Source organism: Zingiber officinale, chromosome 8B (assembly GCF_018446385.1).
Source record: "Zingiber officinale cultivar Zhangliang chromosome 8B, Zo_v1.1, whole genome shotgun sequence".
Classification (NCBI taxonomy): Eukaryota; Viridiplantae; Streptophyta; class Magnoliopsida; order Zingiberales; family Zingiberaceae; genus Zingiber; species Zingiber officinale.
This window is the reverse complement of record NC_056001.1, coordinates 24527759-24599847: the sequence shown is the minus strand read 5'-3', so window position 1 is coordinate 24599847 and position 72089 is coordinate 24527759. Positions and strand designations below refer to the sequence as shown.

General features: G+C 38.9%; 3 protein-coding genes across 4 annotated transcripts; all 3 read left to right on the top strand.

Moving 5' to 3' along the window:
- Positions 1-12658: 12658 nt before the first annotated feature.
- On the top strand, positions 12659-15895 carry LOC122013601 (heat shock protein 90-5, chloroplastic-like). The gene is made up of 3 exons (XM_042569858.1): positions 12659-12785; positions 15330-15421; positions 15605-15895. Exons 1-3 carry the CDS (start codon positions 12659-12661, stop codon positions 15809-15811), a joined length of 426 nt encoding a protein of 141 aa, XP_042425792.1. The 3' UTR covers positions 15812-15895.
- A 27937-nt stretch (positions 15896-43832) lies between these two features.
- Positions 43833-62704, top strand: LOC122015003 (importin beta-like SAD2). 2 transcript variants are annotated; one of them, XM_042571599.1, is made up of 22 exons: positions 43833-44086; positions 47187-47322; positions 47403-47490; positions 48331-48486; positions 51905-52067; positions 52152-52336; positions 52413-52586; positions 53618-53763; positions 53879-54002; positions 54084-54261; positions 54705-54864; positions 55456-55497; positions 55663-55781; positions 55847-56045; positions 57065-57196; positions 57787-57890; positions 58037-58216; positions 60571-60710; positions 60773-60912; positions 61212-61372; positions 61893-62013; positions 62108-62704. In XM_042571599.1, the coding sequence occupies exons 1-22, from the start codon at positions 43997-43999 to the stop codon at positions 62257-62259; spliced, it is 3090 nt and encodes a 1029-aa protein (XP_042427533.1). In that variant the 5' UTR covers positions 43833-43996; the 3' UTR covers positions 62260-62704. The 2 variants fall into 2 exon arrangements, with proteins under 2 accessions (XP_042427533.1, XP_042427532.1); XM_042571598.1 differs by having other exon boundaries at positions 47187-47325.
- A 2457-nt stretch (positions 62705-65161) lies between these two features.
- LOC122017420 lies at positions 65162-66159 on the top strand. The gene has a single exon (XM_042575036.1). It carries the CDS (start codon positions 65173-65175, stop codon positions 66049-66051), a length of 879 nt encoding a protein of 292 aa, XP_042430970.1. The 5' UTR covers positions 65162-65172; the 3' UTR covers positions 66052-66159.
- The last annotated feature ends 5930 nt before the right edge of the window (positions 66160-72089 follow it).

Below are 72089 nucleotides of genomic sequence, written 5' to 3'. Positions count from 1 at the left end.
TGGTAAGAGCCCGGGATCCCCTAACGAGGGGTCAACGCCACATGTAGGTCAAAAGGCCAAGTGGTCCGTCGAAGAAGGGTGAGCCGACCGGACCCATGAGAAAAGGGCAGGCCGATCGGTCTACCAGTAAACATCTGATAGTAAAAGGTACCCTGACAGGGATCGGGGTTTCGACGCTCAATGAAACAGTAAATAATGACCGAGCGGAAGGCCTAAGAGAAGGCAGGACGTAATGGGTGCGCCGCCCGGCCGGCGTAGGGAATTATGGCCGTCCGAACGGCGCTCTTCGTCTAGCCGGTCGGACGGACGTCCTGGCCGGCGGTGGGTAAATAGGGACAGGAACATCTGCTGACAGCCGTCAAGTCATATGACTAGCCCATACTCCTAGACTGACAACGGGGTGTCCTGTTGTCCCATCGAAGGCGCGATGGGACTGTTGAAGTATGGCGTCAGGTAAGCTTTCTGACAAACCCATACCGAGGTATGGGTTGCGGACACGTACGCTCCTCGGTGGGCGTGCAGAAGCTCTTCCACCGCTCTATATAAAGAGCCGCAGACTTCGCCGGAGGTACGCAAGATACAAGCTTTGGAGCTACTGTTTCCACCACTTGCTTACCTGACTTGAGCGTCGGAGGGTCACCGCCGGAAACCCCTTCCCGGCCCGACTTCTGTGCAGGTTCGCCGGAGCTTCGTGAGACTAGCTGGAGATCTACATCAGCAACCCGAAGAGCGCCACGTGCCCAGCGTCCGTTGATTCAACGTTCGGACAGGATCAGGTTTTATTTGTAACCAATCTCATTTCAATATCAAACCAAATATTCATATTTATAATATGTTCATGACTTGTTTCGTGATTTTTAAGTTTGGCACTAAGATTTTTTCAATCTCGACACCCTTCATTTTCTAATTGAATTGTAATTGATTTTGGACTAAATAATTTACAAAAAAAAACAAAATACTTTATCTAATTCTTTTAATATATTAACCATTTTCTATTATGTTTTTCTCCATTTGTTTAATTTTCGAATGTAATGAATTATAGAGAAATGTCTAGAATTTTCATCATTTCGAAAAGAAAATATTGATTTCTCTAATTGGACCTTTTTCAACTAATAAATCTATAAAATTGGTATTAGATCATATATATTTTAAATAATAGTTTCATCAATATTATTTAAAAATTTATTTTCATGATCTATTAAGTCATCTTTTTTTTCTTCTGAATTATAATTATTTTCTTCATTAATATTAATATTAATATTTGATAAATTTGATTTGTGATCATTAGAAAGTTCTTGATAGATTTTTTTTTTGTCCTAACGTATTATCATGAAAATTCAATTAATTTTTCATTTAAATTTTATTGTATTATTTTCCGAGTTTTGATTTTGATTATTAATAATAAATCTATCAAGTGCACCTTTTTGAGATTGGATAAATTCTTCTATTTTTTTTTCATATGTTTCATATATCCAGAATCATATTTTTTTACAGACATATTTATATTAAAATAATAATAACAAAGAAAATATAAGTAACTACTATTTTATCAAAATAAAATTACTTAGAATTAAATTAACAATAAAACTTAATTTACGCACTGTAGTTTTAACTTGATGATATTTCAAACTTCGATTATTACCTGTACAAATATAATAAAAAAACAAAAAATATTAAATTTAATTTGAATTGATCAATTTAAATAGTATATACTAAACTGCATTTAACACGTATATAATAAATCAAATTATTGCAGTTAAAAAGTATTAAAAATCTATGAATCATATTTTATGATTTTTTTAATTGCATAAATCAGGTTTGTAATGTTAGTAATTTCCTTGCATCGAAAAATAAAATATGGAGAAAAAAATTTCATACAATTGCTTTTGCTAATGATCTATTTTCCAATGATATTTGGATTCATTCCATCTATAATTTATTATTTATACAAGACAATAAGGAATATTTTGATAAAGAAGAAAAGATCAGAAAAAATATTACTGGATGATCGAGGAAGGCAAAGAATGACTTCTGAGATTGAGAGAATCACCGACGAGGTGACGAGGAAGAAAAAATACAAAGAATGAAATTTGAGAGAATCAGTAAATATGAGAAGAAGAATGGGAAGAAAAGAAAATGAAATTAGGATGTGGAAGGTTGATAGCTTTAGATAGATATGTATATGAATATAATAATTATAATTAATATATCATTAATTAAAGTTTCATTGGAATTGATAAATGATTTCATTGGAATTGATAACTGAGTTTGACGCATGGAAATCGAAGAGGCACATCTGAAATGTAACGGTTTTGTCATTTGTGTAGAATAAAATTTTAATTATTAAGTATATTTAATTTTTTTTAATACTAATGGGCCCCAATTTTATTGGGGCCCTAGGCATAAGTCTTTATGCCTTAAGCCGGGTTCGTCTCTTATTCCTACAAAAGGGGTTCAAGGTATTATGTTTTATTTATTAATGATTACACTCGTTACTCTTAGGTTTATCTTATGAAATATAGGTTTGATTATCTTTCCATTTTCAACAACTTTAAAGCTCTTATAAAAGCTTAACATTCTAGTGTCATAAAGTATTTTTGTTGTGATTTGGGAGGCGAATACACTTCGAATCATTTTTCGTAGTTACTTGCTTCTGATGGTACTATTCATCAAACCTTGTGTACAGATACTCCTGAACAGAATGGTGTGACTGAACAAAAATATAGGCATCTTGTTGACACAACCTGTTCATTTTTATTGTCTGTCAGTGTTCCTAGTACATTTTGGGGAAAAGCAATCCTTACCGCCGCTCATGTGATAAATAGAATTCCAACCTCACACAATGCAGGCTTGTCACCTTTTGAAAAATTATATGGGCATGCTCCTCTCTACTCCTTTTTGCGTGTTTTTAGTTGTACTTGTTTCGTTCTTCGTCCACATGTTAAGCGTAATAAATTAGTTTCTCGGTCTGCTCTTTGTGTCTTTTTGATTATGATGTTAGTCAAAAAGGATATCGTTACTTTGATCCCATTAGTCAAAAATTATATATCTCTGGTCATGTTCTATTTCTTGAACATATTTTATTCTTTTCTATTCCTGCTAGTTCGCATAATATGACAAAGTCAGATCTAATTTGCATTGATCCTTTCAATATTGACACTGAGGAAGCTTCACCCACAACTCCTACTAGAAGCTCAACTGAATATGGTATTATGATTCCCGATATATCCGCTCCACATGCTTCTCTTTCCACCACTACCCAATCATCTTCTGAGGTTGCAGATGATCCTTCTCTCTACCGTCGTCAATCCACTCGTGTTCGTAAATCTATTAAACTACTAGATTTTTGCTTACTCCTGTTATTTTCATTCTTTTGCTTCATTTATTGCATTTATTCATTGTTTTTCTGAGCCCGTATCTTATAGAGAAGCTATTTGTAACCCACTTTGGCAAAGTGTTATGGCTGAGGAACTAATTGCTTTACATCAGACTTATAAATGAGATTTGGTCCTGTTGCCACCAGGAAAATATACTATTGGTTCTCGTTAGGTATATAAGATCAAAACTAAATCTGATGGATCTATTGAATGATACAGAGATCGTCTTATTGCTAAAGGTTATTTTCAGGAGTATGACATGGATTATGAGGAAATATTTACTCCTATTGCAAAAATGATGACTGTTCATACTTTGATTATTGTTGTTCTGTTTGCCGATAGAGAATATCTCAGATGGATGTCAATAATGCATTTCTAAATGGTGATCTTCATGAAAAAGTTTATATGACACCTCTTCTGGTATTTCACACTAACTTGGTGAAGTTTGCAAACTTTGTAAAGCGCTTTATGGTCTCAAACAAGCATCTCGTGCTTGATTTGAGAAGTTCTCTATAGTGATTACTTCGCTTGGTTTTCATCCTATAATCATGATTCATCATTGTTTGTTAGATGTACGAGTGCAAGTCATATTCTTTTATCATTATATGTTGATGACATGATTATTACTGATAATGATTCTGATGGAATTGCTTCATTGAAGTCTGAGTTAGCTCGTTATTTTGTTATGAAAGACTTTGATATACTACGCTACTTTCTGGGCATTGAGGTTGCTTATTTCCCAAAAGGTTATCTTTTATCTCAGTCAAAGTATATATCTGATATGTTTGAGCGTGTTTGTCTTACTGATAATAGAGTCGTCGATACTCCTATTGAGACTAATGCTCGATATTCTCCATCTGATGATTCACTTTTGTCGGATCATAGTTTGTAAAGAACTATTATTAGAAGCTTGGTTTATCTCACCATGACTCGTCTAAATATTGTGTATGTTGTTCATGTGGTTAGTCAATTTGTCGCTGCATTAACTACAGTTCATTGTGCTACTGTTCTTCGTATTCTCAGGTATCTTCTGGGCACTCAATTTCGAAGCCTTTTATTTCCTTCTAATGCTCGATATTCTCCATTTGATGACTCACCTTTGTTAGATCATAGTTTGTAAATAACTATTGTTGGAAGCTTGGTTTATCTCACCGTGACTCGTCTAGATATTGCGTATGTTATTCATGTGGTTAGTCAATTTGTCGCTGCACCAACTATAGTTCATTGTGCTGCTATTCTTCGTATTCTCAGGTGTCTTCTGGGCACTCAATTTCAAAGCCTTTTATTTTCTTCTACTTTATCTCTTAAGCTGCGTGCATACTCTGATGCGGATTGAGCTGGATCCTCTGGATCGTAAATCTACCACTGGCTTCTGCATTTTTATTGGCGATTCTCTCATTTCTTGGAAGAGGAAGAAGTAATATATTATTTTTAGATCTTTCACAAAAGTTGAGTATCGTGCTATGACCTCAATTACTTATGAGATAGTTTGGTTGCGTTGGTTGCTTGCGGATATAGGTGTCTCTTTTCATCAATCTACTCCGTTATATTGTGATAATCAGAGTACTATTCAAATTACACATAATTCAAATTTTCATGAGCCGATGAAACATATTGAAATTGATTGTTACATTACTCATCATCATCTTCAGATTGACACCATTACATTACCTTTTGTTCATTCAAAACTATAGATTGCTGATGTGTTTATCAAGACACATTCTGCTTCACGTTTTTATTTTTTATCTGACAAACTCTCAATGCTTTTAGCTGTAACATTGTGAGTTTGAGGGGGATCTTATATTATATATTTATTTGTTTATAGCTTTTAGGGCAATTTGGACTTTTTTCTTATTTTTATTATGGAGTCTAAGGGTGCGTTTGGTTTGTGTGTTTTTTATTTTCATTTTCTAAAAAACGTGCGTTTCTGAAAAATGATGTTTGGTTTGTATTTTTCGTGTCTGTTTTCTAAAAAATTAGATAGCGTTTTCTAGAAAAATAGAGAATGACAAAAAGTCATTTTCTGTTTTCTAGAAAACACGTGTTTTCCAGAAAATGAAAATGAAAAATGTGTAAACCAAACGCACCCTAAGATTTCTTAACTTAACTATATAAGACCTTATACTCTGTATTTCTTTGTATCAATTTTAGATTCAATAATATAATTAATTTTTTTCTTCTCTTAATTTTTTTTTTGAAAAAACATAGGACAATATATTCCCATCAGTTCAAATCTTTCGTTGGACATATTAAACAAAGAGTCCCTTCTATTATTGCCCCTATTTATTTTATCTTTCTAATTTATTCATGTATGTCCAAAAATAATCAAGTAATTAAACTTCAGAGACATCTGGATAAAAAACACAAAAGAAAGACGTGTTCTATTTATGTGCTTTTCATTTTAAACTGTAAATTCATTGGTACTGATTGGGAAATAAAAAATGAAATACTAGTGTATTTATATATAAAAATAATTGTTACGTCACGGACCATTCCTTGCCGACTCGTTTGGATCTAACATATGTCTCAATGCATAAGAGAGGCGCCCTCGTTTATTTTTTTATTTTTTTACTGTATTAAGGTGCCTGGATTTATCTAGACGCATCAACCCAATCAGTGTATATATACTTTTTATTTTTTTAACTCCAAAATTAAGGTCATTAAAATTTAGCTTTAGTATTTAGGAGTTAAGTTAGAGCATCTCCAATGGAAACTCTTTTAAAACTCCTACTAGTGACGTGAAGGAAGGGATGAACGAATCTCCCTCCCATAGTGGGAGGGAGGTTAGTCCTTCCATTGACGGAGCGGTTTCGCAAACACGGAGCCTTTATGTCATTTTTTTTAATTTAATTTTTTTAATATTTATATAAAAAAATATTGAATATGAGCTATATTGGAAAAAATACATTGACAACAGTTGTTCGTTTAACGATTAATATTTTTTAATTTTAATTTATTTTATAAATATACTTTTAATATTTCATTTTTTGTATCATTTTCTCAACTCTCTATTTCTTTCAACCTCAAAAATATCTTAAAAGATTTGATGGCTGAAAATCTAGATCGATCTATGCTCCGTGAATTCTGGATAAATCAATTGAAGGAAGATGCAGAGGATATAGATGAACAAAGAATGCTCTGGCTATATGAGTAACAACAAATGGTACATCAAAGAGCTCAAAGTTCTTCCGGCATAACCTAGAAGATAAGGTATTTAAATCGGGATCGTGAAGTCGGACATGCTCATCTTTTTAACGATTATTTCTCTAATGAGCCAATATATTCTGATGATACGTTTAATATATTCTGATGATATGTTTCGACATCGATTCCGAATGCAAAGAGGGTTATTCCTTCGTATAGTTGATGCATTGACAAATCATTCAGAATATTTTCAATGAAAGGTCGATGTGACGGGAAAAAAAGATTTGTCGCCACTTCAGAAATATACGATAGCTATTCGTCAATTGACATATAGAGTCTCTGTAGATCATTATGATAAGTACTTATAGATTGCTGAAACAACTGCCATCCAATGCGTATTCAACTTCTATCGATGTGTAATTGAAGTATTCAGGGCTCAATATTTGAGAAGACCTAATGCTACTGATATCCAACATTCGCTTGAAATGCATGAGCAAAGACACGACTTCCCTGGCATATTGGGTAGTTTTGATTGTATGCATTGATAATGAAAAAATTGACCTGTCGCTTGGAAAAGCCAGTTTACTCGGGGAGATTATGACGTTTCAACAATTATGATTGAAGCAGTCGCATCTACAGATTTGTGGATATGACATGCCTTTTCTGGGATTGTAGGACCGCATAATGATATCAAAGTACTTAATGAATCATCTTTATTCAACAATGTCTTTCAAAGAAATGCACCCGAGATTAATTTTATGGTTAATAATACACAATATATAAAAAGATACTATCTGACCGATGAGATCTATCTGGAATGAGCTACTTTTGTCAAGAGCTTTCCGTGCCCCTAGGATCCCAAGAGAAAAATATTTAAGGAACAATAGGAGGTCGTGAGAAAGGATGTCGAGCGGGCATGTGGAGTGCTCCAATATCGATGGGCAATGATAAGAGGTCCAGTACGATTTTGGTACAAGGATAATTTGAAGGATATCATGTATACATTACATGCATTATTCTGCACAACATGATTATTGAGAATGAGGGAAATATAGTAGTTAATTGGTTGGATGATGAAGAAGATCCTCCGTCACAAATATTTCAAGCCTCCACCCAAGAATTCCAAGAATACCTCAAGAGAAATTGCGAGTTACGTGATAATCAACTGCATCAGCAACTTCGAGCCGACTTGGTTGAACATATGTGGGCACACTACGATTGTAATCAGTAAAAAATAATTTATTAATCCTGATAATGTTATATTTTTTATTTGATATATAGTAATATTTATGTATTTTTTAATTATTAATCTTAGCCATTTATGAAATCAAATTCTATAAAAATTTAATTATATTGATACGGTGCATGATGGTGGGGTCAGTAAGAGGATGTGGTTAGGAGTCAAGACTACAGAATAGTCAGAGGTCAAGCTTACGTGGAGGTCAAAAGTCAAACTTACGTGGATGTCAAAAGTCAAGCTTACGAGGAGGTCAGAAGTCAAGCTTACGTGGATGTCAAAAGTCAAACTTACGTGGAGGTCAGAAGTCAAACTTACGTGGAAGTCAGAAGTCAAGCTTGCGGGGTCGTGGTCAAAATCTTAGCTTATGAGGCAGTCAAAGGATAGGATTACACGTTGGACCAGATCCATCCTCGATAGCAATCAAGAACGGGGCTCACAACCCAGGTACAGCTGAGAATGAGGTTCATAGGCCAGGCACAACTGAGAACTGGGCCCTCAGGCCAGGTACATCTAAGAAGTGGGCCTACAGGCCATGTAAAGGCGTAGAGGGAAAGGCCTCTGCGTAATATAGGCCTGGCGTACAGGATGGGATGTACAAACTATGGATAACAGATGACCGAAGCAGGTCGGAATACAAACCTGGCGTATAGGTCGGGACGTACAAGCCATGGATAATAGTAGACAGAAGCATGTCAGAATACAGACCTGACGTACAGGTCGGGATGTACAAACCATGGATAACAGAGGACCGAAGCAGGTCGGAATACAGACCTGGCGTACAGGTCGGAACGTACAAGCCATGGATAACAGTAGACAGAAGCAGGTCAGAATACAGATCCCGCGTACAGGTCGGAACGTACAAACCAGGGATAACAGAGGACCGAAGCAGGTCAGAATACAGACCTGGCGTACAAGTCGGAACGTACAGGCCATGGATAACAGCGGACCGAAGCAGGTCAGAATACAGACCTGCCGTACAGGTCGGAACGTACAGACCATGGGTAACAGCGGATAGAAGCAGGTCAGAATACACACCTGACATACAGGTCAGAACGTACAGACCATGGATAATAGAGGACCGAAGCAGGTCATAATACAAACCTGGTGTACAGGTCGGAACGTACAAAGCATGGATAATAGAGGACCGAAGCAGGTCATGATACAGACCTAGCGTACAGGTCGGAACATACATGACATGGGTAATAGCGGATAGAAGCAGGTCGGGATACAGACCTGGCGTACAGGTCAGAACATACAAACCATGGATAACAGAGGACCGAAGCAGGTCAGGATACAGACCTGGCGTACATGTCGGAACGTACTGCCTTGGATAACAACGGATAGAAGTGGGTCAGGATACAGACCTGGCGCACAGGTCGGAACTCAAGATTAGTGGAAGCAGACCGATGCACACAGGTCAGGATTTATAGCCTTATGGCTTAGGATACGTGGATCGATAAAATGTACAGGTCGGTTTGTGCTAGCCAAGGATACAGGTCTGGATGTCTATCCTCATGATCCTAGATAAGAAAAGTTGGAGGCATGCATACAGGTCGGGACAAACGAAGTCAGATGTACAGCTTGGAAGTAGGGATAAATAGAACCGAACTAAGGTATACAGGGCGCGACACGTAATGTCAATCAGAGACAAGACGGGCCAGGGTTAGCAATAGGAGATGCATAGGATAAGGTTCAAAGCACAGGTCTAGGGGCGATGTCAGATCGGGGTTAGCAAGGTATCAGAACGAGGCTAGCAAGTGTAAAGGTCCAGCGTAGCAATCACGAGCGGAGGATGTCAGACACTACATGACAAGCAAGCAAGGGAATCGTAACTACTTGTCAGAGAATAATCAGTGTGTCAGGGAATATGCTAACAGTCGGGGCTCAGTACCCCTTTGGTTATATCGCCGGCCTATGAGGAGGGGCCGCGTGTCATTCACCGCCAGACAAAGCCTGACAGCCGACATTCCCTGACACCTGCCAGATCCCAGAAACATCCGTTGCAGTATAAAAAGGGATACTTTGTCCCTTATGCAGGTACACTCACTCGTCATTTCTTACTCGTCTTTACTTTTCGTCCTTTCTCTGTGTTTCTGAGGAAAAAGTACCTGACTTGAGCGTCGGAGGGTCTGACCCGGGGACTTTTTCCTTGGTTTATGGTCTCCAATGACTCATGGGCTCGTCTGAGTGTGCGCAGAGCCCTAGCATCATCGTCCCGGTCATCATCCTTCGTCATCCGCCCGTGTGAACCCTTTCGGAGGGTGCCAGGTAGATCGGACGCCGCAGCGACTTTCCGTCAACTTCCAGTACATCAAGGCCCACCTTCATCCGACTCAGCTTCCGGACGAGATCATATATATAACGTAAAATATGGAGGAGAGATAAAACAAATATTAATGAAAAAATATGGGTCCCGTGAAGAAGTTGTTGAGAGATTTTTTTGATAGTGGAGAGAAATGGAAGGGTTTTACTTTTGACATGACATTGACGTGGTATTTAAGGAGTTCCTTGAGGGTATCCATGATTGTGGATGCTCTTATAGTGTTCAAGCTAAAAAAATATAACATAATTTTTTTTTAACAAAATATAGCATATATTTAGGATGCCTTATAAAATTTGTTATTTCTTTTAGCTCCCGGGTTAAACCAATTAGAGTTTACCTCTAGAGTTTAGGGATTGGATTTAGTGTTAAGCTAAAAAATATATAAAGTTAAAAAAAAATTAGATATTCATAGGGATATATGTGTTTAGGGTTTAAAATTTAGAAAAAAAATTTAAAAAAATTGAGGCCCAAGCTCCTCAATGCTGTTATAAAAAAAATTAATTGTCCAAGGCACCTTCAATATATTAGAGAGGAGTATGTATATATACACAAAATCCCTTGCCCAATATCACTATGAGATGGTAAAGATGATAGATGAATGATAGATTTGTCAAATGAATAAAAGGTCAAATCCTGAGGGTGTAAATTCTTATATTCAGTATAATTCATCCTCTTGTCCATCTAATTACTTCTTAATAAACATGATTTATCTCGTAATCACCTTTTTGTCTAATGTCACTTTGATTAAATGTATATATAAAACCTTATTGTCAAGCACTTAATAAACTTGTTGGAGTTCACATGGATTGATTGCGTGCTTGATAATAAACATAATATGTAGTCACCAAATTGAAAAACAGGAAAGGGAGTTCCTCAGGCCAGAAGTCAAACATTTATTTGCCTTCATAAAATGCATCCAGTTACTTGCACGCAATAAAAGATCACGCAAACGCTGCAAATTTTCCAAGCACAGCGAGGAAAATTTTCAAAGAAATGAGGAGTAAACTATTAGTTATCTTAGAGAAAACTCACACTCATGATGTCACTCGTTTTCATTACTATGAAAGGGATAATTCTTGGGCAAAAAAATCAATCAAAATTTTTTCAACGTTTATTTATTTCGTGAGTAAGTTTCCGCTATTTTACTTATTACACAATAATAGATTGATGAATGTAAAAATCCATCCACATATTATTATTTTTTAATATTTTTTATTTATCTTTTCCCAGACATTGCTGTCTGATGTGCTATAAAGAAGACAATCGATCCCCATTCCAAAAAGCACTTTAATAGATCAAAATTATCATCGATCGACTTCTCTGCATCACCAGCAGACATGGCTTCCTCCCCGCTCCATTACCTGCTCCCTCTGCTGCTGATCTGCTCCAATCCTCTGCAACAGCCCACCTCTGCATCTCCTTCCTTCCACCTCAACTTCGCAGGTGGAGAAGACAACCGCCACCTGCCCGTGATGCGCCACCGCCGCAGCAAGATCTTCCACCCTTCGACCGGCCTGTGCGTGATGCGCAGCACGATAGCGGACCCGCTCAACCTCGGCCCCTGCTCCAAGTCCGACTCGTGGCAGTACACGCCGCAGCAGTTCTTGATGATCACCGGCACCTACTTCTGCCTCGAGCCCGTGGGGCTCGGCGACCCGGTCAGGCTCGCAATCATCTGCGAGTCGCGGTGGGCGTTCGCGTCGGAGTCGGAGTCGGAGGGGGGGACGACGACGCATCTGACGACGGAGCTGGGGGACGGCAGGAAGGTGTGCTTGGACGCGGACGCCGATGGCACCCTCGTCGCCAATTCGTGCAACCAGGGGCTAAACCTGGGCGTGGATAGCCAGTGGTTTAAGCTGGTTACGACCGTCAATAATTCGCAAGGATGAACTACCGGTGTTGGATGTGTATGTGTAATTAGTACCTGTAAATAATAAATTCCATCTGGTCGTCTGTACATAAGTTTCGAACAAGAAAACAGCATATGAGATAAGATTGGGGAAATTTTACTTGTTTTCATGTGAAATTTTGCACAGTTCCCGGCCGCTGGAAGAGATTCAAGGCCTAGCTGCGAATCATCCGTGAGTAACTCCTCTGAGTGAGGCCCTCGAAGTTATCCTCTAAGATGCAGTTCTGCGATTTAGTTTTAGGGGCAAAAGTACTATTTACTCCTATGTTTCTTGTGCTTGCTCTCGTTTCTCTCCTTGCGCCGGATTCTTTCTTGTTCGTCTCATCTCTCTCTTTCGTCGTCTCTTCGACTTGGATATCTCTGCTTTCCAGGCTCACTTCCTGGGGAGGAGGACGACGCTCTTCTTCTGCGGCGTTCGTCCACCGGAATCTCCACGCCGCCGCAGTTTCCGCTGCCTTCCTGAAGGAGGCCAAGGAGGGAGCTCATGACCTTCTCGGCGCGAGCGAAGCTGGCGAGGTAGAGGGAGGAGGGAAAAGCGAGAGTGCGACGGCTACCGCGGACAGGATAAACAGAGGAGGGAGGACTAGCGGGGCTGCGACGACGACGGCACCGGCGACTTTCTTGTCCAGTTAGTACTTTCCCAGCGGGAACCATCTGCGGTCGTCATGCTCGTCTCCGCCGGCGAGGGATGGGAGCTTGAGGCGGCGGTGATTCCATTGGCGGAGGTGGAGTGGGTGGGGCCGGTGGAGTATCTATCAAATTTAGAGGCGGATATTGGACGACTTGAGTGGAGTAATTGAAATTAAATTAATAGATTCCAGTTTAAAAATCTAAATCGGAACGTAATCAAAGCCTTTTTGATTGAATTATTTAGGAAAGAATCGGCGCTTATATTATTATTATTGGAATGGTATTTCTTTTCTTTTTTTAAATATTAAAATAACACTTTAGTATAATATATTTAAATAAATTAATTTAATTTAATTTAATTTAATTTAATCAAAATTACTGAATATAAAATACTAATTATTATAAAAAAACTCTTTATAAATTTAATTAAAATTACTAAAATTAATTAAAATGATTATAATAATATAAATCCGCTACATTAACGACTACCTTAATGTCGATCCTATGGATATGATGAGGTAAACTCCGAGTCCTCAGTTTTTTAAAATCGATTCCTGACTATTACGTTAATGATATCATACGTCCATATTCTATGCTACCTCCTAAGGCTATTAAAATGATTATAATATCTATTATCAATAGTTGCCACAAGCTATAGCATATTTAACTAGAGAAATGATACATGTCTTGAACCCCCATCTCGAATTCCCATCTCGACCCAAGTGGCTTCTTGCGTGGACATTTCCACATCAGCATATCAAATTTTCTCTCCGCCATATTTCTCTCCGCCTCTGCTCCATCTCGAACTCCCATTTCTCTCCGCCTCCCTAAACCCTAAATCTCTCCGCTCTCCGCCCCCTTCGAATCTCTCCGCTCTCCGCCCCCATCCAACGCCCTCTTGTCGCTCTTCGCGCTTCGATCTCCGCTCTCCCCATCTCGAACGCTCGGCCCCAAGGCAACCTGGATTCTTCCCCCCGCCCCCGCCCTGCCCTAAATCTATCCTGAATCCAGGTATGAGGTATTACTTAGCTGATTTTACAATTTTTGTGATTTCTTTTTGTCCAAATCAACTTTCTTCGATTTTGATCTTCATTTTCCTCAATGTTCTTCTGTTTAGTTGCTCGGCTCACCCCAGGGTAACTACTGGGTTCGACTCTCCTTGCAAACAAGACTAGACTGTGGCACAATACGTTGCACCTTCCAAAGCAGGTAACTCTGATTGACTTGTGCCTGTGCTATCCACCTGTTTGTTTCCAGTTTCCACATCTTTACGTGAGATATGGTCGCGGTCAGTGGCTTGATTATATCATGGTCAGTGGTTTGATTTTAGAATCGATCCGGTCCATGATTATCTGATAGGATCACCAGTCACTTAGCAAATTTTTTAGACTTTTTTTAAGTATTGTGAGATTAGTTACTTCAATCTGCTCATTTGCTCACGGATGAGATTTAGTGATTCATGTTCAATTAATTACATCAGGGGGCTGCTGTATCGGATGTGCCTAACACGATAAAGGGGAATTATGAATCAGATCAATAGAATTTATTTGGAGAAGAGTCAACCGAAACAAAAGTCATTTTGATAGAGGACAGTACTGCACTGATAGGCATCTCTTAGCAACTCCATTCCCTTTTGCTTCCCTTAATTAAACTATGATCTACTCATGACTATTAGTGGACTTCTTTTCTAAGTCTATGTCTTTTTGATATATTTTTTCTATGTTCTTTCTCTATCAGTTTTTTTCTTTCCATGAAGTGAACCCTCATTCTTGTATTTCAAGAGATGCAAAAATATTTCAAGAGATGTTATTTCTCTGATTTATACAGTAATGAAAAAATCGCTTATTTTCTGTTTTTGAATTATTTAGCATACAATCTATGACCATTAAAAAACATTTGAATCTAAGTAATTCTCGTTTGCTTAATAGGGTGGTATTTCATGTCATCATCAAGTTACAGCTCCATCGACAATATGAAGTTTTAACATGTACTATGCAGAGTCTGCGGACGAAGAACATTGGTATGTGTTTCTAGATCGATCAAAAATCCCGGAAGGAGGTATTATGGATGTGGCCAACATGGTTGGCAAAAATAGGTAGTAGCCGATACTTTGTCTGATGAAGATAGCAGTGAAAGATGTCGTGGAAGGTTAGAAAGAATAGAGTCAAGGTTAGGAAGTGAACACATTGCTTCTCATGGACATATTCTAGGAAATTGGAATGTACCATCAACGGTCTGGATATTAGTTATAGTGAATTTGACTCTTTTGGTTGTATACCTTATTACTTTGTTAGTTCGGTCTTGTTAATTAGTGTTGAGTAATGTTATTGTTGTAATATGACAGATTAAATGTTTGTAAGAACCAGCTGAAGGCTAATTGGTTTATTAGTTTAGGTGGTTAATTAGTGTTGACTAATGTTGGTGTTGTAATGTGATAGGATAATTAGTTTTTAGTTAAGATGGATGATGCGGAATATGTTATATAATGGTTTGAACATTTTGTAATGATTTATTTTGTGTTGTTCGTCTTTCGGGACTTAGTTATCATCTCTGATACTTGTTTAGCCAAGCAAGAATGTGAAATTATATGGCAGTATTACGTGTTATGTTAAATCTAAGCAAAAATAGTTATATCTCCCTCTAAAACATGTCTGCAAGAAGCAAAAATAGTTATTTCTATATGCAGATAGAAATTGCTTGTTCTAGAACATGGCTGCAAGAATGATCCAAGCAGTGCAGAAGCAAAGAGGGTCGTGGATTTACTATATGACACAACACTAATATCCAGTGGTTATACTGTGAGTCATAGTTTGATCTCTTTCATTCACATCTGTCCATCAAGTCATATCACCTGTATTTTTTTTCCTGTGGATATACCGATATTCTCTATCCAGACTTTTGGGTTAATCAAATATAATAATTTTTGTTTAAGAAAGAAAATCTCCAATTTCGTCAATAACCAAGTTTTGTTTATTCCTCAGCCTAACAATCCTGCTGAAGTGGGAAACAAAATCTATGAGATGATGGTCATTGCACTTGGTGGAAGGTGGGGAAGAACAGACTCACTGGGAGCAGCAGAAGAAGCTGATGCCGAGGCAACAAGCTCTAAGGGCAGCTTTGAGACAACAGAGGCAGAGGTGGTCGAACCATCGGAAGTGAGGACAGAGGATGATCCTTGGAAGGATTAAATCAGTTCCTTGAGATTATTTGTGGATTAGGCCAAGGTGATGAGAAGGGGCCAAGGTGATGAGAAAGGGAGTAGTGTAGGTTGAGGGTATTAATTTTGCCATAACGATCAGCGAGAACGAAGAATTCCTCATATATTGGATGTCACGTAAGCGTTCAATTATTTATAAATTGGCATTGCATCAGTGAATTATTAATCGAAGGTATAATCATTATGTTGGCTGAAAGGCCCCAGGGTTGACTGTTGGTATTTGTATGTGTATCGTTTTAATAGGTCATGAGATCGATTTGTATACGAAATGCATTGCAGATCATTTGACCCCTCATATCAAAGGTCATGAAGTTTTCATGATTTATTTATTTAAGATTGGGTAGAAAGATCCATCAGTTTTGCTACTCTTACTTGAACCAAATAATGCAAATGCAAGAAAGACAAGAGAAGATTGTGTTTTCGTGTCACAACTTAGCGGCCTAGTAGAGAATCTTAGTGTGGTGGTTGTGGAGGTAATCTGTTTGGTGTCCGTCGACTATCAGAATTCAGACTGGTCTCACCATTCTGGGCCGGGTCACTGTATCGAGAACTACCACGGCTATCGGCACTTTTTGATCTGGGTGACCCCTTGAAAGAGTCACTGACTGGTCGGCGTCAAAGGCAGATCTCCAATCATCGCCTGAAGCAGCATTTCTCCTTGGGTTGCTTTCTGCACAGCAAGAGAAAGGTTTTGGTAAGTTGTTCATCATGGATAATCTTCACAGGTTACCAAAAGAAAATTTCAAGAAGGATGATAATAGCAATAGCAGAATATTAATCAGGCCGTCCTGTTTGCAATAAATAAATAAATCCTGATTTAATGTAATCAATGTCTTCAAAATATAAGATCTTCACAGGTCTAAGCAATCAATGTCGTGCAAAAGAGAATTATCAAAGCCCCTCTTTAAGGTAAGGCTGAAAGTATAAGTGAGGGAAATTTCACACATTAAATTGACAGAACTAGAGTATGATCACCAACAAACAGTATACCTATTTCAGTGTCACCATTAGACCAGCTAGCTGCTGATGGTCGGTTATCATGAGCGCTTAGCTGGCATGTAATCTTTGAAAGCAGAGCTTGCTGCTTTTGCAATTTCTCTCGTCGACGCTTCACATTTTGGTCCTCTAGGAGTAGTTCTTCAATCCTTGCAATGCTTTGAGCACTATATGGAAATAGGAAGAATACAAAGTATTGAACTCACATTATGATCCGGTGATAAGGCCGGGGGGCCCTCATGAGGGCAAGGTCAACGACATGTGGTGGTCAACGGTCAAAGGGGGGTCAACCCCATGGGCTCGACGAGCGGGCGGGACAGACCTATCACTAGGCAATGACCTTCATACGAGAGAACAACGATCTGGCCATGAGCCCAGATTTACAATGAATAAAAGAAGATCATATGGCCGAACGGATAGTCCGCTCGGCCGAGGTGCAAAGAAAGAGTAACGGCCGAGCAATCTACCCGCTCGGCCAGGGCAGGCGATGACCCTGAACCCTCCCGGACGGACGACCACCTACGCCAGACCAAATGTGAATATCCTGGCCGAGCGGTTGGATGGTCGATCCGGGAAGAGGAAGTCAAAAAGTATGGGACAGTGTGGGACAGTGTGGACGTCATCTTAGTAACCCCTGTCGCTGACAACAGGCATGTTCGAGGATCAGGCCATACTCAGTATCGTACGACGAGGGATTCTGCTGTCCCATCAAGGAGACGCTCAGACTGTAGCAGTATGGTGTCAGATATGCTCTTCTGACAAGCCCATGTTGTGATATGGTACAAGACATGTGTACACCTCGGGTGGTGTGCACCAAGCTCCCTTAGACTTCACCGGAGGTATAAAAACTCTGATCCTGGAAGCCACCTTCTTGTTTTTCGTTTGCCTGACTTGAGCGTCGGAGGGTCGTCGCCGGGAACCCCTTCCCGACTCGACTTCTTTGCAGGTTCACCGGAAGTCGGTGGTGCAAGTGGCCGAAGATCTACGTCAGCAACGAGGAGAGCGCCACGTGCCCAGCGTCCGTTGATTCAGCGATTCGGACAGGATCACATTACATGGCCTTATAAACTTTAGAGAATAAGCATCAATTATCACAACAAATCTGCTCAATCAAAACAAAAGTTCAAATCATATTTCTCAAACAAACTTCGTATCCATAACCAGCAAAAAAAGGTGGGCCCATCAGAAACAAACTAAGAGAGAATGTAAGCAGAAAGTAAAGTCTCTCAGAGCTTCTGCTTAGTCTCCAAATCAGTCTTCAAATCTTTTTTCACCATCAGAATGTACAAGGGAATCATGCTTGCCATTTTCCATGTTGTTGAGCTCTTCTACACTCACCGTTGGGCCCTCGATGACCTGCAAGCAAATCAGTGAAAACCAAATCAGCTTAGCATGATGGATCATCAAATAATTATAGAGAAATTAACTAAAAAAAGGTGGGAACCACCAACTTGATAGTTTTGACTGTTTTAGTTGTAGTTTTATCTTTGCAATGTCCAAGCGTGGCCAAAGACTTTATCATTTCTTCATCAGTTTCAATTGATCCAGTTAATTTGTTATCCGGAGAATTTTGTTACTAGTTAGAAGATATCCAATTGAGAGGAATGCCCAAGCTAAAAGAGAAACAACCATTCTTTGTAGCTGAAAATTCTGTGTGCCAACATGCAAAAGAAGATGGCTGGAAAAGTCTGTGTGCCAACATGGAAAACAACCTTTGTTTGCATTCTAGTGAAATTTCGTCTTAGTGATGGATGGAACCAGATCCTATCCGAATCGCTGAATCAACGGACGCTGGGCACGTGACGTTCTCCTCGTTGCTGACGTAGATCTCCGGCCACTTGCACCACCGACTTCTGGTGAACCTGCAAAGAAGTCGAGCCGGGAAGAGGTTCCCGGCGACGACCCTCCGACGCTCAAGTCAGGCAAACGAAAAACAAGAAGGTGGCTTCCAGGATCAGAGTTTTCATACCTCCGGTGAAGTCTAAGGGGCCTTATATAAATCTATGGGAGCTTAGTGCACACCACCCGAGGTGTACACGTATCCTGTACCATATCGCAGCATGGACTTGTCAGAAGAGCATGTCTGACACCATACTGCTACAGTCTGAGCGTCTCCTTGATGGGACAGCAGAATCCCTCGTCGTACGATACTGAGTATGGCCTGGTCCTCGAACATGCCTGTTGTCAGCGACAGGGGTTACTAAGATGACATCCACACTGTCCCACACTGTCCCATACTTTTTGACTTCCTCTTCCCGGATCGACCATCCAACCGCTCGGCCAGGATATTCACATTTGGTCTGGTGTAGGTGGTCGTCCGTCCGGGAGGGTTCAGGGTCATCGCCTGCCCTGGCCGAGCGGGTAGACTGCTCGACCGTTACTCTTTCTTTGCACGTCGACCGAGCGGACTATCCGTTCGGCCATATGATCTTCTTTTATTCATTGTAAATCTGGGCTCACGGCCAGATGGTTGTTCTCTCGTATGAAGGTCATTGCCTAGTGATAGGTCTGTCTCGCCCGCTCGTGGAGCCCATGGGGTTGACCCCCCTTTGACCGTTGACCTCCACGTGTCGTTGACCTTGCCCTCATGAGGGCCCCTCGGCCTTATTACCGGATCACTTGCCTCCCCTTTAAGTCCAGTCGAAAGAGGCGTCAGAGTCCGACTGACTGGACTGCCGGTCTAACTGCGTGACGACCACTATGCTGGGCCCAGGAAGGTTCATCCGCTCGGCTTACCTTCTTCTTCATGTCCGTTCGGCGCTATCATGCTGATGCCCTCGGTATCCCCTCGGAATTCGTGCAGAATCTTCTCCATTAACGCCGAGCACGCGCGCTGCGCGCGGTAAGGGGAGTTCATTAAATGCGCTCTGTGTCCTGCTGACACGTGGCGCTCCCGCTGTCGTCAGCGTACGGCGGCGGCGTTACCTCCGATGGGATAGCCGCCATTTGAAATGAATGGCTCGATGACAGCTTCGTTTTTTGCGACCTGGATCTGACGGCTGAGGTCATTCGGGGCCAACACTATAAAGCTTTCGATCTCTTTTCTCCGCCGCATTTCTGCTCCCTAGTGCTCTGAGGCCTTGCTGCTCTTTCTGCTCCGGCGACTTCATCTTTCAGCTCTCCAGCGACTTCTCAGCCTCTTTCTTCGATCATCCTCTCGCTCGTAAGCCTCCGTCACCCTTCATTCCGTCGTTCCTTTGTACTTTTCATTAGCTGTCCTTTCCTTCTTGTCGCCATCTTTCCTCGCTTGCTCTATTGTTTCCTTTCCGCTTTGCAATTTTTCTTCATTTTCAACCATGGCTAGCACTTCTCAGCCGACCACCGGCGCTCTTGGTCTTTGGTACATGACCATGGAGAGTCGGTTTGACGAGGAAGACGCCCTGCGTCTCGCTTGGACATATGACCTCCCAGCTGACCACAATATAGTAGTAGCCACCCCCACCGACCGACCTCATGGTTCGCCACCTGGCACCGTTCTCTTTTTCCGAGATCAATTTTTGGCCGGGCTGCGATTTCCTCCGCACCGGTTCCTCGTACAAGTGTGCAACTATTTTCGCATCCCACTCGGCCAACTAGTTCCGAACTCCATTAGGCTGCTGAGCGGGGTGGTAATTCTTTTTAAACTGAACGACATCCCACTAGACCCCAAAGTTTTCCACTACTTCTACTATCCGAAACAATCCGAGTGGGGCACTTTCATTTTCCAATCAAGGATAGGTTTTGTTCTTTTTGATAATATGCCGAGCTCCAACAAGCACTGGAAAGAACATTTCTTCTACTTGCGTTTTCCCGAGCTGTCATCTTTCCGAACCAAATGGCAGACGGCGGTGCCAACCCAACCGGAGCTCGGCAAGTTTAAGAGCGATCCGGCCTATCTTCATGCAGCCAACCGGCTGGTCGGTCAGCGATACAGCATCGATAAGCTGCTCCTTCTCGGAGTGCTATATATATTCAGCTTGTCCCCTGTCCAAGCCGACCTGCCCTACAGCATGAGTAAGCATTCTTCTCGCCCTTTTCCCTTAGTTCTAACTGATTTATTCTTCGTTTCTGCAGCTGAAGTCATGTGGCGCGCTAAGGCTACCGAACGGCTTAAGTTGAGAGCTGCTGAGATTGAGGCGGCGAAGAATAAGGAGATCACCGAACGGGGGTTGATCTTGGCGAGCTCGGCACCTGGAGGGGATGAGGGGACTCAGATTGCCCCTGAAGCCCTAACCGCTTCTGCCTCTCTCAATTAGGCTGGGGGCGATATCGTATCCTCTGCTCAAGCCGAGGTAGAGGGCCGCTTGGCGGATGAGGTTCCTCTAGCGACTCGAAAACGCAGATGGCCAGAGCAAGCCTCTCAGCCGACTCCATCCGATGAGCAGCGTTCCGAGCGGGGTGATGATGCTCCCGTGGTCTCCGGGGCAGTTTCCACAGAGAGCACCCCTACGCCGCTCGGCTCTCCCCTGGCTGCCTCCGAAGTGCCGCCTACTAGTCCTCCTCGGACCCTGCGTCGCCTTAGACGATTGGGCAACCATCCTTCCACAATTGGCGAGCCGTCTGGCACAGCAGCTGCGCCCCAAGATGATCCGAGCGGCCCGCGGGTGATAAAAACTGTTCTGCAATTTCCGTCAGAGGAATACTTATTGGCTGCTGATCGACCAACGGTTCCCGAACAACAAATCACTCTCACAGGTCCTCTTGCCAAAGCTTGGGAGGATGCTCGGCTCCGCATCGCGCTTATGACCCCCAGCCAACTAGGAGACAACAATTTGCAGCAGGCGACTGGGGTATATCCTTTGTCTTGTTGGTTAATTTGGTTCAGCCTCTAACTTGATCACATCCATTCACAGAACTGGGTGGAGCAGATCGCTATCAGCAACCGCCTGGCCGAGCTGGAGGACGAGCTGAAAAAGGTCAAAACATCGGGGGAAAGCAGAGGACAATCCACGACTGCTTTGAAGAAAGCCAAGAAGCTCTTGGAAGCCGAACGGAATAGATCTTCTGACTTGGCAAGTGAAGTGACTCGGCTCAAGGCTCTGGTCAAGCAGCGCGACAAGGAAATAAAGCTCGCGACCAGTCAGAAGCTCAAGGCCATCGACGATATGGACGTGATGAAGGTGGAAAATCGGGGGCTGGAACAGCGCGCGAAGGACTTGGACGCCTTACTGAAAACTGAACGGGAGGGTCGCTCGGCTGATCAAGCTAAATTTGAAGGGGATTTGAAAGATCTCCAGGCTGCCCTTGACGCTTCTCAAGCTACGTTCAAAGAATATCAAGACGGGGAGCCCAGCCGGTCGGCTGAAGTGCGAAAAGCTTTCGTCCGCTCGGACGAGTTTGGCGAAAAGTTCAGCGACAAGATGTCCCTAACTTTTGAAGAGGCTATCAAGGTGGCGGTTGATTATTTGAAGACTAAGGGCCACCTACCATCCGAGCTGTCCGTCCCCCCTGAAGATCTGGCAGTCATGATGGGCTCTATCCCGGACGCCCTTTTTAACTTCGATGAGTGAGGAGTATTCTGTTTTTTGTACGCCCGTCGTTCGGCGCTAACACCCTTGTTATTACTACTTTTGTCTATCCCCCGTTCGGCGTAAATGAAATCTCCTTTTGCTTGTTATTTGCTTGCTAGACCAATATTCATCCTTAGCCTTTGTTTCAGTCATAATAATTTTTTTCACGCTAAGTATTCTTTATAAGGGAGCCGCTCGGCCATATGATGGCCTTATTCTTGTCTTAGTAGTAGGACCGGTTATGGGTCGATGCTTACAAACGGGTCGTATCATGCGAACAACTATCTGTACGGAGGCTTTATAAACGCCTGTTCATCGCTCGATTTTTAACGTCGGAGCTCGACGGTCTTCCGGCCGGCGGGTTTATAGACGCCGGTTCGTCTCTCGATTTTTAACGTCGGAGCTCGACGGTCTTCCGCTCGGAGGGTTTATAGACGCCGGCTCGTCTCTCGATTTTTAACGTCGGAGCTCGACGGTCTTCCGCTCGGAGGGTTTATAGACGCCGGCTCGTCTCTCGATTTTTAACGTCGGAGCTCGACGGTCTTCCGCTCGGAGGGTTTATAGACGCCGGCTCGTCTCTCGATTTTTAACGTCGGAGCTCAACGGTCTTCCGCTCGGAGGGTTTATAGACGCCGGCTCGTCTCTCGATTTTTAACGTCAGAGCTCGACGACCTTTTAAGGCTAATTTTGATACTGCCGTTCGGCGAAGCTATTTGCCACCCTTTAATTATTTCTGCTTCCTGCATTACAAGGACATATGCGACCAAAAGATATATAAAATTACATCAGTGCACCTTTCACCCAGCTCGGTACGGCTGGAGATGATTCGCCCTCCATGGTCGCTCTAGCCTCCGACCATCTTCATCCTCCAAATAATAAGCACCCGAGCGGAGCTTTTCGATGACTTTGAAGGGGCCCGCCCAAGGAGCCTCCAGCTTGCCGATGTCGCCGACCGGCTTTACTTTCTACCAGACAAGGTCTCCAACTTGGAATGCCCTAGGGATCACGCGCCGATTGTAGTTCTATTTCATTCTTTGCCGGTACGCCATCAGCCGGACGGACGCCTTGGCTCGCTCTTCGTCGACCAAATCCAGCTCCATGTTCCTTTGCTCGGCGTTGTCATCATCATAGTTCTGGATCCGGACGAACTCGACGCTGACTTCAACAGGAATAACCGCTTCGCCGCCATACACCAGATGGAAAGGTGTGATGCCCGTTCCTTCCTTTGGGATTGTTCGGATGGCCCATAGGACGCCCGGCACTTCATCCACCCAGCTTCCTCCCAAATGGTCGAGCCGAGCGCGCAGAATGCGAAGAATTTCCCGGTTGGCTACTTCGGCTTGACCATTGCTTTGGGGATATGCCACGGACGTGAAGTGTTGCTCGATGCCATAGCTTTTGCACCAATCTTCGAGCAACTTTCCCGCGAACTGCCGCCCGTTGTCGGAAATAAGTCGACGGGGGATGCTAAACCGGCAGATGATATGCTGCCAAATAAACTTCTTGACCATCTGCTCGGTGATCTTGGCTAGCGGCTCAACCTCCACTCATTTAGAAAAATAATCGACCGCCACTAGTAGAAATTTCCGCTGACCGGTCGCCATAGGGAACAACCCCACAATATCCATTCCCCATTAGTCGAACGGACAGAACACGGTAGCTGCTTTCATTTCCTTCGCCGGTCGGTGGGAGAAGTTGTGATACTTCTGGCAAGAAAGGCACGTCGCGAAGGTCCGAGCGGCGTCTGCTTGCAAGGTTGGCCAGAAGTATCCGGCCAGCAAGATCTTCTTAGCCAACTATCGTCCGCCCGGATGCCCCCCGCACGATCCTTGATGCACTTCTTGGAGGATGTACGTCGCGTCTTCCGAGCTCACACATTTTAAGAGCGGACGGGAGAAAGCCTTCTTGTAGAGTTGGTTTCCGATGAGCGTGAGCCGACCGGCTCTCCTCCTTAATTGCTGGGCTGCTTCTCGATCGGATGGTGTTGCCCCCGATCGAAGAAACTCCATGATGGCTGTTCTCCAGTCGCTCGGAAACTCGAGGCCCTCCATCCGATTGACGTGCGCCACCAAAGATACTTGCTCAATTGGCTGCTGGATGACGACCGGCGTTATTGAACTTGCGAGTTTGGCTAACTCATCCGCAGCCTGGTTTTCCGCTCGGGGTATCTTTTGGATAATGACTTCTCTGAAATTGGACTTGAGCTTTTCAAAGGCCTCAACGTAGAGTTTGAGTGGAGCGTTGTTGATCTCAAAAGTTCCTGAGAGCTGCTGAGCGGCCAACTGAGAATCTGAATGCAACGTCACTCGTCCGACCCCCACATGCCGGGCGGCTTGTAAGCCGGCTATAAGGGCCTCATACTCTGCTTCGTTATTGGTAGCTCTATAATCCAGCCGGACGGATAAGTGCACCTTTTCTTCTTGGGGAGAGAGCAATAGCACGCCAATCCCGCTACCGAGCCGGGTGGATGATCCGTCCACAAATAATTTCCACATAGCTTCGGGCTCTGGCCTTTGCACTTCGGTGATAAAATCTGCCAAGGACTGCGCCTTTATCGCCGAGCGGGGTTGATATTGAATGTCGAATTCGCTCAACTCCGTGGTCCATTTGATGAGCCGTCCGGATGCTTCTGGATTCGACAGCACTCTTCCCAATGGACTATTCGTCCGAACGATGATAGTATGAGCCAAGAAATAGGGACGGAGGTGCCGAGTGGCGAGGACCAAAGCAAAAGCCAGCTTTTCGAGTCCAGTGTAGCGAGATTCAGCATCTTTTAAAATATGGCTTAGAAAATATACAGGTTCTTCTCCGCTCGCCCTTACTAGTACCGAGCCGACTGCTTGCTCAGTTGAAGATAAATAGATACAAAGTGGCTCACCCATAGCTGGCTTGGCTAGCATAGGCAGAGAGTTCAAGTATGTTTTCAGATCTTCGAACGCCCGATCGCATTCTTCGTCCCAGTAAAACTTAGTGGTTTTGCGCACGATTTTGAAAAAAGGTAGGCTCCGGTCGGTAGTCTTGAAGATAAATCTGGACAGAGCAGTTATCCGATCGGTCAAGCGCTGCACTTCCCTCAGATTTCTTAGGGGCGGCATATCTTGTAATGCTTTCACTTTGCTGGGATTTGCCTCGATGCCCCGCTCGGTCATTATGTATCCCAAGAAACGCCCGCCCTTTGCTCCGAACAGACATTTCTGAGGGTTGAGCTTAACTCCATACCTCCTCAACGTTCGGAAAGTCTCCTCTATGTCTTTAAAGAGATCTGTCGATCGGACGGATTTGATGAGAATATCGTCCACGTATACTTCCAAATTGAGTCCGATCTGCTCCTTGAACACTTTGTTCATCAAGCGCTGGTAAGTTGCTCCAACGTTCTTCAGTCCGAACGACATCACATTGTAGCAGTAAGTACCGTCAGCTGTAACGAAGCTAACTTTCTCCTGATCTTCTCGGGCGAGTGGCACTTGATGATAGCCTTGATAAGCGTCGAGCATACATATCAACTCGCAGCCAGCTGTGGAGTCCACCAGTTGATCGATCCGAGGCAGAGGATAAAAATCCTTCGGGCAAGCTTTGTTAAGATCCCGAAAATCTATGCACACTCTCCACTTGTTGCCCGGCTTGGAGACTAATACTACGTTCGCCAGCCAGCTCGGGAACTGAACCTCACGTATGTGGCCGACTTCCAGGAGCTTTTCAACCTCCGCTCGGATGATGACATTCTGTTCAGCGCTGAAATCCCTTTTTCTCTGCTTTACCGGTCGAGCGTCCGGTCGGACGTGGAGCTCGTGCTGCGCTATACTCGGTGAAATTCCGAACAGCTCATGCGTCGACCAGACGAAGACATCACAATTTTCCTGGAGGCATTTGATCACTTCCTCTTTTTGGCTTGCCTCCAGATCGGCCGCAATGAATGTGGTGGCCTCCGATCGGGTCGGGTGAATCTGCATTTCCTCTTTTTCTTCATAAACCAAAGTGGGAGGTTTTTCAGTTATAGCGTTCACCTCGATCCGTGGCGTCTTCTGAGCGGAATTGGCTTCTGCTCGGACCATTTCGACGTAGCATCGTCGAGCTGCCAATTGATCTCCTCGTACTTCTCCCACTTTGTTTTCGACTGGGAACTTGATCTTTTGGTGGAAAGTGGAAACGGCCGCTCGGAATTCACTGAGAGCCGGTCGTCCCAATATTACGTTGTATGCCGACGGAGAGTCCACCACGACGAAGTTTGCAGTCCGCGTCCTTCTGAGCGGCTCCTCTCCCAGCGAAATGGCCAACCGGATCTGTCCGACCGGCAGAACTTCATTGCCCGTAAACCCGTAGAGGGGGGTTGTCATGGGCAGCAGCTCGGCTCGATCAATTTGTAGTTGATCGAAGGCCTTTTTGAATATGATATTGACCGAGCTTCCTGTGTAAATAAAAACGCGGTGAATAGTATAGTTGGCTATTACCGCTTTGATGAGGAGAGCATCGTCATGCGGCACTTCGACTCCCTCTAAGTCCTTGGGCCCGAAACTGATTTCGGGTCCGCTCGCCCGTTCCTGGTTGCAGCCAACCGCATGGATCTGGAGCTGCCGGACGCAAGACTTTCTTGCTCGGTCAGAGTCGCCTCCGGTCGGCCCGCCAGCTATAATGTTGATTTCGCCTCAGGAAGTGTTACTTCTATTTTCTTCTTCCCGAGCGGACGATCGGGGCCGCTCCCGAGACATCCGGGGATTCTCACGCCTCGGAGTGTGATGTTGCTCGGGAGTTTGTTGTTGTCGCCTGTCGGCTACCATCCGATCGGCTTCACGAGGCCTCTGCCGCCTGTCGGGTGATGGCGATCGGCGGTGGCCACCCCGGGGCACGGGGTGGGCAATTAGAGGAAGGCTTCTGCAATCCCTTGTATTGTGCGTGTCGGTCCGATGGAAAGAGCAGAACATAGGGGTCCATACCTTCCTCTTTGGTTTGAGCCGCTAGACAGCTACTTCTTGTACATGGGACCTAGCCTGGGGGGAGCGGATTGCTTCGGCCCTCGGTCCTCTGGGCGGCTGATGAGCATTGTGCGGCTTCCGCTCGGCAGGGGGAGCCCGCTCAGTGGGAGTTTCCTTTCTTCGTGCCGCTTGGGCTTCCTCCACGTTGATGTATTCATTGGCTCGGTGTAGCATATGGTCGTAGTTCCGGGGCGGCTTCCGAATGAGCGATCGGAAGAAGTCCCCATCCATGATGCCTTGCGTGAAGGCATTCATCATGGTTTCCGAGGTGGCCGTTGGAATATCCATGGCCACCTTGTTGAACCGCTGGATATAGGCTCGGAGCGATTCGCGGGCTTCTTGTTTGATGGCGAATAAGCTCATGCTAGTCTTCTGTTAGCGCCGACTGTTTGCAAAGTGGTGAAGGAAGGCTGTTCGGAAGTCTTTAAAACTTGTGATGGATCCGTCCGGAAGCCTCCGAAACCACCGTTGAGCCGATCCCGAGAGGGTGGTAAGGAAAACTCGACACTTCACTCCATCTGTGTACTGATGAAGGGTAGCGGTGTTGTCGAACTTACCCAAATGATCATCCGGGTCGGTAGTTCCATTGTATTCACCGATCGCCGGGGGCACATAGTGTTTTGGCAGAGGGTCTTGTAGAATAGCCTCTGAGAATTGACGGTTGATCCGTTCGGGCGAGGCGTCCGCTCGGGGGGTTTTGCCTTTTTTGCTGTCTCGTCTTGGTACTTCATCTGAAGAAGATCCTCGATCACGATTAACTGCTGCGGCTTCAGGAGTGCGGAATAGGGCTCGATGGAAAGGAACTGTGGTCGGCGGTGCTTCCGCTCGGCCACCCGATGCTGATGTTGCTTGCTGCTCAATCCGCTCGCCTTACGACTTTTGTCTTTGTTCCACAAGCTTAGCGGCTCTTGTCTCGATCAAAGCGTCGAGCTCCTCTGTGGAGAGCATCACCGAGTGCGGTCGTCCAACCTCGTCCATTGCTTCCGATCGGATTCAGGAGCGTTCCCTTAGACGGTGCCAAATTGATCCTGTCCGAATCGCTGAATCAACGGACGTTGGGCACGTGGCGCTCTCCTCGTTGCTGACGTAGATCTCCGGCCACTTGCACCACCGACTTCCGGTGAACCTGCAAAGAAGTCGAGCCGAGAAGGGGTTCCCGGCGACGACCCTCCGACGCTCAAGTCAGGCAAACGAAAAACAAGAAGGTGGCTTCCAGAATCAGAGTTTTCATACCTCCGGTGAAGTCTAAGGGGCCTTATATAGATCTATGGGAGCTTGGTGCACACCACCCGAGGTGTACACGTGTCCTGTACCATATCGCAGTATGGGCTTGTCAGAAGAGCATGTCTTACACCATACTGCTACAGTCTGAGCGTCTCCTTGATGGGACAGCAGAATCCCTCGTCGTACGATACTGAGTATGGCCTGGTCCTCGAACATGCCTGTTGTCAGCGGCAAGGGTTACTAAGATGACGTCCACACTGTCCCACACTGTCCCATACTTTTTGACTTCCTCTTCCCGGATCGACCATCTAACCGCTCGGCCAGGATATTCACATTTGGTCTGGTGTAGGTGGTCGTCCGTCCGGGAGGGTTCAGGGTCATCGTCTGCCCTGGCCGAGTGGGTAGACTGCTCGGCCAGAATATCTGGCCGAGCGGGTAGACTGCTCGGCCGTTACTCTTTCTTTGCACCTCGGCCGAGCGGACTATCCGTTCGGCCATATGATCTTCTTTTATTCATTGTAAATCTGGGCTCACGGCCAGATGGTTGTTCTCTCGTATGAAGGTCATTGCCTAGTGATAGGTCTGTCCCGCCCGCTCGTCGAGCCCATGGGGTTGACCCCCCTTTGACCGTTGACCTCCACGTGTCGTTGACCTTGCCCTCATGAGGGCCCCCCGGCCTTATCACCGGATCAGAACCTCTTGCCTCATTTCTCAATCAGAAATGTCTCTCACTTCATGGTTATAGAATAATAGAAGTAATTGATAGGAAGAAGATCCATGATATTAATATCCATCCATGTGATATTTTGAGTTTATTTTTTGTGCCAAACATTGAAAATAGATTCCATCATAAACTCACTGCGGATGGAATGCCATTCATGTAAACCAAAATGGCAAAAAGGAATAGCACAAAAAATGATCCAGAGAATCCTCCTATTAACTTTCAATAATATCTGTGACAACATAGCAGTGTACTGGCAACATCTCAAGAAAATAACCTAATTTACTAATGACAGATGAAGTGAATCACACTACTTAATATTGTACAAATGCTATTAACAATTTGGACAAATTATAGGGATTAACCTTTGCTTTGACATCATATTTTAAGAAAAGCATATTATTGTTGGAGTGTATACTGAAAGCCTAAGCTTTGTAAACATTCATTATGAATAAAGAATCACATTTGGTCTAATTATCTACATTTGTTTGTAGTTGTTCATTTAATTTATATTGTAGATAACATAGTATGTGGTGTCACATACAGAAGATGATGTTATCAGTACCTTATAAATTATAAACAGTAGCTCACGACCAGAATAGAAAGGAACAAACCATTAGAAGGTCGTAGTGTAATTAGGTATTAGTTTATCTTGACTATATAATTACACTAGTACACTCAGAGTGTATTGAGTAGGACCATTTGAGGTCGTTTCTTTTATACTGACTTTATAAAGGAACAAAGACCTCGGTTATTATGGAAGTGTGTGCTCTTAATCCTAATATAATAACAAGCATAACAAGCACATATATTTGATATTTATTTCTTTAATTTATCAATGGGTGAGATTTAGTTTGATGAATCAATAAGCCCGATAAATTGGGAAATGATATCACTTATAGTGTGTGTTGTTGATTATAGAAGGAAACTGTGTCCTAGAGATACTAGGTTGATAATGTCCCCAAGAGGAGCTCATAAGGATTGTCATGTTAAACCCTGCAGGTGGACTTAGTCCGACATGACGATAAGGTTGAGTGGTACTACTCTTGGACTTAGACATTAATTAAATGAGTTGTCAGTAACTCACTTAATTAGTGGACATTCGATATCTTAAACACAGGGAGACTAACACACTCATAATAAGAAGGAGCCCAAAATGTAATTTGGGATTGGTGCGGTAGTTCAATGATAGTTCTCTAGTGGAATGAATTATCATTGATAAAATTAAGTTGTGTGTTCGGGGAACACGGGATGCTTAATTTTATCGGAGACCAAAACCAATTCCTCCTCTCGGTCCCTATCGTAGCCTCTTATTTATAGAGTTCTATACCCACCTATACCCACCTTCTATACCCACTAATAGGGGTCGGCCAAGCTAGCTTGGGAACAAGCTAGGGCCGGCCTACGTATGAACCCAAGCTAGTAGGGCCGGCCAAATAAAATTAAAAAGAAATTTAATTTTAATTTTTATTATTATGTGGAAGATATATTTTAAAGAGAATTAAAATTAAAATATCTCTCTTGTAAAAGATCTACAAAAGATTAAAGAAAGAGATTAGATCTCTTTCCTTATTTGTAGATTGGAGAGATGTTTTATTTTTTCTTTAAAAATTATTCACATGTTGATAAAATTAAAATTATAGAAATTTCCTTTTATCAACCATGAAGATATTTTAAAGAGAAATTTTATTTTTTAAAATTTCCGGAAACAAATTAGGAAGTTTTAATTGTTGATTAAAACTTGTCCTCTTTTGTTTTCCAATGACGTGGCCGGCCATCTCAAGTTAATTGGGAAATTTTTTTTTATTTTTCTCAATTAATTCATGTCAAGGAAAATTAAGGAAATTTTATTGTAATTAAATTTCCTAATTTGCCTAGGCCAAGGAATATAAAAGAAGGGGTGAGGGTGCCTTCAAGAGACACAACATCTATTATTCCTCTCCCTCTCTTGTTCCTTGGTGTGGCCGGCCATCCTCTCCTTCTCTTCCTCTTGTGGTGGCCGAACCTCTCTCCCTTTCTTGGAGCTCTTGTGGTGGCCGGATACTACTTGGAGAAGAAGAAGAAGAAGGAGAGAAAGCTAGTATCTCTTGGAGCTTGGTTAGTATTTTGGTTTTTCTCCTTGGTGAAGCTTTTCTTTTGTGGCCGAACCTTGCTTGGAGGAGAAGAAGGTGGTTGGTGGTTTCTCATCTCGGTTGATCGTTGCCCACACAACGTCCGAGGTTAGAAGAGGAATACGGTAGAAGATCAAGAGATTTTTTTCTACAAGGTATAACTAGTAATTTCTATTTCCGCATCATGCTAGTTATTTATGGAAATAATACCAAATACAAGAGGCTTACGTTCTAGAATTTCGAATATGTTTTTTCGAAGTTGTGTTCTTTTGTTTTTTTTTTCCTTGTGATTTGATTGTTCTCTTTGGTTAACCTAAAGTTATTTTAGGAAATTAAATATTAGCTTTCTATTAAAGGTTTTGTCTAGTCGGTGGTGGTTGCTCCCATATCCAAGAAGGCCATGTGCCTCGCCACGTCAGTACTGGGAACCTTTTATGGAAATTAATATTGAATGGAATTAATAACTTAAGGAGACTTGGGTCGAACGTGTTAAGTTCCGCAGGAGATCCAAGTCAAAACCTAAAAGAACAAATAGATTAAGTTTTGGATCAAACGTGTTAAGTTCTGCAGGCGATCCAAAATTTAATTTAAAAGAACACATGGTAGCTAGGAAAAGGTTCAGACCTTTGTACAAAATTTTTGTACAGTGGAACCTATAGGTTTTCCGAGTAGCAACCAACAATTGGTATCAGAGCGAGGTTTTGCCTCTGTGTATTTGGTATTTAATTTAATTATGCACATGTCATACATAATTTAGGCAGGTTAATAGTAGGATGTGCTAACTTTGTGGATGCATGATCCAACTATTATGGCTTTTAGTTATTATGTGTGTGATTGGACCCTTGGACATGTCAAGGGCATTTATATGTGTGTGCATGATTGTATTAAAATACAGCAGGAGCTGTATTTAGTTTTATTAGGATTTTATTTTTGATCTAGATACATGTACATTCCTTTTATGGAATATAGGATCAAAAATGTAAAATTCTATTTATGTCGCGGATCGAATCTTGCAAAGCGTGGAACCTTGTAAGGACCAGAGGCGCAGCGGAACTAGGAGCAAGATGGATGCGACAGCTAGACCCGGAGGCGGTGGCCAAATATGGCAGCAGCTTGGGATGACAACACACGGAGGACAATTAGAGATAAAAGCCATAATAGTTGAAAATTAAATTTTCTATTTATTGCTTTTATATTGTGTGTGCATGTTAGTTTACAAGTTTAGTAGGCTAGCATAGTTAAAATTCCTCATTTATAAATAACTAAGTGGGAGAGGGATTTTAAATAAATCCCATGGTCTCCATTACTGGTTTGTAAGTGATGCAAACAAACTTGCGCGTTGGCTCTGAGTGCCTTCCTCCATAACGGATGAGCTTGTTTGTGGATCACTAGGACAGACTTCCATTTTTGGATGACTATAGGAAATTAATTAAGAGCGTGTGATCTTCCCCAACGGAAGGGGCATAATCTTATTAATGGACTTAGTGTCAAGTAATGGTATACACTTAGACACATCTAATAGTATCCTCCCCAACGGAGTCACTATTATTATTTGTGTGACCAAATAATACCAACTATTAATTTTATTTGTCAAAAAGTTAGGTTGACAAGATAATAAAATTAATGGGATAAAACCCTCCTTTTACAAATGTTGAATTTGTATACGTCCACACTAACGTGGCATACAAAATTCACGGTGTTTTAAGGTGTTGGTTAATTTAAAATAGTATTGTTTGAGGAATCAATATTATTCTAAATTTAGAGTTCTGACCAAAAGTTATTTGTGATTCTTAGGATGTCTTTCAACCCACTGTCCATCATACTTCAACAAAATAGACTTACTGGACCAAATTACATAGATTGGAAAAGAAACCTGGATATTGTTCTGACTGCTGAAAGCTATAAATTTGTACTGACTGAACCTTGTCCTGATGCACCCACTGGTGAATCTACCCAAGAGGAGATTGAATATCATAAGAGATGGATAAAGGCAGATGAGATGGCGCGGTGTTACATTTCGCTTCAATGTCAAATGTATTGCAACATCAAGATTTACCATACAACACTTATGATATTATGAACAATCTCAAGGAACTCTTTGGTCATCGTGATAGGGCTTCTAGACAAGAAGCTATGAGAAAGATAATGACCCACCATGCAAGAGGGTACTCTGTAAGGGATCATATCCTAAACATGATGGCTTATCCGAACGAGACAGATCCTTGGAGGAGAAATTGAAGGGGAAACCCGGATCGATATGATCCTCCAAACGCTACCTAGAAGTTTTGAGCGGTTCCCGAACTATAATATGAATAAGAGGATTTATTCATTAGGGAAACTACTGACAGAAAGAAGGATTATTTCGACACAATTCTCAAATTCACTATGTCAAAATGGTTCTACTTCTAAACCGAGAGGAAAGAAGAAGAAGAAACAAGTCGGTTCAAGAAAGAAAGTGAATAAATCTCAGTGTACGGGATTTAAAGAGTGAAGAAGTCAAGGGCAAGTGCTTCATCCGCAAGCAGTCGGGAGCGAACTATCCTCGTAAGAACCAAAACAAAGGTATATCTCATGCTCTAGTTGTTGAAACATGTTTAGCGGTGTTATCTACCAGCACCTGGTGTGTAGATACGGGAGCCACTGATCATGTCTGCAATTCCTTGCAGGGGTTCCAGGAAACCCGACGACTATCTGAAGGAGAGATTACCGTCTACATGGGTAATGCTACTAAGGCGGCAGCTGTTGCAGTGGGAGACGTCTACTTATCTTTTAGTAGAAATAAAAATTTGGTTTTAAGAAATTGTCTTTATGTACCCAGTTTTAGAAAGAATTTAATTTCAGTTTCTAAACTGTTTTTAGATGGATATTCAGTTTCTTTCAGTAACGATGTAGTTATTAAAAGAAATAAAGTGATTATCTGTTCTGGTGCATTAGTTGGCAATTTGTATACTTTAAATCCAATTTCTTCCACAAAGCAAAACATGGAAATTTATAATTCATCTTCTAACTCAAATAAGAGAAAAGAACCTTCAGAAATGAACCAAGCATATCTTTGGCATCTAAGGCTTGGTCATATTAAGTTAAGTAGGATTCAGAGGCTTATAGCCGATGGACTTTTGGGTTCATTAGAATTGGAAAATTTTCCAACTTGTGAATCTTGCTTGGAAGGTAAAATGACCAAGAGGCCTTTTAAGGCCAAGGGGTATAGAGCCAAAGAAGTGTTAGAATTGGTTCACTCTGATTTGTGTGGTCCTATGTCTGTCCAGGCAAGAGGAGGTTTTGAATATTTTGTCTCTTTCATAGACGATTATTCAAGATACGGATATATTTACCTAATGCGCCGCAAGTCCGAGTGCTTTGATAAGTTCAAAGAATACAAGGCTGATGTGGAAAAACGATTAGGTAAAAGTATCAAGACACTACGATCTGATCGTGGTGGCGAATACCTCTTAGGAGAGTTTAGGAATTACTTATCAGAAGCTGGGATTCAATCCCAATTGTCTGCACCTGGAACACCCCAACAGAATGGTGTAGCAGAACGAAGGAATAAGACTCTTATGGAGATGGTTAGATCGATGATGAGTTATTCAGAATTACCAAATTCATTTTGGGGATATGCTCTGGAAACAGCAGTATACGTTCTGAACTTAGTACCTTCTAAATCAGTTTCTTCTACTCCCATAGAATTGTGGAATGGGCGAAAACCCAGTCTAAGACATATTCGGATTTGGGGTAGTCCAGCACATGTGCTGAAACCAGATGCTGATAAGTTAGAATCTCGTACAGAAGTTCGCGTGTTTGTAGGATATCCCAAAGGAACGAAAGGTGGTTTATTTTATAGTCCTAAAGACCAGAAGGTCATTGTTAGCACCAATGCCCAGTTTTTAGAAGAAGACTATATAATGGATCACAAGCCCGAGTAAAGTTGTTTTAGAAGAACTTAGAGAGGACATGTCTACTTCAGTACAACAGGACAAGATGAAGTACCACAAGAGACGCAACATGTGTCACACATGATACACAACCACGGAGTGCCTCGTCAGAGTGGGAGGGTTGTAAGGCAACCCGATAGATTCATGTTTTGGGAGAGTCTTGGACTTGATCCGGGTAAACATGAACCCGATCCACGAACATATGATGAATCACTCCAAGATATAGATGCAAGATCTTGGCAAAAGGCAATGAATTCGAAATAGAGTCTATGTACTCTAATAAGGTGTGGGAGTTTGTAGAACCACCGATGGTATAAAAGCCGTTGGATGCAAGTGGATCTACAAAGGAAAAGAGGGATAGACGGAAGGTAGAAACATTCAAAGCTAGGCTTGTTGCGAAGGGTACACTCGTAAAGAGGGAATCGATTATGAGGAAACCTTTTCACCGTAGCCATGCTTAAGTCTATCCGGATACTCTTATCCATTCTCATATGGATTATGAGATTTGGCAAATGGATGTCAAGACAGCTTTCCTTAATGGAAGTCTTGAAGAGAACATCCATATGAAGCAACCAGAAGGGTTCATTGAAAAAGGCAAAGAGCATCTAGTGTGCAAGCTCAATCGGTCCATTTATGGACTAAAGCAAGCTTCAAGATCTTGGAACATCCGGTTTAATGAAGTAATCCAGTCATATGGATTTATTCAAAGTCCGGATGAATCTTGTGTATACAAGAAGTGTAACGGAAACGTGATGGTATTTCTTGTACTATACGTAGATGATATTTTGTTAATTGGCAACAATGTTAAGGTATTATCAGACGTAAGGGTGTGGTTGTCCAAACAATTTGATATGAAGGACTTAGGAGATTGTGCACACATTCTTGGGATCAAAGTTATAAGGGATCGTAAGAAAAGAATGTTGTGTCTGTCCCAAGCTTCATATATAGATACAATCCTTGCTCGTTTTAGCATGCAGGATTCCAAGAAAGGTTTCTTACCTTTTAGACATGGAGTAGCTCTATCTAAAGAGATGTCTCCAAAGACATCGAAAGAGATAGAGGACATGAAAGCAGTTCCTTATGCTTGTTGTAGGAAGCCTAATGTATGCAATGCTATGTACGAGACACGATATCTGCTTTGGTGGGCATGGTCGAGATATCGAGTAACCTGGACAAGGACATTGATGCGGTAAAGCATATATTAAAGTACCGAGAAGGACTAGAGATTATATGCTAGTTTACCAAGCAGACGATCTGCTCTGGGTTACACGGATTCATATTTCCAATCGATAGGGATAACAGTAAGTCTACATCAGGCTATGTGTTTACTTTAGGAGGTGGAGCCATTTCATGGAGGAGTGTTAAGCAGAAATACGTTTCGGACTCAACCATGGAAGCCGAGTATGTAGCAGCCTCTGAGGCAGCTAAAGAAGCAGTATGGCTCAGGAACTTTCTAATGGACTTAGATGTGATTCCTGGTTTGCCCAAAATCATCACAATTTATTGTGATAATAGCGGTGCAACTCGAAGGAACCACGAGCTCATAAGGCAAGTAAACATATAGAGCGCAAGTACCACCCGATACGAGATATCGTGAAGCGAGGAGAAGTTGTCATCGCCAAGATTGCATCAGCGGATAACCTTTCACTAAGGCCCTTCCGGCGAAAGCTTTCGATCGGCATGTGGAGGGAATGGGAATCAGATGTATGGTAGAAGATATGGCAGCTTAGTCATTAGTATAAGTGGGAGATTGTTGGAGTGTATACTGAAAGCCTAAGCTTTGTAAACATTCATTATGAATAAAGAATCACATTTGGTCTAATTATCTACATTTGTTTGTAGTTATTCATTTAATTTATATTGTAGATAACATAGTATGTGGTGTCATATACAGAAGATGATGTTATCAGTACCTTATAAATTATAAACAGTAGCTCACGACCAGAATGGAAAGGAACAAACCATTAGAAGGTCGTAGTGTAATTAGGTATTAGTTTATCTTGACTATATAATTACACTAGTACACTCAGAGTGTATTGAGTAGGACCATTTGAGGTCGTTTCTTTTATACTGACTTTATAAAGGAACAAAGACCTCGGTTATTATGGAAGTGTGTGCTCTTAATCCTAATATAATAACAAGCATAACAAGCACATATATTTGATATTTATTTCTTTAATTTATCAATGGGTGAGATTTAGTTTGATGAATCAATAAGCCCGATAAATTGGGAAATGATATCACTTATAGTGTGTGTTGTTGATTATAGAAGGAAACTGTGTCCTAGAGATACTAGGTTGATAATGTCCCCAAGAGGAGCTCATAAGGATTGTCATGTTAAACCCGCAGTGGACTTAGTCCGACATGACGATAAGGTTGAGTGGTACTACTCTTGGACTTAGACATTAATTAAATGAGTTGTCGTAACTCACTTAATTAGTGGACATTCGATATCTTAAACACAGGGAGACTAACACACTCATAATAAGAAGGAGCCCAAAATGTAATTTGGGATTGGTGCGGTAGTTCAATGATAGTTCTCTAGTGGAATGAATTATCATTGATAAAATTAAGTTGTGTTCGGCGAACACGGGATGCTTAATTTTATCGGAGACCAAAACCAATTCCTCCTCTCGGTCCCTATCGTAGCCTCTTATTTATAGAGTTATATACCCACCTATACCCACCTTCTATACCCACCCAATAGGAGTCGGTAAAATTGGGTGGCCAGCCCTAGCTTGAACCCAAGCTAGTAGGGCCGGCCAAAATAAATTAAAAAAGAAATTTAATTTTAATTTTTATTATTATGTGGAAGATATATTTTAAAGAGAATTAAAATTAAAATATCTCTCTTGTAAAAGATCTACAAAAGATTAAAGAAAGAGATTAGATCTCTTTCCTTATTTGTAGATTGAGAGATGTTTTATTTTTCTTAAAAATTATTCACATGTTGATAAAATTAAAATTATAGAAATTTCCTTTTATCAACCATGAAGAGATTTTAAAGAGAAATTTTATTTTTTAAAATTTCCGGAAACAAATTAGGAAGTTTTAATTGTTGATTAAAACTTGTCCTCTTTTGTTTTCCAATGATGTGGCCGGCCATCTCAAGTTAATTGGGAATTTTTTTTTTATTTTTCTCAATTAATTCATGTCAAGGAAAATTAAGGAAATTTTATTGTAATTAAATTTCCTAATTTGCCTAGGCCAAGGAATATAAAAGAAGGGGTGAGGGTGCCTTCAAGAGACACAACATCTATTATTCCTCTCCCTCTCTTGTTCCTTGGTGTGGCCGGCCATCCTCTCCCTCTCTTCCTCTTGTGGTGGCCGAACCTCTCTCCCTTTCTTGGAGCTCTTGTGGTGGCCGGATACTACTTGGAGAAGAAGAAGAAGAAGGAGAGAAAGCTAGTATCTCTTGGAGCTTGGTTAGTATTTTGGTTTTTCTCCTTGGTGAAGCTTTTCTTTTGTGGCCGAACCTTGCTTGGATGAGAAGAAGGTGGTTGGTGGTTTCTCATCTCGGTTGATCGTTGCCCACACAACGTCCGAGGTTAGAAGAGGAATACGGTAGAAGATCAAGAGGTTTTTTTCTACAAGGTATAACTAGTAATTTCTATTTCCGCATCATGCTAGTTATTTATGGAAATAATACCAAATACAAGAGGCTTATGTTCTAGAATTTCGAATATGTTTTTTCGAAGTTGTGTTCTTTTGTTTTTTTTTTCCTTGTGATTTGATTGTTCTCTTTGGTTAACCTAAAGTTATTTTAGGAAATTAAATATTAGCTTTCTATTAAAGGTTTTGTCTAGTCGGTGGTGGTTGCTCCCATATCCAAGAAGGCCATGTGTCTCGCCACGTCAGTACTGGGAACCTTTTATGGAAATTAATATTTAATGGAATTAATAATTTAAGGAGACTTGGGTCGAACGTGTTAAGTTCCGCAGGAGATCCAAGTCAAAACCTAAAAGAACAAATAGATTAAGTTTTGGATCAAACGTGTTAAGTTCCGCAGGCGATCCAAAATTTAATTTAAAAGAACACATGGTAGCTAGGAAAAGGTTCAGACCTTTGTACAAAATTTTTGTACAGTGGAACCTATAGGTTTTCCGAGTAGCAACCAACAATTATGATGTTCATTGGCTGGTTGTCACAGAATGAATCACCTGAAATTGTATCCAACAAAGAACCCTATAAATAGTAAATAGAGATATTTGACTACAACAAAGTATATAAAACAAAAGTTATCTCATAGGTACCGAACAATAATCCTCTATCGCTTAAAACATAATAAAACATACCTTTTTTCTGGCCTTTGCAACTGATTTCTTCACAATTTGTTCAATCTTAGATCGTTTCCTCTTTGTGGGTGGACGACCTCGAGATCGTACTTTTAATGGAGAGTGTATTGTTTTTGAACTCGATGTAGATGCTTCTTTCAGTTGGTCTACCCTTGAATGATCTGTCTGAATAGCAATCAATTTTTCCTTCGCATCTTTTAAGATTTTAACCAAAATAGAACAACTGTCATCATTATTTGCTCCAAGTTGTTGAACCTCTTGTATCAATGGAGTGAGAATATTATACCGATGCCTTTCTTCATCACAAACATATTCATCATAAATATTAGTGATACTTTGATAACCCACACTTAATATATTTGCGCCATCGATCCATAATATAATTCATAGGAATCTCAATCACCTTCATTCGTATCAATACAGAGATCACATACCTACATAAAATTCCACGAAACTCAAAAAGATGGCATAGACACTTAACTTGACAATCTAACTCTGTATAGTGTACCCTGAAGGAAGCATCTCTTATAGGGTCTCCATTTTTTTCCAACAAAGTTTCTACCACTTCAAATATAAAAGCAACCCCTTCTTGCCTCACCAGTGAGGTATTGCAAAACATCAATCCTCTTATCTCATCTTGGAATAACTTAAATAAGTTGTTAGTGTAGAAATTTTGAAATTGTCTTTCAATAGGATAATCAGTAATTACTGGTATCATTGAATTAAATGAACCAAAATCCAAATGTTTTTCTTTTTCAATCTTCTTTTTCAGAGCATTATCATACTGTTCAACAAATTGCTTCAAAGAAGTTTTGGAATGAACATATTCATCAAAAAAAGCATTCACACTTTCACTCCTTTGAGATGTGGACATACCTGCCCAAAACTTATCTTTGACGTACACAGGTATCCATTTATTCCGTTGTTCATACAAAGATTTCAACCAGTCATTGTTCTCCAAATTAAAATCCTCAATCATTGTCATCCATCTCTCATCACATTCATCAACAGTAAGCGAGTTGTAAACAATATTCTTCAATTGCTTCTTTATCATTTTATATTGAGCATGACCACCAAACTTTGCTGGTAGTTTTTTCATTATATACCAAAGACACAAACGATGATGAGAATTCGGAAATATCTCTTCAATAGCAATTGCCATGGCGCGACACTGGTCTGTGATTATGGCCTTTGGAGCACGTCCAAGCATACATGTCAGCCAAGATTTGAACAACCATATGAATGTTTTTGAATCTTTGCTTGATAATAATCCACATCCAAGCAAAATGGATTGACCATGATGATTCACCCCAACAAAAGGAGCAAATGACATGTCATAACTATTAGTTAAATAAGTTGTATCGAAAGTCACGACATCAGAAAAGTAATCATATGCAGCCCTACATCTTGCATCTGCCCAAAAAACATTTCTTATTCGAGACTCTTCATCTAAATCAAGCACATAAAAGAAGTTTGAGTTCCGACTTTGCATGCGGCAAAAATAATTACTCAAGGCTTCAGCATCTCCATCCCCTAACCTCAACCTTCTAACTTCCGAAATAAAATTCCTACACTTTCTCTCATCAAATGGCAAATTCTCATAGCCTCCAGCCTCAACTACCAATGAATGAAAACTTTTACTTAAAGTTATTCCTGTTTGATCATTTAATTCAAGTTTCCTCTTTGTAGTTGAATACAATAATTTATTACATCTAAAATGTTGTGACTTTCCCGGGCTCAAGACATGATTATGTTCAAGAGATACACTACTTATCACAAAGTTATCATCATTCCGAATAACAACATTAATCTTAGCTTTGCAATTCGTCTTAGTAGAAGGTCTAGGGTACAAAGCATTTTTGCTTGAGATACTGTTTTACTACTTTTGGCACATCCAAAACAAAAATATTTTTGCTTTCCATCATCTCCTTTCTTTCCACCTAATTTGGAAATATCGAAACCAACATTCTGAGCATAGGATTTATAAAAATTACGAACTTCATCTTCAGATAAAAAAGTCATTCCAATCTTAGGAATCATGACTTTATTTAAACTAGACGGAGATAGGTCTTGATGCACATTCTCGTTATTATCATTTACCTCATTTGAATCACTTTTTCCTTGTTCCATGACTATTTTTCACCTACATTTATTCAAAATAGAAGGTAGGTAAGTATTCACCTACATATTTAAAAAAAATAGAAAACAGATTCAAAAAGTGAAGTATCTAGTGAAATTAGCAAGGAATTCTCTTCCATAAAAGAAAGGAGGGAGTTGAAATCAAATAAGGAAAAGAGTCTTATTCAAAGGAGAACCCCGACAACTCAATCCTAGATCTTCTAGTTTATCTGTAAAGTGACAGTAACTATAAAATGAAAGACTCCTCTTTATCGTGTTAGGCACATCCGATACAGCAGCCCCCCTGATGTAATTAATTGAACATGAATCACTAAATCTCATCCGTGAGCAAATGAGCAGATTGAAGTAACTAATCTCACAATACTCAAAAAAAGTCTAAAAAATTTGCTAAGTTCCTGGTAATCCTATCAGATAATCATGGACCGGACCGATTCTAAAATCAAACCACTGACCGTGATAGAATCAAGCCACTGACCGCGACCATATCCCACGTAAAGATGTGGAAACTGGAAACAAACAGGTGGATAGCACAGGCACAAGTCAATCAGAGTTACCTGCTTTGGAAGGTGTAGCGTATTGTGCCACAGGCTAGTCTTGTTTGCAAGAAGAGTCAAACCCAACAGTTACCCTGGGGTGAGCCGAGCAACTAAACAGAAGAACATCGAGGAAAATGAAGATCAAAATCGAAGAAAGTTGATTTGGACAAAAAGAAATCACAAAATTGTAAAATCAGCTAAGTAATACCTCATACATGGATTCAGGACAGATTTAGGGTGAAGGGGTTTCAGTTGCCTTGGCAGCGTTCGAGATGGGGAGAGCGGAGATCGAAGAGCGACGAGATCGCGTTGGATGGGGCGAAGAGCGACGAGAGGGATTTGGATGGGGGCGGAGAGCGGAGAGATTTAGGGTTTAGGGAGGCAGAGAGCGGAGAGATTTAGGGTTTAGGGAGGCGGAGAGAAATGAGAGTTCGAAATGGAGCAGAGGCGGAGAGAAATGAGAGTTCGAAATGGAGCAGAGGCGGAGAGAAATGTGGCGGAGAGAAAATTTGATATGCTGATGTGGAAATGTCCACACAGGAAATCACTTGGGTCGAGATGGGAATTCGAGATGGGGGTTCGAGATATATATCATTTCTCATTTAACTATAGGATCAAACTGTTCGACTCTCCGTAATTAATTGGAAGAATGTAAATAAATTTCTCATTTTCATAAAGGTAGATCCGCTACCTTAGCGGCCCCCCTAGTGCCGGTCCTAAATTTCTCATTTTCACGTACATGTCTCACTGATACTTATTTATGTTCTGATTGTCATAGCACAGTTCACATTCATATGTTGTGATTGAGAGGATATAAATTTCTATAATCTATGTAAATTCATCCTACGTGTCACTTATCTTTTTATTCATTATGATTTCATTTTTTTTAATATTAATATTAATCTTGAGATGAATTAACAGAAATAGAAATGAATGTATTCATCATTTTATCACATTCATATGCTGTGGCAGAATCACGGTGCCTTTCTTGTATTTATGAATTATCACCTTACGACGATGACAAAATATTTATTCCTGGTCCAAAAAGCTCCAACGGGGAATTATGAGTTGGTCACTCCATTAATAACTAGAGTCCTGTTTCTGATGTTCTCACAACAAAATACTCACTTTGTTATTTTTTTATTAAATACGTGCATCTTTCATTAATTATTTTTTTTATATTTAAAATAAAAAGAATAAAAAGTCTTTTTGTAACTTTTTATTATCAGTTTATGATTTTTTTTTTTACTTTTCTGATTTTATGTCTGAAAAAGACAAATCTTTTATATTTGTAGATTTTACGGCGATCCCGATTGGCGCGTGCCACGTGGACCGGAGACCAAGCTACGATGTGGGCGCGCGACATTTACCATCTCACACGGTCGGGATCCTATTCAATGTCAGGTGCAACTATTAGCTTCCCAATCTGTACATCGACCGTTTATTTGTAGTGAACCCGTCGGAGGCTCAGGATGATCGTCCTTCGAGAATGCGAGTTATGTGATATTGTACTGAATCCTACGGCCCCGGTTCGAACCGCCTTGGAGGCCCGCTCAATTATTTATCTCTAACCCTAGAGTTAAAACTCACTCGTCCGATTCCGATTCGCGCTTGTCCTCCCTCCTCCTCCTCTCTCTCTCTCTCTCTCTCGGGGCAATATCCTCTCGCCGTCCTAGCGCCGCCGGCGTCCGAATCTCTCGTGGCCGAGGAATCCGTGGTCTTCTGGATTCCCTCCGTGCCGCGATGGATCTCGCCAGCCTTACTGTCGTCCTCCGGACTGCGCTCAGCCCCAGCCCCGAGGAGCGCAAGGTTGCCGAAGAGAGTCTTAATCAGGTGAATTGTTTCCTTCCTCTGCTATTCGAACGGTTTTCTCCCGGTTAGGGGTTGTCTATTGAGATCCCCTGCTACAGTTGATTGGACGTGCAACTGTTGAGCCGTCGTGACTGTATGATCATGTGCTTGTACTCATTTGAGTTATTAAAATTTGATCTAGTTTTGTCCTTGGGCTCTGCTGATGTTATTTAGATTAATCATGCAATATAAATCTAATTCAGATATCGACCTGCCCCCTTGAATTATGGTCATACGGGGTGGCGTAATCCTGTCCTCAAGATGCTTTTCTGCTCTCAGTTCGTGTAATCTATATTCAACAGTTTCCATATGCCAGAGACGGCAGAGAGCTAGTTCAACAGACACTGCATGCTAAAATGCCAATGATTAAATTGGTTTAAGCTAAAATTGAATGATTTTATTTTAAGTAAAATAACGTGTTTTTGAGATTTTCTTTTAGACATTTTATCCTTGGACTATCAAAAGTATGTTGATATTATTATCATTCACGCTGATGCAAGGCGTGCATACCTCAGAAACCTAGTTCCTGGATACCGTTTTAGTTTTCTGGAGGTGAAGCGATATTGGGCAAACTTGCGGCCAGCGCCCCCGTCAGCTCGCCTCAGGACCAACATGAGGGCGGTAAATCACTGTGACTGAGAGGTAAGATGGATGGGTGGGTGAGTTGTGCCGGGGTGCAAGGATTTGCGCCTCGCCAGCCTTGGGATTCGACCCTTCGCTCATTGGGTAAATTTGCCATCCACTTACGATCTCAGCTAAGCCATGAATGTTAACATACATGTGGAACTTGTTCTGTCTTTTGTTTTTATGTTTGTGAATTCACACTAGAGGGTGAGACTTGACTAGTAAATCCTATATTCTTATTTGCCACATTAATGAGGCTCCACGTTGGCAGTAATGATAAACAAATAATTGTATAATGTTATTACATTCGTATACAATTGTACTTATTTTTAATATAAAGACAATCATCACAGCTTAGGGTATTAGAAATATTTATTTATAGTGGATCTTGATTTATTATATTGGTTTGCTTCACAAGTCTTGTAGACTAAGGAAACCAAGTTACGAGAATTAGATATAAAAATGAATCAAACGACTTTTAGTCTCAAACTATTCCCTCTCATTATCTTCTCTTCCCTTCTTTTGGGCACATTTATCGGTTCTTGCTCATGGTACTAATCCACACAAGAATGAAGTCATTATTCTATAACCTCAAGTATAAGCTTTAGTTTCTATCTTGATGCTTGATAATATGTGTTGACCATTGATTACAGTACCATGACTTACCAGTTGGCATGGTTGAAATTTCTCCTTTTACTCTTGCACATAGAAAAATACAATAAGGGAAAATGCAATACACATCTGGAACGGGTTTTTTCTCCAGTTTCTTCTCCATACCCTTGAGATTCCTTTCCTAGGTTGGCATGCCTGATATGTGTGTATCCATGTGTCTGCATCAATTGGCACTGACCACTGGAACTTCAAGCCTTGGTGTTGACAAAATTATATGCTTAAGTATATTTTAGGTCTTCTTATGCATTATCATGTTCTATCCAATGTTTTTATGGATGCACAGAATATATTTAAATGTAAAGTATTAGTATACGTGAGCTGTTATATGTAGTTGGCAGATGATAAGACGAGATAATCTATGCTACAGTGACAAACATCTTTTGACAAAGGACAATTATATTCCAAATATTTGTCATGTGTCTTACTATTTTTCACTTTCATCTTTGTCTGGTTTATGTTGTGGATAATGCAATCCTTGTTGGATGTATTCTCTATAGGCAATAATAATTTTCTTAATCCATCCTGGCATCTAAATTACAACACATATTAAAGTCATCTGAATCCTGAAGGGAATTTGGTGACTCATTTGCAATTTTATTTATGTTGCTACTAGATGCACCAAAAGGACTCTAATTGGTATTGTTAAAAGTAATGGAAAAATAAGGTTAGCCCACATTATATATATATTTTCCTGTCATGCAAACCCACGCATAATTATTTAAGGCGTGAGGTGCACAAAAGCGCATAGGTGCTATGGGGCTTGAGGCGTGTATATATAGGGAATGTCTGCGAAAATATTTGAATAACAAAATTATTGTCTATAAAATATTAAACAATAATGTACATATACAATTCATCAGCAAATAAATTCGTTATGCATATAATTCAAATTTTAAAAAAAACTTCAAATATCTAAATCATCAAAATCTTCATCATCTTTCTCAATCATATCATTATCAGATTTGTATAGTTGAATCTTCATCCGTTTCCTCAAGACTGATTTCTTCCTCTCACAAGGTGCATAGGCGCAAGAGGCTCACCTGGCTGTGACTTGCGCATAGGCGCCTAGGCGAGTGTTTTTAATAACTATGAACCTAGGTGAGTATTTGACTTCATTTGCAAGATATATCCCTGCTTTTGGGACCAAGTTATCATACAAGGTGGATGTAACTGGAAAAAAATATATGGTTGGATTTACTCAAATTTTGTATTAGTAGTGTTCTGTTCAATGATGGAAATAATAATCATGTTTTGAAATGGTTTTCGTTGTCATCGATTGCATGCATGTTTTCTTCATCACCAGCCTACAACATTTTCAGTAGGCATTTGTATAAATTCCTCTCTTAGACATTAGTTGGTGAACTGTCAACGATGTGGCCGGGTTTGAATTATCTGTTTACATCTTTTCTCAGTTTGGCTTTGGCTCATCCACACCTTCTCTAATTTCTTCTAGTGCATATTACAATTTATGGCTCTTAGATTTTGTTTTATATAAAATTAGTTAATTACAATTTCTTGATATTTTAGTGAGAGTTTAGTCTAGTTGTTTGTCTCTTTTAGTAAAAGCCAGCAATTCTATATTTTAGTATATTCGCACATTGTATTTGCTTCTTTAATGAGAAGCTAATTTCAGATCATACTGACACGGTCACAGTTTATTTTCTTCTCAACCTTTTTCATTATATTGGATTTAAATGTTTGGTATTTGTATCTGTGAAAATGTATTAGGAACTATTTTTGTGAAATCTTGCATCTTTTTGACTATGTGAGCCCTTGTCTTATGCAGTTCCAGCACACACCACAACATCTAGTAAGACTGTTGCTGATTATAGTAGATGGTACCTGTGATATGGGTGTACGACAAGTTGCCAGCATACATTTCAAAAACTTTGTGGCGAAGTATTGGTCACCTCATGGGCCCGGTAGTAGTAACATGACTTGTGTCTTCCGACTTGTTTCATCATTTTAGAACAATAAAATGACAGCTGTTAGTTTGGTTTAGGTGAACCTCATAAAGTATCAGAGAGTGACAAGAACATGGTTCGTGAGAATATTCTTGGTTTTATTGTCCAGGTTCCGCCACTGCTTAGGTACATTAATAGATTATGTAATATAGATTTCCACCTGTGTCGACTTCATATATTTTGACTTGCTCCTGCTATCTTGCTTGCTTATTGACACCATATGTTTCAATGCAAATTAAAATTTTGATTAAATTATCTTTGAATTTTCATTTGACTGCAGACAGTTTTCACATATGTTTACATGGGGTTTAAATTGAGATTAAGTTTTTAGCTGAGTTTTGTCAAACTTTGTGATGTTTTTCCTATTTGCACTTTTAATCTACTTGATTCTGTTTTATTGACAAACATCATCGATAATCTGCCACAATAACCTTGGTGATAAACTATTCATTTCAAATTAAATAAGAGCAATTATGTGGGTTTTATCATACCTTCGTATGATTTTGATTAATGAAAATTTATCTTCTTAGCTGAGTTCAAGATAAGATGTTGGGTTATGTCAAGTCATAAAATATATGTGTCATGTTTGTTGATGCAATGAACTAAAATTATTGTACTTGTATTAATATATTCTATTTAGCTATATGACTGTCAGAACTTGTAACTCATTTGTTTTTTAGCAACATGTTTCCTCATCCATTTCTTATAGTTTGTCTTTCAAAGTACAAGGGTATACCATTAGTTCTTGAAATTAAATAAATCATAAGCTACTTGTGCAGTCAATTTCTTGTGCAGATTTAAATTTATGAGCATTTTTAGTACATTCACAAGCACTTGAATCTTTAGTAAGTGATGCCTTCAAGACATGTATCTTTAGCTTTGTGCATCAAATGCCTGATACTGCAACTTATGATGGTAATTGCACTGTATTGTTGGTTCCTCTAATATTTTTGTTGAAATAAATAGAGCTCAACTTGGAGAATGCATCAAAACAGTTATCATAGCCGAATATCCAGAAAAGTGGCCAACTCTTCTCCATTGGGTAAAATGCAATTTGTTGTTGCAAGATCAACAAATACTTGGAGCATTATATGTCCTACGGTTGCTTGCTAGAAAATATGAGTGAGTATGCTACATATTTACTTGGTGACTTTACAAATATTAAAAAGAAATACAATTTCTTTCTCCTTGAAGAAAAATAATTTATTTTATTCTGTTTATGCTTATGCTGAGGTTATATTTTCTCTTTGGCACTGATGTAGTTGTTTTCGGAACCATTTCAGAAGTCGAAATTTATGTGTAGTTAAATATCTGTAATCAAGTACCTAACTACCTATCAATCAACACACTTGTAACAGCCACCCACCTTATTATTGCTACTCAATTATTTAAACACATTATTATATACGAAAAAGGACATTAAGACCGAGGTTTAAAATTTTGAGTTGTGTCGGAGTTCTGATTCTAAATTGGAATGATGTGGTTTTGGTACCGTATTGTACTTGTATTGATATGGTTTCAGTACTTTTTTAATATATATATATATATATATATATATATATATATATATATATATATATATATATAAATTTAAAATTAATTTTATTAATATTTGATTATTATATATGCTCACTATTGATGTTTCAAATGTTGTCATATTTTGATATTTTCTCATAAGATGTTTGATACTTATTAAATTTTTATAGTAGATAAATTTAAAAATTATTTTTAATTATTAAAATATATAATTAATTTTTAAAAATATTTAAAAGATATAAAAGTAATTCTTATACAAATTATTTTTTAAAAAATAAATAATTCTCAAAATTCAAAACTAAATCTAAAATTATAAAATTATTTGAAAGATGATTATGAAATTTATTTAAAGGTCTTAAATTATTTTTAAAATGAATTTGGATTTTTTTAAAAAAAATTTGTTTAAAATATTTAAAATTATATTTTGAAAAAAATTTAGATTATTGTAAATTCACACTCACTTTTGAACATATATTAAAAATTTTAAATTAGTTTATGAATTTTTAAAATTATCCCTTAAAATAAAAAATAATAATAAAAATATTGCGTCTTGTAGAGGCTGCTACGGGGGTTGCAACATAGACCTACCTGGGTCCGATCCTAATCGGATCTTGCCCGGGCTCAATTCTATGTAAACAAGCCTGTTACCCGTTGACCTGGGTTACAAGCTTGAATTGTAATTGGCGGTTAAATGTTTAGGGGTCCTTTAACCTGTTCGATGATTTTTATTTTTAAAAAAAATTGTTGGTGTTGAGACTAGAACCTGGTCTCCTAGATGAGCATCGAGTATCCTTATCAGACTACAACTATTAATGTTTTTATATGTTAGTTAATTATTTAATAACTATTCAATAGTTTTTTTGTTATATTGTTATTTTTAATAATGGGAAGAAGAGTAAAAGAGACATTTATTCATTTGTTAGTTAATTTATAATCGTATATCAGCAAATGATTTCATGTGTTAGTTAATTATTTAATAACTGATTAGTAGTTTTCTTTTGCTATATGATTATTCTTAATAATCATGATGACAAATGATTTTATGAATTTATAATTATATATTTTTTTAATATAATAATCTTGAGTTGTGATGAACCATCGAACTAGCGGTTCCGAACCATCGAACCGGCGGTTCCGAACCATCGAATCGGCGGTTTCGAATTGTCAAACCGATGGTTTTGAACCGTCAACACCCTCCGCGACCTTCTGAAGCAATCGCGAGTTCGTGTTAGCTTCGTGGTTGCGATGCTGGTGTTGGTGTCGTCAGTCGGTGGAACGGTAAATTCCACCTGTGCCAACCTCCATGACACTAAATTTAAATCCATGATTAAGACTTTATTACAATTAATTATATATTAATTTATTATAAAATAGTATCTACTTATTTATCAACTGTGAAAACTATTAGTATATTTAAGCTCATCTTAATGGTCACCTTTGTCTCATGTTGCTACCTATGCATTTGTTGTAATGAACTACCTATCCATTGCTTATAGCACACTTCAAATAATCACTTGTGGTTGCCATTTAATCATTTTAAATACATTATTAGAACAATTAGGTCCATTGACACCTATCAATTAAATATGTACATCTTCAAATATTTTTTGGAGATATATATATAGTATCTACTTATTTATCAATTGTGAAAACTATTATGATATTTAAGTTCATTTTAATGGCCTTTCTCTCATGTTGCCACCTATGCATTTGTTGTAATGAACTACCTATTCGTTGCTTATAGCACCACTTCAAATAATCACCTCTGTTGTGGTTGCCATTTAAGCATTTTAAATACATTATTAGAATAATTAGGTCCACCGATACCTATCATTTAAATATGTACATGTTCAGATATTTTTTTTTGTGATATATATATATATAGGTTTTGCTAGCCTGCACACCTCATGGTCCACACCTTGTGAGCACCATGTGTAATTTTTTTAAAAATTTCTTTAGCTTAAATACTATAACCTAAACCCTAAGCTCTAAAAAAATAAAGAAAAAAAATACACTTGGTGCTCCCAAGGTGTGCAACATGAGGTGTGTAGATTAACATTCTTGTGTGTGTGATATCCTGCACACCCACCGTGGTCGACTCAGATGAGTCGGGGCACTCTGATCATTTTCGGATGTCTTGACTCATTGCTGGGCTCCCTAAATCATCTGAGTCGCCCATGTGTGTGTGTGTGTGTGTGTGTGTGTGTGTGTGTGTGTGTGATTTTAGCAAGTATAGTTGTCCGTGTTGCGACTCCCTGGGCGACTGAGTGAACTTGGGACGTTCGGAAGTGAGTTGAGTTCTCCGGTTCACTCAGTTGTCCATGGAGTCATGCACGGGCAGATGTGTGTGTGTGTGTGTGTGTATATATATATATATATATATAGGTGTGTTGTGTTGGGCAGACACCATGGGCGCCCAACATATCAAACCGTTATATATATATATATATACAGTATAATTTATTTTACAGTATAATTTATCTATGTATGGAAATAATTTTTGAAGCATTCATATCATGTTGTCATGGCTCATTTTGCTGAATCTGAATGCATAATGCATTCATTCACTCTTACAGATCATTATACTTTCTTTTTACCATGTTGCTTGATCTTTCACTCATATTTACAATTTCTTTTATTGAATTTACTTTAATATCTATTTTTTCAATTTACTCAAAGTTTAATTACTATATAATATAGATAAATAATTATTTAATTCCTTTACTAAAATATCATTTATGATTGTTAATTAAAGAAGTATTTAAAATTGAGATATACGTAGTTTTAATTATTCAAATCATTACTTTCCCACCACTTAATTGTATAATTTTATGTAATACATATTCAAATATTTTAATTTTTAAAATTACTTTTAATTTAACTAAAAACAAATTGTGGTGTTTGAAAATTTTGCTTTTGGCTTGTTTTATGATTTTTTTTTCTGGTGCATCTGCGTCTTCAATCTGTTGTATATTAATTTCTACCATTTCTGCTTTCTTTCTAGGTTCAAATCTGACGAAGAGAGGACACCACTTTATCTCATAATAGAAGAGACATTTCCTCTTTTACTAAATGTATTTAGCAAACTTGTTCAAGTTGTTAACCCTACAATTGAAGTAGCAGATTTAATCAAGCTCATATGCAAAATATTCTGGTCATCCATATATGTAAGTCCAAATATTTATATTTTAGTTTCTTTTGCATGTCTAAAATGTGATTTCATTTTCTCTGTTGGCATGGAATGCTTTCAGCTTGAAATCCCAAGGCAACTGTTTGATCCCAGTGTGTTTGGATCATGGATGATTCTATTCTTGAACATTTTGGAAAGACCTGTTCCTTTGGAAGGCCAGCTGACAGATCCAGAAGTCAGAAAATCTTGGGGATGGTGGAAAGTCAAAAAGTGGACAATTCATATACTAAATCGTTTATACACTCGGTTGGTTTTCTTAGATTTGTGAAAAATTTGTCTTGTTATTTCTTGTTCTTAATTAACTCGTGCTTAGAACTTACAGGTTTGGGGATGTGAAGCTTCAGAGGCCAGAAAGCAAAGCATTTGCACAAATGTTTCAAAAGAACTATGCAGGAAGAATTTTGGGATGTTATCTACAGATGCTTAATGCTGTTCGTATAGGAGAGTATTTACCAGATAGAGTTATTAATCTTTTACTTCAATATCTTGGCAGCAGGTTGTTATTCCTCAAAATAGAGTTTCTTATGTACTTTTAGACATATATCTTGTGCCTGTATTAGACGATCTCCTAAGGCTCATTATTTTTCTTCAATTCATTTTTTGGGCTGCATCAACATCTTGCAACTTTTCATGGTTTTCATACTCTTTTTCAGATATATTATCAGGCCTCTATGCTCCTCCATTATTTTTTATTTCATCTTTTCTTTCTTATTCGTAGCATTTCTAATTAAGAGTTCTGTTTTTTTAATGCCTCTAAGTAAATTCAGTATGGAAAAAGGAAGAATCTCTTCATCCTTATCATAATGAAATAGAGTATCAAAATCTTAACCTGTGCATGCTTTCAATATGTTTCATGTGCTATATCCATTTTAGTATCTTACCTCTTGTTTCTTCTTTTTTATTTTGATTTTTTTTTGCTAGTCAAGTACTTTCAACTTTTAGTTTAGTTTGTCATTAGTCTGTACAAAATTAATGCTGAAAGTAGTGTATAGTCCATTTGTTTTTCAAGTTCAATCACAATTTACTGGAGAGGAATGCTAAACTATAGTTTGACTTGTATTCTATTCTCTCTTGGTTTTCAGAGTTGGTACTTCCACCAAAGAAAAACATTCAGTTGAAATGGTGCAAGAAACTAGTAGTGAAAAATAAATACAAGGTTCTTACATTTTTTTTTGGTGGTACAAAAAATGTAAATCAATGGCTAACTAGTATGATTACTAGAATTTGTTGCTTTTATTCCTTTAATTGTGTCCTGTTTATTCACTCAGATCAAGAACTCAAATTTGTTTCGGTAATATGAACATTCTCTCCTCCAATATTCAAGTTATGATGTGCATGCCATTTCCACTATTTTTAAGTTGTAAATTATTATTCTCTTGCTGCTTCTGCTAATTATAATTTTCGCAATTCTCTTTTTGTTGCCTTTTTTAAAACAATTTTTAATCTCCTCTTAGTCATCTTATAAAAGTTCACCAACCCATGATGCCAATTAGCAATGATTTCCTTTTTTTCCTATGTTTTGTGCAGTATTCCAAAGAATAGTATGTACCAGCTGCTTCAACCCCAGCTCGACATTGTTCTCTTTGAGATAGTTTTTCCACTAATGTGTTTCAATGACGATGATCAGAAATTGTGGTCTGAAGATCCACATGAATATGTCAGGAAGGGATATGGTGAGTTTTTAGACTGTTTTACTAATAAATGAGGGTATCAAAAGTGCCTCATTCTAAACTTTCATACCATGAGATAAGAATGTGAAAATACTTTTTTTTTTTTTCTGTTGTACAGATATAATAGAAGATTTGTACAGTCCACGAACTGCAGCCATGGACTTCGTCAGTGAATTAATGAGAAAGCGTGGGAAGGCAAACTTTCAGAAGTTCATTCAATTCATTGTGGATGTTTTCAGGAGGTACATTTTCTTATAGACCTTTTATTTAATTTAAGTTATATTAAAAGGAAATATTCATTTGAACATGATTATGAGGACCAGATATGATGAAGCTGTGGAATTTAAACCATTTCGTCAGAAAGATGGTGCTCTTCTAGCAATTGGAACATTGTGTGATAAGCTTAAGAAAACAGAGCCTTACAAATCAGAATTAGAGTGTCTGTTAATGCAACACGTTCTCCCAGAATTCACAAGTCCTATTGGTCATCTACGAGCAAAGGTTGCTTTTCTAAAACATCATGTCTAACATAATCAAATCTGTAGAATTTTTCCACTTTTGTTTTACATTACTTTGATGGAACGGTGTAGTTTATTTCATTTTTTCACTGTATAGAAGTTCATAATTCATCGTCCCCAGGATTCATTTGATGCTAGAAATAGAACTTCTTTATGTTGCAGCTTATCCCACTTCTTTTTGCTAGATATCTTCCCTTTATATAATGCTAGTTCTGGTTTTATGATATGCTGGTTCAGGTGACAGTATTTTTTTTCTACCTTCGAGCATTCTAGTGTCTCACTTATTATTTCTTGGATACATTAATGTTTGGTTTTGGTTAAATAAATCCAAGTTATCTGAGATTTCACAGTATTTTCTTTCTAATCTCTACCAAGCTTCCATTTTATTGACTGGTTACTTTGATGTTCCAAATTATGGTCTATCAGGCAGCATGGGTTGCAGGGCAATATGCCAATATCAACTTCTCAGATCAGAACATTTTCCGCAGAGTGTTTCATTGTGTTATCGCTGGCTTTAAAGATCCAGAGCTTCCTGTTCGTGTTGATTCAGTCTTTGCTTTGCGTGCTTTTGTTGAGGCATGCGTAGGTTAGTTTCTTAAATATGATGTTTACTTGACATTAAGGCCCTATTTACTTGGAGAGAAATCTAGGAAGAAGAGGGTAAGTTTAGACGAGACTTGTGAGCTGTCAAGGTTGTAAAGAATCTCAAGGAGCATCCTCTATTGCTTGTTATCTGCCAGCTTCCTTGAACATGGAGAGGTCACCTGTGAGCCAAAGGCAGTTACTGTTCTGTGATCTCTTTTTAGTGCCAATCAATAGTTATATTGTGAGCGGCATATGACGATTGATTCTAGGCGGTGGCAAGCCAAGTTCTGAGCAAAGCCTTGAGGAGGTGTGGCAAGGAGCCAGACTGCCAGAGAGGAATACTGGTAAGGAAGAGAGGGAGGAAGCTAGAAGTTGGGAAGAAGGATATGTTCAGAAAAATTATGTATAGAACTTTTCCCATCTTGCTATCTTCCCATGTGAACAAGATTAGGGATTTTTTACTTCTCCATTTCTCTGTTTATCCTCTATCTTCTATCTTCCTAGTTTTTCGGTCGTCCCCCAGTAAACAGGGCCTTAGTGTTTGTGTCTTGTAAGGGAAACTAGTTGCCTGATTGTTTTGTTTATCCTACAGATCTTAATGAGATACGTTCGATTCTCCCTCAGTTACTTGATGGTATGTTCCTGCTATCTATATATATATATATAAGAAAACTTATTTTGGATTATTCATCCTAGCTGTATTACCCTTTACCTCTCTCTTTATATATTGTTCATCACTGTAATATTATACTCTAGTCTATGATATTTACAATCAGTAAAAGCAATTTCATCTCTGCAGAGTTCTTTAAACTTATGAATGAAGTTGAAAATGAGGACCTTGTTTTAACTCTTGAGACCATCGTCGACAGATTTGGTGAAGAGATGGCACCCTATGCTTTTGGGTTATGTCAGAATTTGGTAATTTGATTGCATATCATCAACAATGTCTTCCTACATGTTTTATGTCACATCTTTTCTCGTAGGCTTCTGCATTCTGGAGGTGCCTTAACTCATCTGAATCAGACGATGATGCTGATGACTCTGGTGCTTTAGCAGCTGTCGGATGCTTACGTGCCATAAGCACAATTCTTGAATCTGTTAACAGGCTTCCCCATCTCTTTGTTCAAATTGAGCCTACTGTATTGCCTATACTGCAGAAAATGTTGACTACAGATGGACAAGGTAGCTATTTTCTTTTACTGTACATTCTAGTTGGTATCCGTTAAACATGTGATCAACAGACTAAATGTTGTCAACAGACTAAATCTTTGTAGAATGTGTGTTTGTGTGTGAGAGAGAAGAGATAGAGCTATAGAGAATGATAGATGTGGCATAACACCCTCTGTAGGTCCTTAGAAAGACGATTTTAGTTCATATAATACAAATTACAACTGATTTCTCATTTGAATTTTTCTCATCCGCATACAATGCTGATTGTTAAACTCCAGAACTATTGTGGATCCATACATTTCTAACCATTATGTATGGTAATAAAATACTGACATGCAACTTATCACTGTAGTTGAAGCTTTAGTTCAAGAAATGAACCTACTTAATCTAGAAGTTTACCTGAGGACATAGTTGTGCTCCAAGGCACATAGTTATTTATTTTTTGTTTTTATGAAGAGGTTGCCCTCTACATTCTATAAACATGCCTCTTAACCTCATCAGTGATATCTTAGGAGATATTTTTGGAATTTGAATTTTTCTAGTAGCAAGTTAGGACTTATTCAGGAAGATCTATTGCCATTATAGTATTTGGTTCTCACATCTGAGTTGGTAGGTGTTGAAAATCGTTGTTAATATGTTTTAGACTTAGTCTTGAACTGAGCAATAGTTTCTTAATAAACTTGGTATTTGAACATTTCTAGTTTTTGAAGATAGATTTTGAGTGCAGAGATGATTTGACATTTCTCCAAGTTGCATACTGCAAATTGTATGGCAATGAGGATTTTGAATTGTCTTAAATTTTAGGTGTATTTCTAAATTTTCCTGCACCCCTAAAACAGGATAGTGGAAGGGAGAGAAACCCAAAAAATTTAAACAGAGGTTTTCTTTAATTTTCTATTTAATTACCTGATTTCAATGTGATAATACTTCTCTTAACTTTTGATCTTAGAAACTAAACATTTTGACAAGCTTGAAGATCTTCTAGTGGCTTTGTTGCTTTCTTTGCTGCATTTAGACTTTGTTTCTTGCAGATGTATTCGAAGAAGTTCTGGACATAGTCTTGTATCTGACATTTTACTCACCAACAATTTCATTGGAGATGTGGAGCCTTTGGCCTTTAATTATGGATGCACTTAGCGATTGGGCTATAGATTTCTTTGATAGTAAGTCTTTGGTTTCTCATCAAGTCACTTATGAGCCTTGTTCTTTAAAGCAGTCTTATGCATGTTAGCACCAAGTTTAATTTAGCATGTCACACCTGACTTTATCTTTTGTTATCTTTGTCATTTATTATTCATGCATGTCTACAATTTTAATAGTCTTCCAAACATCCATAATGAATATAGCATGTAGATCCATGCCTTTTCTCTTAAATATAAATTTTAATGGGCATCTTTGAGTTCTGTACTTGTATTGATTTTGGCTTCTACATGAGTAGAATAAATGCTTGTAGTTAAGGATTTGCACGGATGTTTATAGTAATGAAACGTAAGTTAATATGCAAATTCTCTTTTACCTTATTTCATAAGGGAACTCTTTCTTTCCTGTAACGATTCCTTATAGGAAACTGATATAGTTGTCAATTATTATCTTAGTTTCCTTTCTTTTATCTTTAATGAATTTTTTATAAAAATATTCTCATATATTCTAATCTTTACATGATATCATTGCTTACATTTTCATTGCAAATAATTTTATACTTCCCACACCATGATGTTTTGCAATGGAACTCATTGGTGCTATTTTCTTGAAGATATTCTTGTTCCGTTGGACAAGTTCATATCCAGGGGTACATCACATTTCCTTACATGCAAAGACCCTGACTACCAGCAAAGTTTGTGGAAAACTCTTTCATCTGTAAGTTAAGCACTTCAAAGAAAAGACATTTTTTAATATTCTACATTATTTTAGGTTGACTCGACTTGGAGAAATAGTTGTAAAGTTGGGACTATTATATTTTTTTCATAAGTTAATAGCAAGAAACATGGTGTGATTCGATGCAGATAATGTCAGACCCGAACATTGATGATGCTGATATTGAGCCTGTTCCTAAGCTAATTGAAGTTGTATTTCAGAATTGTAAAGGACAAGTAGATCACTGGGTTGAACCTTATTTAAGGATCACCATTGAACGATTACGTCGAGCAGAGAGGCCTTATTTAAAGTGCCTTTTGATTGCAGTGGTAAGAAATTCAATATTGATGGTATTTTCTTATCCCCAACATAGTTTCTGACTTATCGTTCATTTGTTTGGTTATGAAAGTTTTGCACATGTAATGAATACAGGAGTGTGAGTCTTCATATAGTAAAGCACCACTATCTAAATACAGATACATGATTTTCAGAACGTTCTATGCACATTTCCAATTTAATTTCTGTGAAGTTTATTGCAGTGTGTAAAAGCTTATTTGCATTCATTTAAAAAAACTTTGTAGAGTTCATAGGTTAAAAAGTTTATTTTCTAGTTACCATAAGAATCTTCATCTACGTTCTGGTATCTACCGAAGCACAACAAAATATAGGCTGTAGTTAATCTCTAGCAAATGTATATTTTGCATACTTTTATAGTGTATGCACAGAACATGTTGTGAAGTTTTGTCAGTGCATATGTGGATGGCAGATGCATATGTAGCCAGCACATAAATTTATTCAACATTTGTTGTATCTCAGTTACATAATTTAAATTATCATTAGGATTTCAAAAAAACTCAAATAGTATAGACCTATCATATATTTTAAGTTCAAATCATGTCAAATATTTATGAGCTTTCACCAACCATCCTTCAAATGTGTCGTCTCTTTAATAAACCATGAATTTTTCCTTTACACTTTGCCTCCTTTTTATTTTTAAAGAATGTTTTCCTTTCTATTGATTTTGTTGTTTACAGAATTATCTACTTCACATCTTGTCTATTCCTAGTATCAACTTGGTTATAGATTGTAAAGTAGTTTGGTTTAGATGAGCTAATTGAAGAATAAAGCAAAAGATGGCTTTGCATATTTGGCCATGTAATGTGAAATACAACATATCCACAATGCTCTTTTCAATGTTAAGTGTTGGGACTTGGGTTTCAAAGTTGTTATGACAGTTTGTTACACCACGTTTGAAATCTCTTGTTGTGTAAAAAACATAGACAAAATGTATAATCTTAGCAAATTACTGAAACCTGAAACCTGAAACCTGATATCGATGGACATGAATAATTCCTTGATGCTGCTCATGCCGGTGAATATCAATTCTTCTGTGCTAACCCTTAACATGCTTCGAACACATCAAGCAAAATTGAAGTAAAAATTATATGTATTCATTTTGATATATATTGAAGAAAAATGAGTAAAAAATTATTTTTAATTCAACCATCTAATTAATAGTCTTATTTAAAGCAGAATCTGAGCGAAAGAGCATTTCATGAGTAAAACAATTTCTTTTGGCATTCTTTGACAATGTCAAAGTGTTTAGATATGAATAAGTAAGCTTATAGTATAAGAAAATTTTAATTCAATTGATTATCTAAATCTATTGGATTTTTTTTTTAAATAAACTTATTGGAAGAGTATAAAGGAGTACAAGTGCACAATTTATCTAAATTCATCTTGACACACTTTAATGCATGCTAAAGCATGTAGAGCGTAAGCAGAACATTGTGCCACAATTTACTATTTTGACTATGGAATGGTATTTTAAATCTTGGTTTTATCAATGTTGTTCTTGTCCGAAACCACTTCTAGGTGAGTCATCGGAGAGCAATTGCCGTGGAGAGATGCCCTGATGAATCGGTGATGAAAACTCCTGAGCTTCCAGCAAGAGGTTAGAATAGGGGGTCGAGGGTGAGCTTGGCGCGACCACTCCGACGCTCAAGTTAGGAGAAGGATGGCTAGGAAAAACCTTGGAAAGAAGTAAAATTTGGATGTGTATATGTGTGTACCTGGGCCCGCTGAAGCGGGCTTCCTTTTATACCTTCTCCCACGTTCGAGTCGGGGGTTGCTATGTAAACCCTCACTCCGATACCCATGCCCCAGTCACCCCACATTCTCTGCTTATCATGACACCCACGTTCTCCTTTCACCTTTGGAGAGACCTAATCCTGCTGGGCGTGGCTGGGTGAAATCGAGCTAGAGGAGTTTGGAGAAGTCGGGTGAAACTGACCTGGAGGAGTCTAGAGATGTCGGGTGAGACCAATCTTGGGGAGTCTGGAGAGGCAGGTGATACCTAACTGGATGGGGTCGAGCTTGATTGGGCTGGTGTTGTCGGACTTCAGTTCGGGTCTACCTTGACCCAAGCCGACCTCTTTGACTTATACCTCAGCTTGACTTTTGACTGACTAGCTTGACTTTGATGCTGGGGTCGAGCAACTTGAATAATTATTTTGTTTATCATTTTTTCCTAGCTTTATATGAAGTGATACATTTATTGTCTTCCTAATCTCCTCTCGTCTAGTACTTCCTGAACATATTTTGTGTGATATTTCTATTGTTCACTAGTAAGTTTTGATATTGTGATCAAATTTGCATTCAGCTGCAACTTGTAACTTTGCAGATTGCAGATGCATTTTATTACAATCCCGCGTTGACTCTTGGGCTACTACATAAGCTTGGGGTCGCTGTTGAGGTTTTCAATCTCTGGTTCCAGATGCTACAGGAAGTGAAGAAGAGTGGTTTGCGTGCCAATTTTAGAAGGTTTGAAATCATTTTATTCTGGTTGATCAGTCCAGTTACTAATTATCTACTTTTAACTGCAGGGAACATGATAAAAAGGTTTGCTGTTTAGGATTGACTTCAGTTCTGGGTCTTCCGGCTGATCAGTTGCCGGGAGAAGCATTTGAACGTGTCTTCAAAGCAACACTCGATCTTCTTGTTTCTTACAAAGATCAAATTGCTGGTAAGGCATGAAAGCTGCCACATCATACTTTTACCCTCTCTTCTAATCATTTATTTGTTCAACAATGGTTGAATTTCTTATGGTTTCATAGCTGTAGATTTTCTTTTATAGAACTTCTTTTACCTTATCATCTTTTTAGCCTTATATATATATTCATTAACACATTTTAAAACACGTGTTTTAGTAATGGAATTATTGGCATATATATATTCATTAACACATTTTAAAACACCATGTGTTTTAGTAATGGAATTATTGGCATGATTGTTTGGTTAACTTTCCTCACTATGGTTGAGCAGAAGCTGACAAGCAGGATGATGCTGACGACGATGATGATGATGATATGGATGGATTTCATGACGATGATGAAGATGAGGATGAGTCCGACAAAGAAATGGGAGATGATGCGGAGGATGGGGACGAAGATGATAGTCAAAAGCTCCAAAAACTGCCAGCAGAGGTTTTTTCCCCCTTGTTTTTCTTGTATCTGTTTGCATGCCTAATTGACATCAGCGCAGTGCTAATCTCCACTAACTGTTCTGATTGGCATTGCCCTGCTTCAACTTTTGACACGAATGGGGCAGGGATGAAAGGCAAAAAAAGGAAACCAATGAGAGGCAGGGCAGCTCTAGGATTTTATTCCACACCCTGCCTAACTCTTCTGTTTTTTCATGATTGATTCACAAATAATCTATTCCATATTACAACGTTTTGATGCTTTACCTAATACATTGCATTTTGATCTGCTCTGAACTTTGCCCTGTCTTATCTTGCCCTCAAGGGAGGTTCTGAAAGAAAAGTTGATATCATAACCTACCCAATCTGAATGCTAATTTTGTTATCTCCTATTTCTTTTGGATATGCAATCTAAAGGATTACATGTTATATTGTTTCTTCTTTCGGCTTTCTGAGGTTTCATCTGTTTTGGCTTTTGTTTTTTTATTGTTGCTTCTCTGTTTAACTGGTTTCTGCAAAATCAGGCAAGAGGATTCCAGCTAAACAATGATGATGACTCTGATGATGATTACAGTGATGATGAGGAGTTGCAATCTCCAATAGATGAAGTGGACCCTTTTATTTTCTTCATCGATACTATCCAAGGTAGCATTAAATCTCACTTGGCACATTTTTAACAATTGCTGCTCAATGGGTTATGTATTTTAGCATTTGACATTATCGATATTAATGTGTACAGCTGTGCAAGAATGCAATCCTGCTAGGTTTCAAAACTTAACCAGGTCATTGGACTTCCATTATCAGGCTCTTGCTAGTGGCGTTGCTCAACATGCTGAACAGAGAAAGGTGGAGATTGAAAAGGAGAAGCTGGAAAAGGCATCATCAGAGTAGTGGTGTTGGTGATATGCGACAGTGATATTTTTTCCAGTTGCTCTTGGTCGTGATCATTCCTTTAGTAGACGAAGGTCAAATTGGTCCTTGGTTCTTTTCGGTGGGAAGTGTACAAAGTGCCATCACCTGTGGGAGGGATAATTGTCATGGCATTTTGACTGCTAAATTTTTTTGCTTCTATTATATAGGAGAAAAAGATAGCAGATACATGGTCGGACATGTTCTGTTATCTTTGATAAGTTTTGTCCTGATATTTATGGTAGAATTGGCATCTTCACATCATTCCAAGCATAGAGTGTATAGTGTATGTTCATTATTTGAGGGAATTCTGCTAGTTTAGGAAAGGTCCAAGTCATTGTGTTATATAGTACGGTAATAAAGTTTTCTTTATTGGTTATTGATCACCAATTAAGTGGTGGGTTTATTGTAATTTATGTTTTTTTTCCCTTGTCCCGTTTCCGTTTTTCTGATTCTGTGCAGTGCAAGATATCTTTATTGTAATTTATGTTTTTTTTTCCTTGTCCCGTTCCGTTTTTCTGTTTCTGTGCAGTGCAAGATATCTTGTCCATCTTTCTTGTGAACAAATTTGATTTGTTCGGGTGCTTGCTTTTCTGTGATTTATACTCTTCACAAGCCCCAACAAGTGAAGTTACTAAAACTCCATGATTGTTCAGGAGGGCTGATTTGTCGTGAACTCATCTTTTTCTATCAAGAGTTTTGCAAGTTTGAGTGCATGGAGGAACACAGTGATATCATCTGTTATTCGAGTTCCCATTTAAACATAATATATATTTTTTTTCTTCAGTAGGATTTTTAGTTTGCACTAGATATTTAGCTTATATTGATTTATCTTGGGATAATCGGTCTAATTTTAAGGAAGTTTTTTATTGTTCATCGGGATAAATCGAGAAGAGTTAGTAATGTGTGGTTCATAAGCTTAATGTGTTTAGGTCAAATTGATCTGTTAATTTGTAGAAGTAAGTTGAGATTTGATTCTTAAGTGCTTAATAAACTGAAAACTTTAGTTTTTTTTATTACTATTATACATGACTATTATCTTGGATTGTTTTTAAGTTAAACTATTTTGTTACACATTAAATGAAATTGATTGATTTTGAATAATTTCTCGCTTGTATTTAAGTTTAACTGTGTTTTGATATTTTATTAATATTGTTTAAGTTCAACATTAAAGAGGAAAATTTTGTCGGGAGATTAATTCTTATGTAGTTAGATTTAATTATGGCGTTTTGATATTTTAGCAAGATGATTTAAGTTAGACATTTATAGTTAAATATTTGAGGAGCTTTGAACTGGAAAATACTAATCAAGATTAAGAAAAAACTCAAAGGCCGATATAATGTGATAATTATTATAATAATCTTGTATATGTCCTGGGTGATTGTGTTTCTATTTAGATAGCATAGAGATTAGGTTCCCTGTAACTTATTTTCCTTTTGAAGCCTAAGATTCATAGGTGTTTCCAAGTTGCACGTTCAATGTTCATATGTTTTAAATGTATAACCAACTTGATCAATTGAACAATTGACTACAGTGGTCATTCTAGCTTGTAATTATGAACATTAGACCATATTTTATAAAGGTTTCCAATGATTATTTGGACATTCATAGATGGGGATTTTTTTAGTTCTATCACTTGCATTTCATTGCTATTAAGTGAAAAATCATATGCAAAAGTTTGGATGAGTTTCACAACTTCTGATATATCACTTCAAGCTTTGTGATATTGGTTTTCTCTCTTGTGTCTTCCTTTAACCTCTTAGGGAGGGAGGTAAGGAGTTGTTTAAGATTTTTATCTAATGTTAACTTAAGTCTCATATGTATTTCATTTTATTTTTTTTTTATTCTATGTATCTAGCGATCCAGTTAGTCCTGGAGATTGATGGCTCAGCCATCGAATAAATCCAAAAGCACGAGCGATTGTTCGTTGAACAATTATGAGAACACCTTGTCGGATCATAACTCGAGGACTTCTTAAAGTAATAGTTGAATGATAATTCAGAGTAAAATGTCAAAATTATCCCGGAAGAATATTATGTAATTCATTCAATATTATTATATTAGGCGAAAAAATGCAATGACTAGCACTAAGTTAATTTATCCTTGTACGTTTGTGAATAAAATTAACCATTTTGTTGATTTCTCAACACAAGTTTTTTTAAAAAACTTAAAGAATAATTAATAATTTTAAATTTTAATTTATGTTATGAGCTCCTTTATATAACCCGGCTATGATACAAGGTAAAGATGCTAATTTATCTGTTAAATTTTTATTATTTTTCTTCAAAATAAGACACATAATTATAATTATGTGATATTGGATTTAGGAGTTATATGTAGTGACTATTTTTAGATTTATTTTGTTGGTGGATAGAAAATTTTTGAAAATTGGGCCAATCGTTTTAGATTCGGTGTTATCTGATTCAAGATTTTTACTAGGGGTTATGATGCAGCGGAGGACTGTTAAATTATCATCTAATTATTTACGATTCAATCCCTAACTATTACGTATTTATAATTTTTTTTAAAAAAATAAGATGTATAATCACATAATGTTAAATTTATGGATGATTGGTCACAAGTGTTTTTAATTTATTTTCGATCGATAAAAATAAATTTTGATGGAGCTAAATTGATCGTTGCATGTAACGTTCAACAATTTTTTTAACTCTAACCCACCATGAAGATCACGTGTCGCCTTTGCCGAATTTGGACTCTCACTGCTCTCGGCTCTCGACTTCAAGTGTAGAGCCAGGCCAAGCCGGTACAATGAACGAAACAAATCCATCGAACCTGGACGCCTTTCTGAAGATCCAACGAACCTGAACACCTTTCCGCTGCCATTAAAACGGCTCACCCACTCGCTTGCTTTTCCCCCAACCTCCGAGCGCAACAATGGAGATCCCGAGGAAGACTGCGGCGGGGGCGATAAGCTCACGGACGAAGCAGACGAGGGACTCGCTCAGCCTCTGGGGTGACGGAAATGGCTGGGCGACCGGCGACGGGTCCTGCTCTAGTAGCGGCAGCGACCACGAGGCCCTCCACAGCCTCGTCCACGCCTTCTTCGACTGCGACGTCTCTGATTCCCACCCGCCGCCGGATTCGGACGCCGACGAGAAGTCAGAAGAGTACCGGTTGGATGAGGCGGCGCAGTTCGTGTCCGAGGTGATCCTCGACTACGGCGATCGCTTCAGATTGCGGCTCCTGTCCGACGTCCGCGACGCGGCTGATGCTCTGGCGGCCCTCCGGCCAACCGGGTCCGGCTTCCGCCGGGCGGTGATGGCGCGGCTGAGGGAGCTGGGATACAACGCCGGGGTGTGCAAGGTCAGCTGGGAGGGCTCCGGCGGGCTCGTCCCTGGGAACTACGAGTATGTGGATGTGGTGGCGGCGGAGGAAGCGGAGAAAGCAGAGGAGGTCCGGTACCTGGTCGACTTAAGCTTCGCGGCGGAGTTCCGGGTGGCCCGTGCCAGCGAGAAGTATGAGCAGTTGGTGAGCAGGTTGCCGGAGGTGATGGTGGCGCGGCCGGAGATGGTGAGGCGGGTGGTGCGCACAGTGGGGGATGCGGCGCGGCGGTCGCTCCGGCAGCAGGGGATGCCGGTGCCGCCATGGAGGAAGGGGAGGTACATGATGTCCAAGTGGCTGGGGTCTTACCGGAGGACTGTGAACGCCGTTCCAGCATCCGCCGGGGCCTCGGCGAGCGGCGGCGGAGGGGCCAAATGCCGTACTGTAGGCTTCACGGCGGCTGTGAATTCGACGACGCGTGTCAAATTTTGATCCCCATTAATTGTTGTATATTAGCTTGAAAAAAAGAATGATCAAGCCTCTAATTTTTTTTTTCATATTAAAATTGTATAGAGAATTCGTTAGCATTGTAATTCAATTTAAAACTCTAAATCACTCTTTTAATTCAATTAAAGATCAAAATTTGAATATAATTTGCTTTTAATCATAATTGTCATCCCTAAACCTTAATCTTAAAGTATGATGAAAAAAAAAATGACTACGACTACGCATACAATTGAGGCTTATATATCAAATTAACATACCAATATGCTTTCAAATAAAGTAGATAAAGATATATATATTATAATATTCTTACAATAGAAAGCAGATAATATATAATAAATTTAATTAGTTGACATGATGGTGATAGGCTATCTTATAAGGATTTGAAATAGTTTTTGATAGATTTATTAAGATTTGTATACTGATTTGATTAATAAATTTATATTTACTAATAAAATTGTTTAATGTCTATTTTTATTTTTTAAATTTAGTCCTTGGGTCCCATTAGTCGGATTCCACAGATCGACTGTCAGTTAAATTCAAAAAGCATGGTGCAAGCTATATAAGCATAAGGTAGATTCTCTAGTCCGTAATTTACGGATCAGGGGTTGATCTATTGTATGAGGATCATTGATTTAATGGATACTACCAATTTAAAAGTGGACTTCATCCAAATCAATAGTCCTCATATAATGAACCATCTCTTGATCCGTAAATTATGGACCAGAAAATCTCTACTGTCTTACTTATTTTTATATTTGTTGGTCTAGTTAGAAGTGAACAAGGCACTTAGGAAAGATTAAACTATTCGTGTTTAAAAAAAAAAAAAGACCTTTGATTTTAAAAGGAAATTATTTTCTCTCAAAATATATTTATATTTTGTATGAATAAAAACTTATTATTGATTAAAGTGTCTACTTAATAAATATTAAATTTTTTAAAAATATTTCAATATAAAAATACATCCCACGACACTTGTTGCTAATAAAAAAAAAAGAGTTTATAAGTAGATTTCGAGTGTTTGGCTTGGGCTACTATGACAATGATTCCCAAGTATTTATGATTCACATCTTAACTATAGTGTACTATAAAATTATTTTTTTCCAATGTAGATCCGATCATGATTTAAAACTAATAATTCTTCTCTTTGGAACCTACCGTTGTAAGGTTTGGAATCATTGATTTAACAGTTCTTAGCATGTCAACTTTTAATCTTAACCGTTTAAGAAGATTATGATTCACGGTTTGGAATAATTTATAAAAATAAATAAAAAAATAAATCTTACACTTATTTAAGTTGTCTACGTATCCCCTTGGGGTATAAAGAAATTAAAGTTCACGTATTTCTCTTACCATTTACCCTTTTACCTTATGAAGCAGCATTACTCACTGCCCTTTTCGGTAGTATTTGTTCTTTCAATATCAAATTCTTCAATTTTGTCATCTAAAAGTTATATTCCTTGAATTTTTTTTTTCAGATTTGGTCCAATTGTCGAATAATGCTTATGCTTCCAATGAGTCAAGAGACAAAGTCAATCATCGTTCATCCAATATATCACTATCGACACTCAATGTTTCCACGATAGATGTCAACAGACAAGTAAATTTTTTTTTTTTACTATCATGGAGAGGACAGAGAATTTAAACCTTGTGTGATCATAATTTTAAGATATTAAAATCTGCTTAAATATTATATAAATAATTTTTAATATTATATACAATATTATTCGAATAAGGAGAAAAAAAATCTTTAAATGCAATCAAAGTGTCATAATATAAAGCTAATATTTTGGTAAAATTTCTAATTTATATCTAGGATTTAAAATAAATGCAACTAAAAAATTTCAAGAACATGAAAAAAAAAAATATCCTTCCTATTTTAGTTTCATTGCTAATATAATAATTCATTGGTGCAATATTCATTTAAACTAATACTATTCTACGAAAATTTCCTAAAACTAGATGAGATTTAAAAAAAATCTAAAAGTTATTTATTTACATCATTAAATATTTTTATAATTTTACAATTATTACTACAAATATTCTATTATTTTAAAAATAAATATATATTAGTATTATTAATATTTTGTTAAAAAATGAATATAATAATTTTATATATTGAAATGAATCTTGTAACAATTGATATGTTGAATTCCAACATACTGGTACATCACATATAAATTTTTTAAGACTCATTCCATTATTTTAATAAAATTTACTCCGTTATTTCATTATAGAGGTATGCGACCATAAATAAAAAATAACAATTTTAATTGGTTTAATATGATTATTTTTTAATTCTTAATCCATGTTAAATAATTAAATTTAAAACATAATATACACAACTAATATGAAAAATTAAACCATCAATAATTGATTGACATATAAATTTCAGTTTATCAATACTAGTGGTATTAGAACTAGTATTATCAAATGATATTAAAAAATATTTTATAAGCTAATTCATATTTTTCTAAAATTAAACATAATAATTGTGAGATATTGTAAACACTATATGATTCATCAAAAATTATATGTGCATATTTGGTTGAAGGTTATTGTTAATAACTTGGTTATCTATCTAAGATTATATTATTTAATCTTATTTGGTTCAAGTAATGAGTGATTCCTAGGTAATAGAGAATGTCCACCAAGTCAACAAATGAGGGATATAGAATGTGATTATTTGGAAGTGTGAGGTTTTACATGATTCCGGGTGATTCGGGGAATGATCAGTAGGGTGCCACATGAATAAAACTAGATTAGTAGATTTGCTGAGGTGATTCTAACGGGTTCCAATGGAGGGTCAAGTTAATGCCTAGCTACTTGAGCAGCCTGACCCGACTCCTTAGTCACCTGACCCGACTCATTAGCCTCTCGGCCCAGCTCCTTAGTCTCTTGGCCTCTCGACCTGTAAGGTCTCTCGTCTCTTTAGCCTCCCGACCTCTAAAGGCCTCCCATCTCCTTCCCCTCCTGACTTCCAAAGGCCTCCTATCTCCTTCCCTCCCGACCTCTAAAGGGCTCCAGTCTCCTTGGTCTCCCGACCTCTAAAAGATTTCTTATCTCCTTGACCTCCCGACTTCTAAAGGTTCCCCATCAAGTTAGCCTTCTAGCCTCTCGGGCCTCCCGACTTCTAAAAGTTTCCCATCTCCTTAGCCTCCTTAGTAGTGTGAATAAATCTTACATTATTTAAGAAATCAAATAACGACAACGTGAGTATCGGAACAGAAGAAAAAAGTCAGTTAATCTTGGTTATTTTAGAAAAAAACAATGACATAAGTAAATTTTAAATTATTTAAGGAATTAAATAATGGTAACATGAGGATCAAAACAAAAGGAAAATATCTGCTCTCTCTCTATAAAAGGTAGTCTTTTTCGACATTCGAGATACACATATACACACCTTCGTACTTCAAAACCCTAATAGTCATCTTCTAACCTGATCGTTGGAGTAGTTGCGTCGAGGAACCCCCTAGTTGTTATTCTAGCCCTCTTTTTCTTATTTATCTTCATCCATACTCCTAACCACATCATCATCCACATTGTTACTTGACAATTGACAATTAAGTTGGCAATATAGCTAGCTCACTAGTGAATCACACATCGACATTCTTGGGTAGGATCAAATTGATGTTGTCTATGGGAAAATTGATTTTAAGACATGAACTGGAACGAGAAGATGGATGATGCCAGAGGACCCAATGTATCACTATGACAATGCAGGATTTTGACAAACTGGTAGCGACCACGATGTAGGCGGTGTTAAAGAGGTAATTCTTTCATCCTCCAACAATCAATCCTTCAACCAAACCCTCACCAATCCATCAAAACGTACTTTGACCTACAGGAATGCCGCAAACTGCTTCTCCCATACCGATTAGTAAGTCCGCCGTTAGAGAGCCCTCTGTGAAAACTTCTGGTGAAACCCCTCATCAAGGTTTTTCCAAGGGAATAAGCTCTGAATTTGGAGGATCAAAAGCCCCTCAAGGTCCTTTGTTCTTAAAAGATATCCTCCAAGATGAGTTACCAAAACAGTTTTAGGTATTGCAAATCGAGAATTATAATAGTATTATAGATCCAGAAGATCACATGTACAAGTTTGAGAATGTTTCTTTATTACACTAGTACACTGATGGTGTCAAATGTTGAGTTTTCTTAACCACTCTCTTAGGTTCGGAGTAGAGATAGTTTAGTAGACTCCTTGCCTTCTCTATTTAGACCTTTCAAGAATTTAAAACCCTATTCATGCAATACTTTGCGGCCAATCGAAGATATCAGAAAACTTCGCATGATTTATTTGCTCTCATATAGAAATTCAAACAACTCTTGAAAGAATACTTGCAATACTTTAATCGAGTAGTCATGGATGCTCCCTCGATTACTCTAGAGGTATAGGTTAGTGCTATATCTCAAGGCTTAATTGATAGAGATTTTTTCAGATCTTTAGTAAAAAAAAGACTCCAGCCAATTTCGAAAGGTTACAAGTTCAGGCTTTTAAATATATTCAAGTCGAGGAGGTTAGTCAATAAAGAGAAAAGAAACACCGACTCTAGTTCCTATCCCCACTCATCAAGATTGAAGAATTCCCCCCACCCTTGCGAAATCGAGAACTCACAAATCGGAGAATCGAAAAAGTGGTACAAGCCATAGAAGTACCTTCAACTCCTGCTCTCAAAATCGATTGACAATCCCCTTAGATGACTCAGTACTGTTCCTACCATCAATCAAGCACTCATTCTATTTCAGATTGTCAGCAGTATACAAAGAAGTTGAAATGAATAGCTGACCAACAAAACACCAAACAAAGTGGGTTAGGCAACAGGAAGTCTCCTAAGCCCTTCAAGCGTTGTTGCTGCCATGATACCGACTGATTTGCGAGTCAACAATCTCGTTCTCCTTCAAAAGAACCTCAAGGCTCTTCTTGGTCTCGACAGAAAGTCGAAGAAAAATATACAAGAAAAAGCAAGATTAGTGCGTGAGGAACTATAAACATAATCTCAGGTGGACTCATGGATGGAGACTCCACTTGAGCTCGAAGGGGGTAAGGTCCTTCTATAAATTTTATAACCGAGGATCTGGCAAGAGTCGAGGCTCCCTATGATGATGTTTTAGTAATTGAAACCTTCATCTATAATTATAAAGTAAAAAAGAGTATTAATTAACACCGGTAGTTTTGTCAACATCATCTTTAAAACTGGTTTCAATCAGATGCAACTGGATGGAGAGGAGATTCATCTTATACTCACTCCCCTGTAGGATTTCATAAGACATGAAGTACAACCTATTGATTAAATTAACCTCTTCCTTTCCTTAGGAGAGGAGCAATTAGTACTAACTCGACAAATATCCTTTATCCTCAACCAAAATGTAGATGAAACCTGTAAGTTTTATATGCATGACTCCTTCACCCGGCAGGATAGTGGAATCGGGATATTACTAATCTCTCCTAGAGAAGAAGTGCTTCAACTTTCTGTCCAGCTCAACTTTCGGATGTCAAATAATGAAACCAAGTATGAAGCTTTACTCACTGGACTTCAAGCAACAAAACAAATCGGAGATTCTCGAGTAATCATCTATCATATTCTCAGTTGATGGCTCAGTAACTAGAAAGAAATTTTGAAATATGAAATGACCAATTACAAAAATATGCCAACATTTTTGAAAAGTTAAAAGGTGATTTTGAAGAAATTACTGTTGGTGCGGTTAGCACTAACGATTTAACCCAGATTTTGATGAATGACAAATCAGGTTAAGTTAGTCTGTTGTTGTCTAAACACTCTAATCGATTGTGCAGGAGAAGTCCAGACAGGTCGACGGGCTGACCGGATGTCTGGCACGAAGCCCAGCTAGGTCGACGGGCTGACCGGATAGCTGGCGAGAAGTCCAAGCGGGTCGACGGGTTGACCGGACGCTTGGCGAGAAGACCAGCTAGGTCGACGGGCTGATCGGATAGTTGGCGAGAAGTCTAGACGGGTCGAAGGGCTGACCGGACGTCTGACAGGTAAGTAAGGTAAGTCACTGGAGGG

Coding starts and splice junctions, on each gene's coding strand:
- LOC122013601 (XM_042569858.1), top strand. CDS start 12,659: ATGCTCGTCTCCGCCGGCGAGGGATGGGAGCTTGAGGCGGCGGTGATT. Junction 12,786..15,329: donor TATTGGACGACTTGAGTGGA/GTAATTGAAATT, acceptor TGCTTGTTCTAG/AACATGGCTGCAAGAATGAT. Junction 15,422..15,604: donor TAATATCCAGTGGTTATACT/GTGAGTCATAGT, acceptor TTTATTCCTCAG/CCTAACAATCCTGCTGAAGT.
- LOC122015003 (XM_042571598.1), top strand. CDS start 43,997: ATGGATCTCGCCAGCCTTACTGTCGTCCTCCGGACTGCGCTCAGCCCC. Junction 53,764..53,878: donor ATATGTCAGGAAGGGATATG/GTGAGTTTTTAG, acceptor TCTGTTGTACAG/ATATAATAGAAGATTTGTAC. Junction 56,046..57,064: donor GTTGACTACAGATGGACAAG/GTAGCTATTTTC, acceptor TGTTTCTTGCAG/ATGTATTCGAAGAAGTTCTG.
- LOC122017420 (XM_042575036.1), top strand. CDS start 65,173: ATGGAGATCCCGAGGAAGACTGCGGCGGGGGCGATAAGCTCACGGACG.